The following is a 70,529-nucleotide window of genomic DNA, read 5'->3' on the forward strand; positions in this document are numbered from 1 at the left end:
CGCGCTCCTTTCGCCCTCGCGCTCCTCTCGCGCTCCTCTCGCCCGCTCGCGCTCCTCTCGCGTTCCTCTCGCCCTCTCGCGCACCTCTCGCCCGCTCGCGCTCCTCTCGCCCGCTCGCGCTCCTCTCGCCCGCTCGCGCTCCTTTCGCCCTCTCGTCCGTTCGCGCACCTCTCGCCCGCTCGCGCTCCTCGCGCTCCTTTCGCCCTCTCGGCCCCTCGCGCTCCTTTCGCCCTCTCGGCCCCTCGCGCTCCTTTCGCCCTCTCGGCCCCTCGCGCTCCTTTCGCCCTCTCGGCCCCTCGCGCTCCTTTCGCCCTCTCGGCCCCTCGCGCTCCTTTCGCCCTCTCGGCCCCTCGCGCTCCTTTCGCCCTCTCGGCCCCTCGCGCTCCTTTCGCCCTCTCGGCCCCTCGCGCTCCTTTCGCCCTCTCGGCCCCTCGCGCTCCTTTCGCCCTCTCGGCCCCTCGCGCTCCTTTCGCCCTCTCGGCCCCTCGCGCTCCTTTCGCCCTCTCGGCCCCTCGCGCTCCTTTCGCCCTCTCGGCCCCTCGCGCTCCTTTCGCCCTCTCGGCCCCTCGCGCTCCTCTCGCCCTCTCGCCCGCTCGCGCTCCTCTCGCCCGCTCGCGCTCCTTTCGCCCTCGGGCTCCTCTCGCCCGCTCGCGATCCTCTCGCCCGCTCGCGCTCCTTTCGCCCTCTCGCCCTCCTTTCGCGCTCCTTTCGCCCTCTCGCCCGCTCGCGCTCCTTTCGCCCTCTCGCCCGCTCGCGCTCCTTTCGCCCTCTCGCCCGCTCGCGCTCCTTTCGCCCTCTCGCCCGCTCGCGCTCCTTTCGCCCTCTCGCCCGCTCGCGCTCCTTTCGCCCTCTCGCCCGCTCGCGCTCCTTTCGCCCTCTCGCCCGCTCGCGCTCCTTTCGCCCGCTCGCGCTCCTCTCGCCCGCTCGCGCTCCTTTCGCCCTCTCGCCCGCTCGCGCTCCTTTCGCCCGCTCGCGCTCCTCTCGCCCGCTCGCGCTCCTTTCGCCCTCTCGCCCGCTCGCGCTCCTTTCGCCCTCTCGCGCTCCTTTCGCCCTCTCGCGCTCCTTTCGCCCTCTCGCGCTCCTTTCGCCCTCTCGCGCTCCTTTCGCCCTCTCGCGCTCCTTTCGCCCTGTCGCCCGCTCGCGCTCCTTTCGCCCGCTCGCGCTCCTTTCGCCCGCTCGCGCTCCTTTCGCCCTCTCGCGCTCCTTTCGCCCTCTCGCCCGCTCGCGCTCCTTTCGCCCTCTCGCGCTCCTTTCGCCCTCTCGCGCTCCTTTCGCCCTCTCGCGCTCCTTTCGCCCTCTCGCGCTCCTTTCGCCCTCTCGCGCTCTTCTCGCCCTCTCGTCCGCTCGCGCACCTTTCGCCCTCTCGTCCGCTCGCGCACCTCTCGCCCGCTCGCGCTCCTTTCGCCCTCTCGCCCGCTCGCGCTCCTCTCGCCCGCTCGCGCTCCTCTCGCCCGCTCGCGCTCCTTTTCGCCCGCTCGCGCTCCTTTTCGCCCTCTCGCCCGCTCGCGCTCCTTTCGCCCTCTCGCCCGCTCGCGCTCCTTTCGCCCTCTCGCCCGCTCGCGCTCCTTTCGCGCCCTCGCCCGCTCGCGCTCCTTTCGCCCCCTCTCGCCCGCTCGCGCTCCTTTCGCCCTCTCGCCCGCTCGCGCTCCTTTCGCCCTCTCGCCCGCTCGCGCTCCTTTCGCCCTCTCGCCCGCTCGCGCTCCTTTCGCCCTCGCGCTCCTCTCGCGCTCCTCTCGCCCGCTCGCGCTCCTCTCGCGTTCCTCTCGCCCTCTCGCGCACCTCTCGCCCTCTCGCGCTCCTCTCGCCCGCTCGCGCTCCTTTCGCCCTCTCGCCCGCTCGCGCTCCTTTCGCCCTCTCGCCCGCTCGCGCTCCTTTCGCCCTCTCGTCCGTTCGCGCACCTCTCGCCCGCTCGCGCTCCTTTCGCCCTCTCGGCCCCTCGCGCTCCTTTCGCCCTCTCGGCCCCTCGCGCTCCTTTCGCCCTCTCGGCCCCTCGCGCTCCTTTCGCCCTCTCGGCCCCTCGCGCTCCTTTCGCCCTCTCGGCCCCTCGCGCTCCTTTCGCCCTCTCGGCCCCTCGCGCTCCTTTCGCCCTCTCGGCCCCTCGCGCTCCTTTCGCCCTCTCGCCCCCTCGCGCTCCTTTCGCCCTCTCGCCCCCTCGCGCTCCTTTCGCCCTCTCGCCCGCTCGGGCTCCTCTCGCCCGCTCGCGCTCCTTTCGCCCTCGGGCTCCTCTCGCCCGCTCGCGATCCTCTCGCCCGCTCGCGCTCCTCTCGCCCTCTCGCCCTCCTTTCGCGCTCCTTTCGCCCTCTCGCCCGCTCGCGCTCCTTTCGCCCTCTCGCCCGCTCGCGCTCCTTTCGCCCTCTCGCCCGCTCGCGCTCCTTTCGCCCGCTCGCGCTCCTTTCGCCCTCTCGCCCGCTCGCGCTCCTTTCGCCCTCTCGCCCGCTCGCGCTCCTTTCGCCCTCTCGCCCGCTCGCGCTCCTTTCGCCCTCTCGCCCGCTCGCGCTCCTTTCGCCCGCTCGCGCTCCTTTCGCCCGCTCGCGCTCCTCTCGCCCGTTCGCGCTCGCGCTCCTCTCGCCCGTTCGCGCTCGCGCTCCTCTCGCCCGCTCGCGCTCGCGCTCCTCTCGCCCGCTCGCGCTCCTCTCGCTCCTTTCGCCCGCTCTCGCTCCTTTCGCCCGCTCGCGCTCCTTTCGCCCGCTCGCGCTCCTTTCGCCCTCTCGCCCGCTCGCGCTCCTTTCGCCCTCTCGCCCGCTCGCGCTCCTTTCGCCCTCTCGCCCGCTCGCGCTCCTTTCGCCCTCTCGTCCGCTCGCGCACCTCTCGCCCGCTCGCCCGATCGCGCTCCTCTCGCCCGCTCGCGCTTCTTTCGCCCTCTCGCCTGCTCGCGCTCCTTTCGCCCTCTCGCGCTCCTTTCGCCCTCTCGCCCGCTCGCGCTCCTTTCGCCCGCTCGCGCTCTTTTCGCCCTCTCGCCCGCTCGCGCTCCTTTCGCCCTCTCGCGCTCCTTTCGCCCTCTCGCCCGCTCGCGCTCCTTTCGCCCTCTCGCGCTCCTTTCGCCCTCTCGCCCGCCTTTCGCCCTCTCGCGCTCCTTTCGCCCTCTCGCGCTCCTTTCGCCCTCTCGCGCTCCTTTCGCCCTCCTCTCGCCCTCTCGCGCTCTTCTCGCCCTCTCGTCCGCTCGCGCACCTTTCGCCCTCTCGTCCGCTCGCGCACCTCTCGCCCGCTCGCGCTCCTTTCGCCCTCTCGCCCGCCTTTCGCCCTCTCGCGCTCCTTTCGCCCTCTCGCGCTCCTCTCGCCCGCTCGCGCTCCTTTTCGCCCGCTCGCGCTCCTTTTCGCCCTCTCGCCCGCTCGCGCTCCTTTTCGCCCGCTCGCGCTCCTTTTCGCCCGCTCGCGCTCCTTTTCGCCCTCTCGCCCGCTCGCGCTCCTTTTCGCCCTCTCGCCCGCTCGCGCTCCTTTTCGCCCTCTCGCCCGCTCGCGCTCCTTTCGCCCGCTCGCGCTCCTTTCGCCCGCTCGCGCTCCTTTCGCCCGCTCGCGCTCCTTTCGCCCGCTCGCGCTCCTTTTCGCCCTCTCGCCCGCTCGCGCTCCTTTTCGCCCTCTCGCCCGCTCGCGCTCCTTTCGTCCGCTCGCACTCCTTTCGCCCGCTCGCGCTCCTTTCGCCCTCTCGCCCGCTCGCGCTCCTTTCGCCCTCTCGCCCGCTCGCGCTCCTTTCGCCCTCTCGCCCGCTCGCGCTCCTTTCGCCCTCTCGCCCGCCTCTCGCCCTCTCGCGCTCCTCTCGCCCTCTCGCGCTCCTTTCGCCCGCTCGCGCTCCTCTCGCCCGCTCGCGCTCCTTTCGCCCTCTCGCCCGCGCTCCTTTCGCCCTCTCGCCCGCTCGCGCTCCTTTCGCCCCCTCTCGCCCGCTCGCGCTCCTTTCGCCCTCTCGCCCGCTCGCGCTCCTCTCGCCCGCTCGCGCTCCTTTCGCCCTCTCGCCCGCTCGCGCTCCTTTCGCCCTCTCGCCCGCTCGCGCTCCTTTCGCCCGCTCGCGCTCCTTTCGCACTCTCGCCCGCTCGCTCTCCTTTCGCCCTCTCGCCCGCTCGCGCTCCTTTCGCCCTCTCGCCCGCTCGCGCTCCTTTCGCCCTCGCGCTCCTCTCGCGCTCCTCTCGCCCGCTCGCGCTCCTCTCGCCCGCTCGCGCTCCTCTCGCGTTCCTCTCGCCCTCTCGCGCACCTCTCGCCCTCTCGCGCTCCTCTCGCCCGCTCGCGCTCCTTTCGCCCTCTCGACCGTCCGCGCACCTCTCGCCCGCTCGCGCTCCTCGCGCTCCTTTCGCCCTCTCGGCCCCTCGCGCTCCTTTCGCCCTCTCGGCCCCTCGCGCTCCTTTCGCCCTCTCGGCCCCTCGCGCTCCTTTCGCCCTCTCGGCCCCTCGCGCTCCTTTCGCCCTCTCGGCCCCTCGCGCTCCTTTCGCCCTCTCGGCCCCTCGCGCTCCTTTCGCCCTCTCGGCCCCTCGCGCTCCTTTCGCCCTCTCGGCCCCTCGCGCTCCTTTCGCCCTCTCGGGCCCTCTCGGCCCCTCGCGCTCCTTTCGCCCTCTCGGGCCCCTCGCGCTCCTTTCGCCCTCTCGGCCCCTCGCGCTCCTTTCGCCCTCTCGGCCCCTCGCGCTCCTTTCGCCCTCTCGCCCGCTCGCGCTCCTTTCGCCCCCTCTCGCCCGCTCGCGCTCCTTTCGCCCTCTCGCCCGCTCGCGCTCCTTTCGCCCTCTCGCCCGCTCGCGCTCCTTTCGCCCTCGCGCTCCTCTCGCGCTCCTCTCGCCCGCTCGCGCTCCTCTCGCGTTCCTCTCGCCCTCTCGCGCACCTCTCGCCCTCTCGCGCTCCTCTCGCCCGCTCGCCCTCCTTTCGCCCTCTCGCCCGCTCGCGCTGCTTTCGCCCTCTCGCCCGCTCGCGCTCCTTTCGCCCTCTCGTCCGTTCGCGCACCTCTCGCCCGCTCGCGCTCCTCGCGCTCCTTTCGCCCTCTCGGCCCCTCGCGCTCCTTTCGCCCTCTCGGCCCCTCGCGCTCCTTTCGCCCTCTCGGCCCCTCGCGCTCCTTTCGCCCTCTCGGCCCCTCGCGCTCCTTTCGCCCTCTCGGCCCCTCGCGCTCCTTTCGCCCTCTCGGCCCCTCGCGCTCCTTTCGCCCTCTCGGCCCCTCGCGCTCCTTTCGCCCTCTCGGCCCCTCGCGCTCCTTTCGCCCTCTCGCCCTCTCGCGCTCCTCTCGCCCGCTCGCGCTCCTCTCGCCCGCTCGCGCTCCTTTCGCCCTCGGGCTCCTCTCGCCCGCTCGCGCTCCTTTCGCCCTCGGGCTCCTCTCGCCCGCTCGCTATCCTCTCGCCCGCTCGCGCTCCTTTCGCCCTCTCGCCCTCCTTTCGCGCTCCTTTCGCCCTCTCGCCCGCTCGCGCTCCTTTCGCCCTCTCGCCCGCTCGCGCTCCTTTCGCCCTCTCGCCCGCTCGCGCTCCTTTCGCCCGCTCGCGCTCCTTTCGCCCTCTCGCCCGCTCGCGCTCCTTTCGCCCTCTCGCCCGCTCGCGCTCCTTTCGCCCTCTCGCCCGCTCGCGCTCCTTTCGCCCTCTCGCCCGCTCGCGCTCCTTTCGCCCGCTCGCGCTCCTTTCGCCCGCTCGCGCTCCTCTCGCCCGCTCGCGCTCGCGCTCCTCTCGCCCGCTCGCGCTCGCGCTCCTCTCGCCCGCTCGCGCTCCTCTCGCTCCTTTCGCCCGCTCTCGCTCCTTTCGCCCGCTCGCGCTCCTTTCGCCCTCTCGCCCGCTCGCGCTCCTTTCGCCCTCTCGCCCGCTCGCGCTCCTTTCGCCCTCTCGTCCGCTCGCGCACCTCTCGCCCGCTCGCCCGATCGCGCTCCTCTCGCCCGCTCGCGCTTCTTTCGCCCTCTCGCCCGCTCGCGCTCCTTTCGCCCTCTCGCGCTCCTTTCGCCCTCTCGCGCTCCTTTCGCCCTCTCGCCCGCTCGCGCTCCTTTCGCCCGCTCGCGCTCTTTTCGCCTTCTCGCCCGCTCGCGCTCCTTTCGCCCTCTCGCGCTACTTTCGCCCTCTCGCCCGCTCGCGCTCCTTTCGCCCTCTCGCGCTCCTTTCGCCCTCTCGCCCGCCTTTCGCCCTCTCGCGCTCCTTTCGCCCTCTCGCGCTCCTTTCGCCCTCTCGCGCTCCTTTCGCCCTCTCGCGCTCCTTTCGCCCTCTCGCGCTCCTTTCGCCCTCCTCTCGCCCTCTCGCGCTCTTCTCGCCCTCTCGTCCGATCGCGCACCTTTCGCCCTCTCGTCCGCTCGCGCACCTCTCGCCCGCTCGCGCTCCTTTCGCCCTCTCGCCCGCTCGCGCTCCTCTCGCCCGCTCGCGCTCCTTTTCGCCCGCTCGCGCTCCTTTTCGCCCTCTCGCCCGCTCGCGCTCCTTTTCGCCCGCTCGCGCTCCTTTTCGCCCGCTCGCGCTCCTTTTCGCCCTCTCGCCCGCTCGCGCTCCTTTTCGCCCTCTCGCCCGCTCGCGCTCCTTTTCGCCCTCTCGCCCGCTCGCGCTCCTTTTCGCCCTCTCGCCCGCTCGCGCTCCTTTCGCCCGCTCGCGCTCCTTTCGCCCGCTCGCGCTCCTTTTCGCCCTCTCGCCCGCTCGCGCTCCTTTTCGCCCTCTCGCCCGCTCGCGCTCCTTTCGCCCGCTCGCGCTCCTTTCGCCCTCTCGCCCGCTCGCGCTCCTTTCGCCCTCTCGCCCGCTCGCGCTCCTTTCGCCCTCTCGCCCGCTCGCGCTCCTTTCGCCCTCTCGCCCGCTCGCGCTCCTTTCGCCCTCGCCCGCTCGCGCTCCTTTCGCCCTCGCCCGCTCGCGCTCCTTTCGCCCTCTCGCCCGCTCGCGCTCCTTTCGCCCTCTCGCCCGCCTCTCGCCCTCTCGCGCTCCTTTCGCCCTCTCGCGCTCCTTTCGCCCGCTCGCGCTCCTTTCGCCCTCTCGCCCGCGCTCCTTTCGCCCTCTCGCCCGCTCGCGCTCCTTTCGCCCCCTCTCGCCCGCTCGCGCTCCTTTCGCCCTCTCGCCCGCTCGCGCTCCTCTCGCCCGCTCGCGCTCCTTTCGCCCTCTCGCCCGCTCGCGCTCCTTTCGCCCTCTCGCCCGCTCGCGCTCCTTTCGCCCGCTCGCGCTCCTTTCGCCCTCTCGCCCGCTCGCTCTCCTTTCGCCCTCTCGCCCGCTCGCGCTCCTTTCGCCCTCTCGCCCGCTCGCGCTCCTTTCGCCCTCGCGCTCCTCTCGTGCTCCTCTCGCCCGCTCGCGCTCCTCTCGCGTTCCTCTCGCCCTCTCGCGCACCTCTCGCCCTCTCGCGCTCCTCTCGCCCGCTCGCGCTCCTTTCGCCCTCTCGCCCGTTCGCGCTCCTTTCGCCCTCTCGTCCGTTCGCGCACCTCTCGCCCGCTCGCGCTCCTCGCGCTCCTTTCGCCCTCTCGGCCCCTCGCGCTCCTTTCGCCCTCTCGGCCCCTCGCGCTCCTTTCGCCCTCTCGGCCCCTCGCGCTCCTTTCGCCCTCTCGGCCCCTCGCGCTCCTTTCGCCCTCTCGGCCCCTCGCGCTCCTTTCGGCCCCTCGCGCTCCTTTCGCCCTCTCGGCCCCTCGCGCTCCTTTCGCCCTCTCGGGCCCTCTCGGCCCCTCGCGCTCCTTTCGCCCTCTCGGGCCCCTCGCGCTCCTTTCGCCCTCTCGGCCCCTCGCGCTCCTTTCGCCCTCTCGGCCCCTCGCGCTCCTTTCGCCCTCTCGGCCCCTCGCGCTCCTTTCGCCCTCTCGACCACTCGCGCTCCTTTCGCCCTCTCGGCCCCTCGCGCTCCTTTCGCCCTCTCGGCCCCTCGCGCTCCTTTCGCCCTCTCGGCCCCTCGCGCTCCTTTCGCCCTCTCGGCCCCTCGCGCTCCTTTCGCCCTCTCGGCCCCTCGCGCTCCTTTCGCCCTCTCGGCCCCTCGCGCTCCTTTCGCCCTCTCGGCCCCTCGCGCTCCTTTCGCCCTCACGGCCCCTCGCGCTCCTTTCGCCCTCTCGGCCCCTCGCACTCCTTTCGCCCTCTCGGCCCCTCTCGCCCCCTCGCGCTCCTCTCGCCCTCTCGCCCGCTCGCGCTCCTTTCGCCCTCGGGCTCCTCTCGCCCGCTCGCGCTCCTTTCGCCCTCGGGCTCCTCTCGCCCGCTCGCGATCCTCTCGCCCGCTCGCGCTCCTTTCGCCCTCTCGCCCTCCTTTCGCGCTCCTTTCGCCCTCTCGCCCTCCTTTCGCGCTCCTTTCGCCCTCTCGCCCGCTCGCGCTCCTTTCGCCCTCTCGCCCGCTCGCGCTCCTTTCGCCCTCTCGCCCGCTCGCGCTCCTTTCGCCCTCTCGCCCGCTCGCGCTCCTTTCGCCCTCTCGCCCGCTCGCGCTCCTTTCGCCCTCTCGCCCGCTCGCGCTCCTTTCGCCCTCTCGCCCGCTCGCGCTCCTTTCGCCCGCTCGCGCTCCTTTCGCCCTCTCGCCCGCTCGCGCTCCTTTTGCCCTCTCGCCCGCTCGCGCTCCTTTCGCCCTCTCGCCCGCTCGCGCTCCTTTCGCCCTCTCGCCCGCTCGCGCTCCTCTTGCCCGCTCGCGCTCCTTTCGCCCGCTCGCGCTCCTCTCGCCCGCTCGCGCTCGCGCTCCTCTCGCCCGCTCGCGCTCGCGCTCCTCTCGCCCGCTCGCGCTCGCGCTCCTCTCGCCCGCTCGCGCTCGCGCTCCTCTCGCCCGCTCTCGCTCCTCTCGCCCGCTCGCGCTCCTTTCGCCCTCTCGCCCGCTCGCGCTCCTTTCGCCCTCTCGCCCGCTCGCGCACCTCTCGCCCGCTCGCGCTTCTTTCGCCCTCTCGCCCGCTCGCGCTCCTTTCGCCCTCTCGCGCTCCTTTCGCCCTCTCGCCCGCTCGCGCTCCTTTCGCCCTCTCGCGCTCCTTTCGCCCTCTCGCGCTCCTTTCGCCCTCTCGCGCTCCTTTCGCCCTCTCGCCCGCTCGCGCTCCTTTCGCCCTCTCGCGCTCCTTTCGCCCTCTCGCCCGCCTTTCGCCCTCTCGCGCTCCTTTCGCCCTCTCGCGCTCCTTTCGCCCTCTCGCGCTCCTTTCGCCCTCTCGCGCTCCTTTCGCCCTCTCGCGCTCCTTTCGCCCTCTCGCGCTCCTTTCGCCCTCTCGCGCTCCTTTCGCCCTCCTCTCGCCCCCTCGCCCTCTCGCGCTCTTCTCGCCCCCTCGTCCGCTCGCGCACCTTTCGCCCTCTCGTCCGCTCGCGCACCTCTCGCCCGCTCGCGCTCCTCTCGCCCGCTCGCGCTCCTTTCGCCCTCTCGCCCGCTCGCGCTCCTCTCGCCCGCTCGCGCTCCTTTTCGCCCGCTCGCGCTCCTTTTCGCCCTCTCGCCCGCTCGCGCTCCTTTTCGCCCGCTCGCGCTCCTTTTCGCCCTCTCGCCCGCTCGCGCTCCTTTTCGCCCTCTCGCCCGCTCGCGCTCCTTTTCGCCCTCTCGCCCGCTCGCGCTCCTTTTGCCCTCTCGCCCGCTCGCGCTCCTTTCGCCCTCTCGCCCGCTCGCGCTCCTTTCGCCCTCTCGCCCGCTCGCGCTCCTCTTGCCCGCTCGCGCTCCTTTCGCCCGCTCGCGCTCCTCTCGCCCGCTCGCGCTCGCGCTCCTCTCGCCCGCTCGCGCTCGCGCTCCTCTCGCCCGCTCGCGCTCGCGCTCCTCTCGCCCGCTCGCGCTCCTCTCGCCCGCTCGCGCTCCTTTCGCCCTCTCGCCCGCTCGCGCTCCTTTCGCCCTCTCGCCCGCTCGCGCACCTCTCGCCCGCTCGCGCTTCTTTCGCCCTCTCGCCCGCTCGCGCTCCTTTCGCCCTCTCGCGCTCCTTTCGCCCTCTCGCCCGCTCGCGCTCCTTTCGCCCTCTCGCGCTCCTTTCGCCCTCTCGCGCTCCTTTCGCCCTCTCGCGCTCCTTTCGCCCTCTCGCCCGCTCGCGCTCCTTTCGCCCTCTCGCGCTCCTTTCGCCCTCTCGCCCGCCTTTCGCCCTCTCGCGCTCCTTTCGCCCTCTCGCGCTCCTTTCGCCCTCTCGCGCTCCTTTCGCCCTCTCGCGCTCCTTTCGCCCTCTCGCGCTCCTTTCGCCCTCTCGCGCTCCTTTCGCCCTCTCGCGCTCCTTTCGCCCTCCTCTCGCCCCCTCGCCCTCTCGCGCTCTTCTCGCCCCCTCGTCCGCTCGCGCACCTTTCGCCCTCTCGTCCGCTCGCGCACCTCTCGCCCGCTCGCGCTCCTCTCGCCCGCTCGCGCTCCTTTCGCCCTCTCGCCCGCTCGCGCTCCTCTCGCCCGCTCGCGCTCCTTTTCGCCCGCTCGCGCTCCTTTTCGCCCTCTCGCCCGCTCGCGCTCCTTTTCGCCCGCTCGCGCTCCTTTTCGCCCTCTCGCCCGCTCGCGCTCCTTTTCGCCCTCTCGCCCGCTCGCGCTCCTTTTCGCCCTCTCGCCCGCTCGCGCTCCTTTTCGCCCTCTCGCCCGCTCGCGCTCCTTTCGCCCGCTCGCGCTCCTTTCGCCCGCTCGCGCTCCTTTCGCCCTCTCGCCCGCTCGCGCTCCTTTCGCCCTCTCGCCCGCTCGCGCTCCTTTCGCCCTCTCGCCCGCTCGCGCTCCTTTCGCCCTCTCGCGCTCCACTCGCCCTCTCGCGCTCCACTCGCCCTCTCGCGCTCCACTCGCCCGCTCGCGCTCCACTCGGCCCCTCGCGCTCCTTTCGCCCTCTCGGCCCCTCGCGCTCCTTTCGCCCTCTCGGCCCCTCGCGCTCCTTTCGCCCTCTCGGCCCCCTCGCGCTCCTTTCGCCCCCTCGCGCTCCTTTCGCCCCCTCGCGCTCCTTTCGCCCCCTCGCGCTCCTTTCGCCCACTCGCGCTCCTTTCGCCCACTCGCGCTCCTCTCGCCCTCTCGCGCTCCTCTCGCCCTCTCGCCCTCTCGCGCTCCTCTCGCCCTCTCGCGCTCCTCTCGCCCTCTCGCGCTCCTTTCGCCCTCTCGCGCTCCTTTCGCCCTCTCGCGCTCCTTTCGCCCTCTCGCGCTCCTTTCGCCCTCTCGCGCTCCTTTCGCCCTCTCGCGCTCCTTTCGCCCTCTCGCGCTCCTTTCGCCCTCTCGCGCTCCTTTCGCCCTCTCGCGCTCCTTTCGCCCTCTCGCGCTCCTTTCGCCCTCTCGCGCTCCTTTCGCCCTCTCGCGCTCCTTTCGCCCGCTCGCGCTCCTTTCGCCCGCTCGCGCTCCTTTCGCCCTCTCGCCCGCTCGCGCTCCTTTCGCCCTCTCGCCCGCTCGCGCTCCTTTCGCCCTCTCGCCCGCTCGCGCTCCTTTCGCCCTCTCGCCCGCTCGCGCTCCTTTCGCCCTCTCGCCCGCTCGCGCTCCTTTCGCCCGCTCGCGCTCCTTTCGCCCGCTCGCGCTCCTCTCGCCCGCTCGCGCTCCTTTCGCCCTCTCGCCCGCTCGCGCTCCTCTCGCCCGCTCGCGCTCCTCTCGCCCGCTCGCGCTCCTTTCGCCCTCTCGCCCGCTCGCGCTCCTTTCGCCCTCTCGCCCGCTCGCGCTCCTTTCGCCCTCTCGCCCGCTCGCGCTCCTTTCGCCCTCTCGCCCGCTCGCGCTCCTTTCGCCCTCTCGCCCGCTCGCGCTCCTTTCGCCCGCTCGCGCTCCTTTCGCCCTCTCGCCCGCTCGCGCTCCTCTCGCCCGCTCGCGCTCCTCTCTCCCAGCGCTCGCGCTCCTCTCTCCCAGCGCTCGCGCTCCTCTCTCCCAGCGCTCGCGCTCCTCTCTCCCAGCGCTCGCGCTCCTCTCTCTCACCGCTCGCGCTCCTCTCTCTCACCGCTCGCGCTCCTTTCGCCCTCTCGCGCTCCTTTCGCCCTCTCGCGCTCCTTTCGCCCTCTCGCGCTCCTTTCGCCCGCTCGCGCTCCTTTCGCCCTCTCGCGCTCCTTTCGCCCGCTCGCGCTCCTTTCGCCCGCTCGCGCTCCTCTCGCCCGCTCGCGCTCCTCTCGCCCGCTCGCGCTCCTTTCGCCCGCTCGCGCTCCTTTCGCCCTCTCGCCCGCTCGCGCTCCTTTCGCCCTCTCGCCCGCTCGCGCTCCTTTCGCCCTCTCGCCCGCTCGCGCTCCTTTCGCCCTCTCGCCCGCTCGCGCTCCTTTCGCCCGCTCGCGCTCCTTTCGCCCGCTCGCGCTCCTTTCGCCCTCTCGCCCGCTCGCGCTCCTTTCGCCCTCTCGCCCGCTCGCGCTCCTTTCGCCCGCTCGCGCTCCTTTCGCCCTCTCGCCCGCTCGCGCTCCTTTCGCCCTCTCGCCCGCTCGCGCTCCTCGCCCGCTCGCGCTCCTCTCTCCCGCTCGCGCTCCTCTCTCCCGCTCGCGCTCCTCTCTCCCAGCGCTCGCGCTCCTCTCTCCCAGCGCTCGCGCTCCTCTCTCCCAGCGCTCGCGCTCCTCTCTCCCAGCGCTCGCGCTCCTCTCTCCCAGCGCTCGCGCTCCTCTCTCCCAGCGCTCGCGCTCCTCTCTCCCAGCGCTCGCGCTCCTCTCTCCCAGCGCTCGCGCTCCTCTCTCCCAGCGCTCGCGCTCCTCTCTCGCAGCGCTCGCGCTCCTCTCTCCCAGCGCTCGCGCTCCCCTCTCTCCCGCTCGCGCTCCTCTCTCTCCCGCTCGCGCTCCTCTCTCTCAGCGCTCGCGCTCCTCTCTCTCCCGCTCGCGCTCCTCTCTCCCAGCGCTCGCGCTCCTCTCTCCCAGCGCTCGCGCTCCTCTCTCCCAGCGCTCGCGCTCCTCTCTCCCACCGCTCGCGCTCCTCTCTCTCACCGCTCGCGCTCCTCTCTCTCCCGCTCGCGCTCCTCTCTCTCCCGCTCGCGCTCCTCTCTCTCCCGCTCGCGCTCCTCTCTCTCCCGCTCGCGCTCCTCTCTCTCCCGCTCGCGCTCCTCTCTCTCCCGCTCGCGCTCCTCTCTCTCAGCGCTCGCGCTCCTCTCTCTCAGCGCTCGCGCTCCTCTCTCTCAGCGCTCGCGCTCCTCTCTCTCAGCGCTCGCGCTCCTCTCTCTCAGCGCTCGCGCTCCTCTCTCTCAGCGCTCGCGCTCCTCTCTCCCGCTCGCGCTCCTCTCTCTCTCCCGCTCGCGCTCCTCTCTCTCTCCCGCTCGCGCTCCTCTCTCTCTCCCGCTCGCGCTCCTCTCTCTCTCCCGCTCGCGCTCCTCTCTCTCTCCCGCTCGCGCTCCTCTCTCTCTCCCGCTCGCGCTCCTCTCTCTCTCCCGCTCGCGCTCCTCTCTCTCTCCCGCTCGCGCTCCTCTCTCTCTCTCCCGCTCGCGCTCCTCTCTCACTCCCGCCTCTCTCGCTCCCTCTCTCCCTCCCGCCTCTCTCGCTCCCTCTCGCCCTTCAGCCTCTCTCGCTCCCTCTTGCGCTCCCTTTCCTGTTCAAAGAAACTTGCTTGGTTCTCTTTAATTCTGTGGTAGGCCTACATGTATGCTTATCACAAGATATTATCAAGTCTGGGTGTTTTATATAAAAAAATAATAATTGCTTCTTCCAGCAGCAAAAAGAACACATTGATCCCATTATTCAATATGTTAAATAGACATCCAGGTTGCTGAATAGTTACAAAAGTGATGTATGTAATCAGTGAGGAGTGAAGTATTGTTTGCATCGGGGTGGATGGCTTCCAGAGAGCTGCACATAGGCATGGCTGGCTTTGAGAGCTACACATATACAGAAACATCTGCAAAGAAACATTCAATCATTGATTCATAACCAGCCAGATTGTTGGAAGAATGGTGTACACATCCAACTTGATAAAAAAGCTAGATGGACTACCTAAAGTAATAGGTGGCATTCTGTGCTCGACTTTGGATTTGCGAAAGAACATAGCATTGAAAAAGAATAGGCTGTTTGGCCCATAAAGGCTGATCCTTCCATAGACCATCTGCAATCTATTTCATAATGGAATCTACCCCGTCTATTTAATTTCCCAAGAGTAATGACGTGCATAAATGCTCATGATCCCCAAAAGAATCAAGCAAACTCCAGAATATCTGCAAAGTCCAGGAGTTATCTTTGATCTCCTGAACACTCATCATTTCCAGGACTCTGCCTTGGCTGAATGGCAGTTTTGAGCATCTGCCGCGCAGGAATCATTAAAATCTGTGGAGTACAACTACTCCTGATAATTTGAAGTTATTTTTTTCTGCTAAAGGTTTTTGCATTATCCAATAATTGGAATTAAGCAACGTAAATAACACAGTAGGAATTTAGTGCTTAAAAAATTTAATTAAGAGAATTTGAACTACAATGAGTCGATTATTTTTGTTGTATTTTCTACCTGTCTTTAAATCCTTCTCTGCCCACTACTCTACAGCATGGTGGGAGGGATGAGAGAGATTAATTATTTGGAAGAGACTGGTTCAAAATTCTGTGCTTGCTGCGAGTAAAATAACTTGTTCTTGATTTCCTTATGTATGCTTCTCAACATCTTGGATATCCAAACCATGACTTCTCCTGCTCGGCTTTGTGAATTTCTCCTCATAGTTTATTTAAAACCAAAGTCCTGGAGTTAACTTTGGTCTCCTGAACCCCCTCATCATTTGAAGCATCACGATTCATCAATGTCAGCAACAACTTGCGCTTTTAATGTACAATAGGTCCCAAAGCGCTTCACAAATGGATGCTTTTGAAATTGGAACACAGGAACACAATTGGGTCATTCAGCCCCCTGAGCCTATGGAAATAGGTTCTCTGTATCTATTCTACTGATTTATACAATGTATCACTACAGTTCTGAGGATACTCAAGTGAATATCTTTGCATTAAGTGATGAAGATGAGCAAGTGGTCTGGTCAATTTGTTTATTCCAGACTATGAAGAAGGCCAAATACAGTAATACTCCAACAGTCTGACCGTTGTTTGAAAATGTGAACTGAGGCACTGTTTAGAAAAGGCGCTACTATGTGATATTTTTCTTTTTTTGAAAAAAAAAGTGGAAAATAATTATTTTAATTCCATTAATGTCTGAATAGTTGTGCATCAGTTTTGCATTGAGAGTGACAAAGCCAGTTTATGTAAATAATTATTTTTTTCAACTTTATTGGATTTACCTATCGGGTTGCTTTAAATTATTAAATTAAATAGTGCAGTGAAATGACACAAATTTGATATGTGGTCCACAAAGCTACTTATATGGCTATTGATATTCCTTACTTTGTATCGAGCCCGTGTTTTATAAATGATCTGTAAACAGTCTGTGTTCCATTTAATAGTTGTGACTATTTTTCATGTTATTTGACAATACATCCCTTTTTACTCAGGAAATTTGTTTTATTCACAGGTACATGACTAGACCAGTAATGAGCGTCCCAGGTCTCTATGATCCAACCACTATTATGAATGCTGATATACTAGCATACTGTCAGAAGGAAGGGTGGTGCAAGCTAGCATTTTACCTGTTGTCTTTTTTTTACTACCTATATGGGTAAGTTGATACAAAGTTGCATTATATTTTTACGAATATTTTCTCAATTTTACCACTGAGATTTGTATACCACTAAGTTTAGAATTAATTGGATGAATTTTAAAATACTAAACTTAAGGTGTCTGGTTTCTTTATTTTTCCATTAAGAAACTTAGGTGAAGAACTAAAACGGTCACTGCAGTTTAAATGATGAGGTAAAATGAGAAATAGTGATTAGGTAATGTAAGCTTGGGTTTTAAAACTCTGTGGAAAGAGGAAGCGAAAGCAGAGGAAGTTGAAAGTTCCTTAGTTTTGAGGTCCAGGAAACTATGAGCTGAAGTAGAAAACTATGCAATTAATCCGTTTTAAAAGTGTAAATCTGCAGAGGAGACGGAAAGTGTACAGGACGATGTATTTGGAATTAAGCAACAAGAGGAGAAAGTTAGAGGGGTAATGACCATAGTAATATTGATAAAATAGAGACAAAAAAAATTGCATTGGAGAGAATGGTGATCTTTCTCCTGCTGTTTCTAACCAATCAGATTTCTTGTATTGCATGCAGAAACATTGAAAAGACAGTAGAGATTTTAAAAAAATCTTCAGATGTGCAAGGCTTTTCTTATAAATACAGGCAAATTTGCAAGAACAGGGAAGGATGCACTGGGAATAAATGACTGGAGAGACTGCATGTTCCCGACGTTGGGGATGTCCAGAACCAGGGGACATAGTCTAAGGATAAGGGATAAGCCATTTAAGACTGAGATGAGAAGAAACTTCTTCACTCAGAGTTGTTAACCTGTGGAATTCCCAACCGCAGAGAGTTGTTGATGCCAGTTCATTGGATATATTCAAGAGGGAGTTAGATATGGCCCTTATGGCTAAAGGGATCAAGGAGTATGGAGGGAAAGCAGGAAAGGGAGACTGAGGTGAATGATCAGCAACGATCTTATTGAATGGTGGTGCAGGCTCGAAGGGCCGAATGGCCTACTCCTGCACCTATTTTCTATGTTTCTATAAGTCAAGAGTAAGTTCAGAGCCACACAGCTTTTGAGGACAATAGGACAATCAGTACTGGAGTCCAAAGAACAGAGGTTATTGAATCTACCCACAGCCAATAATTTGGTTACTGTTAATGTTGTACTCTTATAAATGGATTCAATATTAGTTTTTATTTCATTTTGACAAATTTAACATTTGAAATTTTTAACAATTTTGTTTTGCAGAATGATCTATGTGCTGGTGAGTTCTTAAAACAGTTGTAAGATCCAGTGAAGTCATTTACTCCATGCAAGAAACACAAGGATGATTATGGTTTTTCAAGAACTTGTGTTCATCTACAGAACTTGTAGCTCACCAGATATGACCTGCTTATATGTATACAAATTAAATGCTTTCCCTCACTTTTTTTCATGGACATTTTGCCTCGAGACTTTATAGTTTTCTGCCTGTTTAAGAAATGATTTCTGTAATTTGCCTTGACCGAAAACTCAGAAGAATTACGTTTGTACTTTATGTATGAAAATCAATAACTACAGATTACGTTTTAAACATAAAATTGAAGTTGCACTCTTATTTGATGCTATTACAATAACTTACAGATATATTATGTAAAATAAATTATGTAACTAGGCCCAAATGTGTTAAAACATGTCCAGTTCAGACAAATGACCAGAGGATGAATCCAGATATTCTGTTTGTGCACCTATCATTGGGTACCAGTTTACGTTTTTAGTAAATTAAACTTTTATAGTTTTTGACATTGTGGAAAGAGAATTTATTTTAAAACAGCTTGATATTGTACTCACAGGAGAAACGATGGATATAACCAGTGACAGTCATATTTTGCATGCGAGAGGGATCCATTTGTTTTAAAGAACTTTAATTTGCATATTCTGCAAAGTGACATTTATTTTAAGTAAACCTTTTGTTTTTGTTTGGAAACATTTGTTTGTGAAGACTGTTTTAGCTCTGGTGATGATGCCAAAGTACTTCATGTTGATTTGACCTATATATTTATACAGTAAAAGCTGAAGTATAGTAGAACCTTAAAACAAGTTTGGTTATTTTGAGCCTCAATTTAATATTTTTTCTCTGATTTATGTTTGAGGTTCAAACAACATAAATCCCCTTTTCAGAATAGTTTTGTTAATCAGGTTTGTAATAATGAGGTTCAAAAGTATCACCAGATGTGGTGCACTATGGCTGTATGTTATTTTTCTGTACAAAATCCTGCAAATAAAATGCTTGAATATAAATTAACAAATGTTAAAATGTGTGCTGAAGAATGCAAAATTATATATTTAGGTGAACCACAGGCAATAATACTGACACGTAAATGACTTGGGCAATATACAAGGGGCTTGGTGTTGTGTTTTGTACTATATTGCAAATATTCCTGTTAGCAAATTGAGACTTACACTTTGTTTAAGGATGGACTACATAACCTTTTTGATGCAAAGGTACAACTGTAAATGGAAAAAACTGATTAAAGACTGTTTGCCAACCAGTTTCTGTATGCCACAGTACTGTATATTTTGTAAGAATAGGGTTAATTATTAATGGGTTCTAATTTTATACTTTTAAGAGTTCTATTCAAAATGTTTAAAATTCACAACTCAATTGCACTTTGTGCTTGATGTTCCTCAGGTTGCCCTGTTTTCTCTCTTCTCTCATGAACTTTATGGCAAAGTTGTGAAGTTTTGTGCAATGAAAATGAACTTGCAAGAAATGTGATGACTGAGTCTTGTGAATATACTGGCATATCACTGGGTAATATCAAGTACTACTCCTCACTTCTGAAGTTGACACCCAATTAAAAAATCAAACAAAAATACCAAGGAAAAACCTCGTGCATTGAAATCATGTCCATTTCTCAGCACTTTAGCTGACTAAATAGATCCTGACAAGGATATAATGTCTCAGTAACTGTTTATTTCTTGGGATAAGATTCTCTTACAAGTGTACCATACCAATCAAAATACACGTTTTTTTTCATTGCTTTGATCCAATGCTGCATCAAATGATCTTTAGTCCATAGGCTATGTTTAGCCTATGAGCTACAAATGTTGCCCATATGTAGACATAATTGATTGCTCTCAACAATATGTTCCCATCAATCACCAACCATCGCCTAAAACAGATGATTTGGTCATTTATTTTGTTCCTGTTTGTGGAATCCTGCTGTGCAAATTGGCTGCTGCGTTTCCTACATTAAAAGTAACTACATTTCAACATACTTTATTGGTTGTAAAGAGCTTTGGGATGTACTGAAAGGCACTATATAAATGCAAGTTCTTTAGTGTTGCAATACAAAGCCACACCAGTAAACAAGAGACCTAAACTAACAAATATAAATGGTCTCTGCGCTCAAGCTTTGTCAATAATCACTTATCTCAGTTGAGTTTTCAAAACGATGAAAGAAGGTTGGCTTCCATAAGTCACTGGGCTGCATTACTTTGATCTGTTAACATTTTCTCGTTTGGAATTCATAACCTAGATGCATGAAGAATTATATCCAGATGAAACTAAATTACTGTATCTGATTCAATACTTCACACTCCTTTATAAAATTCATTTTTTTAGTTCATTCTCAGGAAGTGGTTGTTGCTGGCAAGGCTGGCATTTATTACCAACTGCTAGTTGTCCTTGAGAAGATTGTGATGGTGGTGGTGGGGCCGCCTTGAACTGCTGCAGTCTGTGTGGTGAAGGTGCTTCCTCAATGCTGGTAGGTAGGGAGTGCCAGGATTTTGACTCCGTGACAATGATGGAATAGTGGTGTATGTCCAAGTCACGGTGGTGTGTAACTTGGAGTTGATGGTGTTCCCATGCATATGCTGCCTCTTGCAGATTTGGGAGGTGCTGCTGAAGAAGTCGTGGCAAGTTGCTGCAGTGCATCCTACAGAAGTTATACTAAATCTTTATAAATCATTGGTTAGACCCGAGTTGGAGTATTGTCCAATTCTGGGTGTCACACTTTAGGAAGGATGTCAAAACCTTCGAGAGGGTGAAGAAATTTTTTTTAGAATGGTATCAGGTATGAGTGACTTAAGACATCTGGAGAGAGCATGAAAAAAGTTTGGCAAGTAAAACCAAGGAAAACCCAAAGATGTTTTTTAAATACATTAAGAGCAAGAGTTGGCTGAGCCCATTTTTCAGAGTACTTACCAGAGTTGCGCCGCTTATGTAAGTTCGGAGAAGCGCCGGGAAAAAAATGTTGCAACTTTGGCCGCTATCTGGCCTCTTCACTGCAGTTGCGCAGCGTGGCCAGTCGACAGAGGGGGGGTGGGGGTTGAGCCTGTGTTCTGCGCTGGAAAATGTGCCGGGATGTCTGCACATGCGCAGCGGAGAATGGTGATGTCCGTGCGTGTGCAGTAGCGCTGCGAGTTGGCAATCGGCCATTTTTAAAGAAGTCGCTAGCTGCTTGTGTTTTTGTGCCAGAAGGAGTGCTATGGTAGGAAAATCACTGCTGAATGCAAGAAGCAGTGCTCTGTTGGTAAAATCAGTACTGCATGCCAGCAGAAGTGCCAGAAGGGATGCTGTGTTTGGAAAAATCACTGCAGCATGCAAAATAAGTACTGTGTGTTTGGAAAAATCACTGTGTCTAAGAGCATTGGAAAAGTGCAGGAAAGCAGGCAGAACAAGTTCGCAGTTCTCTCTCTCTTTCCCCCCCAGGTCTGCATGGATGGACCACACCCAAAAGTCTTTTGTCCTCTTCTCTTTCCCTCCACTGCCTCCCCGAGTCTTGTGACCCCTCTCTCCCTCCTCCTCCCCACCCCCCCTCTTCAGTGTTGTGACCTCTCCCCCCACCCCCTCTCGAATTGCAACTTCCTCTCTCTGGCCCCTGATGCTTGCCAGGTCGCTCCATCCCTCTCCCCCCCCCCCCCCCCCTTCCCCTCTCTGTGGCCCCCTGATGCTTGCCAGCTCCCTCCCTTCTCCCCAGTCTCTCCTTCTCCGTTAATTTGCTTGCAGCCTCTCCGTTGAATCCGGATGCCGGCCAGTTCACTCGCTCCCGCCCCTAGCCCAGGCCGAATGGCCTCCTATGTCCTTACCTGCGCCGATTTTTTTATCTCTTCGCAAGGGTGTTCTGAAGTGGCCACATGCGCTGGCCTAAGTAGAAATGGAGTAACTATTAGCTGGCCAAAGTTGCCTAAATGGGCAGAACTGGTGTAGGTGGCTGGTAACGCCCCCTTTTGAGAAAAAAACTAACTTAGTTATTTTTTAAGTGAGTTACGCTGGTGCAAATTGATTGGGGAAACTGGGGATTTTTAAGTTACTCCAGAAAAAGCAGCCTACTCCAAAAAAAACAAAGCAACTTCTGGCCAAAATTGAGCCCCATAAAGGTAATCTGTGTGTGGAGGCAGAAGACTTGGGAATGGTTCTGAATGAATGCTTTGCGTCTGTTTTCACAAGAGAGGGGCGATGCAGACAATGCAATCGGGAAGGAGGGGTGTGATATAAAGTATGAAGGGAGAAAGGAAATATTAAAGGAGTTTACGACAAGGTCTAACACTGCTTTCAGTGCACCAGCGCAGCCTTCAGTCGGCTGAGGAAGATAATGTTTGAAGACCGGTCTACAGGGCAGTAGTGAGTGATACCTTTCCTCCTATATGGCTCAAATACATGGACTATATACAGCAGACACCTCAAAACGATGGAGTAATACCACCACCGCTGCCTCTGCAAGATCCTGCAAATCTATTGGCAGGATAGACGCACCAATGTCAGTGTTCTCACTCAGGCAACATCCCCAGCATTACAGCATTGACCACGCTCAGTCAACTCCCTTGGGCGGGCCACATTGTCCGCATGCCCGACACGCGACTCCCAAAGGAAGCGCTCTATGTGGAGCTACGACACGGCAAGCGAGCCCCAGGTGGGCAAAGGAAACACTTCAAGGACACCCTCAAAGCCTCCTTGATAAAGTGCAACATCCCCACCGACTCCTGGGAATCCTTGGCCCATGACTGCCCAAAATGGAGGAAGAGCATCGGGGAGGGTGCTGAGCACCTCGAGTCCCATCGCCGAGACCAAGCGGAAGGAGCTTCCCCCCAACCCTTTCCTTCAACCATTGTCTATCCTACCTGTGTCAGAGACTGTAGGGTGGAAGCAAGTCATCCTCGACTCTGAGGGACTGCCTATGATGATGATTAAGAGGTTTAGCATCTTTGAAAGTGGATAAATCCTCAGGCCTGGATGAAATGTCCCCCAGGCTGTTAAGGGATAAATAACGTACCGTTGTTTAAAAAGGCAGAAAGTGATAGACCGAGTAATTACAGGCCAGTCAGCCTAACTTCGGTGGTGGGAAAATTATTGGAAAAAATTCTGAGGGTAGGGATAAATCTTCATTTAGAGAGGCACAGATTAATCAAGGACAGTCAGCATAGATTTGTTAAGGGAAGGTCGTGTCTGACTAACTTGATTGAATTTTTTGAGGGGGGGTTGATGAGAGTAGTGCATTTGACGTGTATATGGATTTTAGCAAGGCTTTTGATAAGGTCCCACAATGCAGACTGGTCACGAAAGTAAAAGCCCATGGGATCCAAGGCAAAGTGGCAAGTTGAATCCAAAATTGGCTCAGAAGCAGGAAGCATAGGGTAATGGTCAATGGGTGTTTTTGTGACTGGAAGGTAGTTTCCAGTGGGGTTCCACAGGGCTCAGTACAAGGTCCCTTGCTTTTTGTGGCATATATCAATGATTTAGACTTGAATGTAGGGGATATGATTAAAAAGTTTGCAGATACAAAAATTGGCCGTGTAGTTGATAAAAAGAAGAAAGCTGTAGACTGCAGGAAGATGTCAGTTGGGCAGAACAGTGGCAAATGGAATTCAATCCTGAAGCGTGAGGTAATTTCAGGAGGGCTAACAAAGTAAGGGAATACACAATAAATGGTAGGACACCGAGAAGTGCAGAGGAACAAATGGACCTTAGAGTGCATGTTCACAGATCCCTGAAGGTAGCAGGACAGGTAGATAAGGTGGTTAAGAAGGCATACGGAATACTTGCCTGTATTAGCCAAGGCATAGAATACAAGAGCAGGGAGGTTATGCTTGAACTGTATAAAACACTAGTTAGGCCACAGCTAGAGTACTGTGTGCAGTTCTGGTCACCACATCACAGGAAAGATGTGATTGCATTAGATAGGGTACAGAGGATATTTACAAGGATGTTGCCTGGACTGGAGAATTTTAGCTATGAGGAAAGATTGGATAGGCTGGGGTTATTTTCTTTGGAACAGAGGAGGCTGAGGGGAGACCCTATTGAGGTGTATAAAATTATGAGGGGCCTAGATAGGGTGGATAGGAAGGACCTATATTTCCCTTAGCAGAGAGGTCAACAACCAGGGGGCATAGGTTTAAAGTAATTGTTAGGAGGTTTAGAGGGGATTTGAGGGGAAATGTTTTCACCCAGAGGGTGGTGGGGGTCTGGAACTCACCGCCTGAAAGGAGGGTAGAGGCAGAAAACCTCACCATGTTTAAAAAGTACCTGGATATGCACTTGAAGTGCTGTAACCTACAAGGCTCCGGACCAAGAGCTGGAATATGGGATTAGGTTAGATAACTTAGTCGGCCAGCATGGACACAATGGGCCAAAATGGCCGCCTTCCGTGCTGTAAATTTCTGATTCTATATAAGGATTGTTCTCCTTAGAGCATGAAAGTTGTGGGGAGATTTAAGAGATGTTCAAAATTATGAGGGGTTTTGATAAGAGTAGATAGGGAAAAACTGCTTCTACTGGCAAGATGGTCAGTAACCAGAGGACACAGATTTAAAGTAATTGGCAAAAGAACAAGAGGGGTGAAGAGTAGTGTCTTTTTACGCAGCGAGTAATGATCTGGAATGCACTGCTTGAAAGGGTGATGGAAGCAGATTCAACAGTAACTTTCAAAAGGGAATTGAATAAATACTTGAAGGGGAAAAAAAATTGCACGGCTGTAGGGAAAGAGCAGGGGAGTGGGACTAATTAGATAACTCTTTGAAAGAGCCAGCACAGGCACGATAGGTCAAATGGCCTCCTTCTGTGCTCTAAGAACATACTTCAGCTATGGTATGGTATGCTGATGGTGGAGGGAGTGTATGCTTAAGCAGGTGCCAATTAAGTGAACTGCACTGGCCTCGGCATTGTTGGAGAATATTCCATCACACTCCTGACTTGCACCTTGTAGTTAGAGGTGTTTTGGGCAGATTGGTGAGCAACTCTCCAGAGAATACCCAGCCTCCTACCTGCTCTCGTCCCTCCTCATGAAAGAAAGAACTTCCACTTCCTCAGAATGCATCAAGAAATTTATAGCCAGTGCAATACATTTTCTTTTCAAGTGTAGCAACTATTGTAACGTAGACCAATTTATAGACAGCAATCAGATAAATAACCAGATAATTTGTCTTAGTGACATCAGCTGAGGGATAAATGTTGGCTTGGACACCAGAACTCCCTTGCTGATTTTCAAATCTTGCCATGGAATTGTATAAGATAGATGGGGCTTTGGTTTAACATTAATCCAAAAATGGCACCTCCACTCCCTCAGCACTGCACTCAAGTGTCACATGTGGAGTCTCAGAAATTGTCATATTCAATGCCCCATAGTTTTCCTCCCATTAATGTAATGGATGGCAGGTCCCAGGCAAAGCACAGACAGCATGCTGAGAAGTTACCTGCTGCATGTGAGGAGGCCCTGTTGCTGGCGCGGGGAAATTCCGATCTCGCTCTCAGCAGCAAATAAGTCCAGGCCAGATGTAGAGTAAAACTCCTGTACTTTGCGAATTTCAACCTCCGAAGAACTTTACTGTACCAGCAAGGCATTCCCCCTGCCCCTTTATTAGCCATCAGTAATATCATCACCTAGGTAGACTAATTTACTGGTAATTACAAGCAGCTTCTTGTTGCGAGTATACAGCAATTCGGAATTGACCAAGTCCACATCATGGAGCACTCAAAACTGGCAAAGAATGACAACTAAAACCCAAATGGGCCGAATTCGGGTATGATCTGATAGCCATTACAAAGATGTGGTTGCAAGGTGACCAGGACTGGGAACGAAATATTCAGGAGTATTTGACAATTCGGAAGGACAGACAAAAAGGAAAAGGAGGTAGAGGGCAGTTAATAAAGGATGGGATCAGTGAGTTAGTGAGAAACGGTATTGGCTGAGAAGATCAAGATGTGGAATCAGTTTGGGTGGAGATAAGGAATAATAAGGGAAAAAGTAACTGGTGGGCGTAGTCTATAGGCCCCCTAACAGTAGCTACACTGTTGGACGGAGTATAAATCAAGAAATAATGGAGGCTTGTAATAAAGGAACGGCAATAATCATGGGTGATTTTAACCTTGATAGTGATTGGACAAAGCAAATTGACCAGGGTAGTTCATAGTGTATCCGGGATAGTTTCCTTGAACAGTACATTGCGGAACCAACCAGGGAGCGGGCTATCTTAGATCTGGTACTGTGTAATGAGGCAGGATTAATAAATGATCTCGTAGTAAAAGATCCTCGAGGAATGAGTGACTATAATATGGTTGAATTTCAAATTCAGTTGGAGGGTGAGAAAACTGGTTCTCAAACCAGGGTCCTAAGCTTAAATCAGGGGGCGACTACAAAGGTATGAGGGCAGAGTTGGCTAAAGTGGACTGGGAAAATAAACTAAAGAATGGGACGATTGATGAGCAGTGGCAAACATTTAAGAAGATATTTCATAACTCGTAACAAAAATATATCCCAATGAGAAGGAAAGGCTGTAAGAGAAGGGATAACCATCTGTGGCTAACTAAGGAAATAAGAGAGGGTATCAAACTGAAAACAAGGGCATACAATGTGGCCAAGACTGGTGGGAGGCCAGAGGATTGGGAAATTTTTAAAAGCCAGCAGAGAACGACTAAAAAAAATGATTAAGAGAGGGAAGATAGATTATGAAAGCAAACTAGCACGAAATATAAAAACAGATAGTAAGAGTTTCTACAGGTACATAAAAAGGAAAAGAGTGACTAAAGTAAATGTTGGTCCCCTGGAGGATGAGACTGGGGAATTGATAATGGGGAACAGGGAAATGGCAGAGACGTTGAAGAAATATTTTGTATTGGTCTTCACAGTGGAAGACACTAAAAACATCCCAATAGTGGATAATCAAGGGGTTATAGGGAGGGAGGAACTTAATACAATCACTATCACAAATGAAGTAGTACTAGGTAAAATAATGGCACTAAAGGCGGACAAGTCCCTTGGACCTGATACCTTACATCCTAGGATCTTAAGAGACGTGGCTGCAGAGATTGTGGATATATTGGTTGTAATCTACCAAAATTCCCTAGATTCTGGGGTGGTCCCAACAGATTGAAAAACTGCAAATGTAACACCCCTGTTTAAAAAAGGAGGCAGACAAAAAGCAGGAAATCATAGACCAGTCAGCCTAACATCTGTCGTTGGGAAAATGCTGGAGTCCATTATTAAGGAAGCAGTAGCAGGACATTTGGAAAAGCATGATTCAATCAAGCAGAGTCAGCAAGGTTTTATGAAAGGGAAATCATATTTGACAAATTTGCTGGAGTTCTTTGAGGATGTAACGAGCAGGTGGATAAGGGGGAACCAGTAGATGTGGTGTATTTGGATTTCCAGAAGGCATTCGATAAGGTACCACATAAGAGGTTACTGCACAAGATGAAAACTCACGGGGTTGGGGGTAATATATTAGTTAACCAATCCTCTATCCATGCTAACAGAGAGTTGGGATAAATTGGTCATTTTCCGGTTGGCAAACAGCGACTAGTCAGGTGCCGCAGAGATCGATGCTGGGTCCTCAACTATTTACAATCTATATTAATGATTTGGATGAAGGGACTGAGTGTAATGTTGCCAAGTTTGCTGATGATACAAAGATGGGTGGGAAAGCAAATTGTGAGGAGGACACAAAAAATCTGCAAAGGGATATAGACAGGCAAAGTGAGTGAGCAAACATTCGGCAGATGGAGTATAATGTGGGAAAATGTGAGGTTATCCACTTTGGCAGAAAAATAGAAAAAAGGAAATTATAATTTAAATGGAGAAAAATTGCAAAGTGATGCAGTTCAGAGAGACCTGGGGGTCCTTGTGCATGAAACACAAAATGTTAGTATGCAGGTACAGCAAGTAATCAGGAAGGCAAATGGAATGTTAGCCTTTATTGCAAGGGGGATAGAGGATAAAAGCAGAGAAGTCCTGCTACAACTATACAGGGTATTGGTGAGGCCACATCTGGAGTACTGCATACTTGCATTGGGGGCTGTTCAGAGAACGTTCACTAGGTTGATTCTGGAGATGAGGGGTTTGACTTATGAAGATAGGTTGAGTAGGTTGGGCCTATACACATTGGAGTTCAGAAGAATGAGAGGTGATCTTATTGAAACTTATAAAGATAATGAGGGGGCTCGACAAGGTGGATGCAGAGAGGATATTTCTACTCATAGGGGAAACTAAAACTAGGGGACATAGTCTTAGAATAAGGGGCCGCCCATTTAAAACCGAGATGAGGAGAAATTTCTTCTCTCAAGAGGGTTGAAAATCTATTGAATTATCTGCCTCAAAGAGCTGTGGAGGCTGGGTCATTGAATATATTTAAGGCGGAGATAGACAGATTTTTGAGCGATAAGGGGATAAGGAGTTATGGGGAGCGGTCAGGGAAGTGGAGCTGAGTCCATGATCAGATCAGCCATGATCTTATTGAATGGCGAAGCAGGCTCAAGGGACCAAATGGCCTACTCCTGTTCCTATTTCTTATATTCTTACTCAGAGTGTGCTAACCAACTGTTTCAATTAGTCTCTACACCAATTTTAATAATGGGGAGGGGCACACAAACATTTTGATATTCTTCAGTTTCAGTGCACAACATCCTTTTAAGATAATCTTTTGTTGACAATGACATCTCTTAAAAAAAATTTACCAATATATTTGCATATTGCCGGTGTGTTATTTTTTTTTAAACAGAGGTTGGACAATTGTAATATTTATATATACACAATTAATTTACAAACGATTACAATCTACATCCTGAAATTTCTGCAATATTTTTTATCTAGACACTGATCGAGCGGCAAAGACTTCTTTTGTTGCCAGGTACGTTGCCACATTATCCCGAAAATCGTGTAAGTAGTTGTATTGCTGTCAAACAAACAAAATCATTACAAAAACTGTCATTCATTTTCCAGATTTCCTTAGTAAAAGTACAGTATTACCCGAGTACATGAAATCTTTGATCGCCTCGTGCTTATCTCTCTCTCTCTCTCTCTCTCTCGAGCAAGCCCTGATGCAAGTCCGTATATGCTCTTACCAGGATCAGGCTATGCTGTGATGCCAGCACAGATGAAGAGTGTACAAACACTAACTAACTAAGCCAACACAACGAATGGTCACTTTGCCAAGGTAGTGAAGGGTAACCTGCACAAGTGGAACTATCTCCCAACAGGAGTGAATTTCCTTGCCGTTTCTGGCCATTTTGCCTCAGTGGAATGGTGTAGGAAATTTTCTCGGCGAGGCTTTAGGCCCCTCATGAGCATATGCAAGGGGCCTAATACCTGTTTAAGGCGACTGCCCGGGATGCCCAAAAATCATCAAAGATTAATTTGGTGTTGAACGAATTTCAGGTGACTTAGAAGTGCAGGGCTTCTTGGGCCCTGAAATTGGTAGAAGCCAAGTACTGCCCAAAGGATCGCTGAGATCATGACGGCACTTTGGGCAGAAGTTTCATGGAAAAATCTTGGAAAGACCGCCCGGCGGCAAAAATGGTACTTACGCCATGAATTTGGGCGACAGCGGGCGATAGCTCCCATTCTCGGCAGCAAATGCAATCCTCGGCAATGTACCGCCGAGGACTGAGTCGGGCCCAGGGAGGACTCTTCTGGACGGCGCACACCGACACACACCAGCGGACAGTACCCAGTGGTCTTCTCTCCCCGCCGGCGAGAGGCCTCCACCAAACTCGCTCGGTGAGGAGACCGCCCAGGAAACTCAGCGGCAGTGGACGGTAAGCCCACCAATTTTGGCCCCATGGTCATTTTAGCTCGGTTTTCTGCCTGGAAAATGAGCGTGAAGACCAATTTCTACCCCCATGACTTTAGGAAAGGAGGGGAGAAAAATGATTAAAAAGGTAGAAAATATAAAGCACAAATGAACAGTTTCTGATACGTAGTTCAACTTTACCTTCACTGTTTGTATCGCTCCAGCTCCTCTTAGTTCACGAAGAAGGTCAATTGCTTCTTCTGCCAGCATGGTATCAGACAGTTGAAGTAGAAGACATGCTGCAACTAGGAGACACAATTTAGGAAGGAAGCACTTTCAAATTGTGTTACTACTCTGATTAAATGACATACCCCAGAGTTGAACACGCACTTTTCAATTTTGCTTATTTTGGGGAAAAAGAAAAGTTTACAAAAATGGAAAAAGAGAGAAGCAAATTTCTGCACTTACTTAGACACGAGCACCCAAGGCCTCCATAACATCTGCAAAGATAATTACAGAGACTGTTGCAAGAAAATGATTCAGATTCTAATTGATAATATTGATGCAGTGAATGAAGAACTTTTTAAAGATTACTCTTGGCATAAAGCATGCTAATCAGTTTATTGTCGGGGTGCTTTAAGCAACTGTCAAGAACATATCTACAACTGCAATTATTTGGTGCATAGAGAACATGGATAATCCCAACTCTAATATTGTGAATTCTGTTATCGAGACTAAAGATTCAAGCCCAATGTTTCCCCTTAATATTGCCCAACTTTGGGGTGGGATTCTGACCAGAGCGGCTGGAAAATACAGCAGTAAATTCTGGCTGGTGTTGGAAGTTCCTGTCCTAAAATGGCATATTTAAATGAGATGTTGATTCATGTGTCACATTTTACATAATTACTACTGAGTTTACATCATGCCCATATAAAACATGCATCCAGTTTTGCTGGGCAGCAAGATAAAGGTGGAAATAGATTCAATCGACCCAGCTGGTGCTATAACACAAGAATAAGCAGCAGGAGTAGGCCATATGGCCCTTTGAGCCTGCTCCGCCATTTTCAATAAGATCATGGCTAACCTTCAATTTCAACTCCAGTTTCCCACCCTATCTTCATATTCCTTGATATCCCTTGTGTCTAAAAATCTATCTATCTCAGCCTTGAATATACTCAACAACTCATCATCCACAAATCTTTTGGGTAGAAAATTCCAAAGATTCACAATCCTCTGGAGTGAAGAAATTCCTCCTCATCTCAGTCTTGAATGGCCGACCCTTTATCCTGAGACTATGCCCCCTAGACCTAGACTCTCCAGCCAGAGGAAACAACCTCTCAGCATCTACCCTGTCAATCCCCCTCAGAATCTTGTATGTCTCAATGAGATCATCTCTCCTTCTAAATCCAGAGCGTATAGGCCCAATCTACTCCATATGGATGAATTCATTCATAAAAGCTTATTTTGCAGATGATTTGTAGTTTCTTGCAACTAAACAACTGCTTCACCATCTTTCTTGTGCCTTCATCTGTAGGACTCCAATACCTTGACCCACATCCTTCTCAAGAGACCTCAGCCAGCTTGGGCTCGATGGGCCAAAGGGCCTCCTTCTATGCTGTAATCATTTTATGATTCTATGAAATTACTGGTTTCAGTTTAGGATCAGACTGTGTATTTTGATCAAAAGGGGTAATTTTCTTTGCTTTGTTGAGCAGCGATTTTCTTTACTGTGAAAGAAACAGCTTATTTTGTTGTCGGGGGCCTTTTACATGAGGTGGCCGTATGTATTTGTTATGTGCGTTGAGATTTCGAACAGGTGAACGATGGTGGAGCGTGTCTGGAAAGTTATGTTTCAAAGGAATTTTGCAGGCTGGAAACAAAGAACTTCACGTGAGGGCAGGTGAAATGGTGCATGTAGCTCCATCTGGGTCTGTTGGAACTAAAAAATAGACTTTTGCAGTCGCAACACAGGTTATCAAAAAGCAAACCACGCACTAGGGTTTATTTCTAGAGGGATAGAATGGAAAAGTAGTGAAGTTATGCTAAACTTGTATTGAACCTTGGTTAGACCACACTTGGAGTACTGCGTACAATTCTGTTTACCTTATAAAAAGGATATAGGCCCCAAATTTCCACATGATTTGCTCCTGATTTTTAGGAGCAACTGGTGTAGAACGGAGTATCTTAGAAATCGGAATTCTCGTCATTTAGTTTGCTCCAGTTCTAGTCAGTTAGAACAGTTTCACTTTTGAACAGAATTTTTTTTTCAAAAGGGGGCGTGTCCGGCCACTTACGCCTGTTTTCAAAGTTTCGGCAGTGAAAACTTACACCATTCTAAGTTAGTTTGGAGTAAGTGAAGATTTTTGTACGCTTGAAAAAACCTTGTCTACACTTTAGAAAATCAGGTGTAGGTTACAAATCAGGCGTAGGGAATGGTTGGGGGGTGGGGGGGGGGGTTTAAAGGGAAGTTTACAAACATTAAACACTTCAGTTTTACAAATAAAGAGCCATCATCAATAATAAATGATAAATACATCAATAAATCAACCAATAAATCAATCAAAAAAAATTAATAAGAAATTATTATTTTTTTAAATCAATAAATAAAACATTTTCTACTTACCGACTGCAGCACCAGGAGCCCTCCAACAGCGTGCTGGGATATCCCCCCCCTCCCAGTGTGTCTCTATCTCTCTGTCTGTGTGTGTGTCTCTCATTCTCTGTCTGTCAGTGTCTGTGTTTCTGACAGCGAGGGGAGGGGGGGTAGAGGGAGAGAGGAGGGGAGAAGGGAGAAGGGAGATGGGGGATGGAGGGAGATAAAGAGGAGAAGGGAGATGGGGGATGGGGGGGGGGAAGGGGAAGGAGATGGGGGGGGGAAGGGGAAGGAGATGGGGGGGGGAAGGGGAAGGAGATGGGGGGGGGAAGGGGAAGGAGATGGGGGGGGAAGGGGAAGGAGATGGGGGGGGGAAGGGGAAGGAGATGGGGGGGGGAAGGGGAAGGAGATGGGGGGGGGGAAGGGGAAGGAGATGGGGGGGGAAGGGGAAGGAGATGGGGGGGGAAGGGGAAGGAGATGGGGGGGGAAGGGGAAGGAGATGGGGGGGAAGGGGAAGGAGATGGGGGGGGAAGGGGAAGGAGATGGGGGGGGAAGGGGAAGGAGATGGGGGGGGAAGGGGAAGGAGATGGGGGGGGAAGGGGAAGGAGATGGGGGGGGAAGGGGAAGGAGATGGGGGGGGAAGGGGAAGGAGATGGGGGGGAAGGGGAAGGAGATGGGGGGGGAAGGGGAAGGAGATGGGGGGGGAAGGGGAAGGAGATGGGGGGGGAAGGGGAAGGAGGAGATGGGGGGGGAAGGGGAAGGAGATGGGGGGGGAAGGGGAAGGAGATGGGGGGGGAAGGGGAAGGAGATGGGGGGGGAAGGGGAAGGAGATGGGGGGGGAAGGGGAAGGAGATGGGGGGGGAAGGGGAAGGAGATGGGGGGGGAAGGGGAAGGAGATGGGGGGGGAAGGGGAAGGAGATGGGGGGGGAAGGGGAAGGAGATGGGGGGGAAGGGGAAGGAGATGGGGGGGAAGGGGAAGGAGATGGGGGGGAAGGGGAAGGAGATGGGGGGGGGGAAGGGGAAGGAGATGGGGGGGGGAAGGGGAAGGAGATGGGGGGGGGAAGGGGAAGGAGATGGGGGGGGAAGGGGAAGGAGATGGGGGGGGAAGGGGAAGGAGATGGGGGGGAAGGGGAAGGAGATGGGGGGGAAGGGGAAGGAGATGGGGGGGAAGGGGAAGGAGATGGGGGGGAAGGGGAAGGAGATGGGGGGGGAAGGGGAAGGAGATGGGGGGGGAAGGGGAAGGAGATGGGGGGGGAAGGGGAAGGAGATGGGGGGGGGAAGGGGAAGGAGATGGGGGGGGAAGGGGAAGGAGATGGGGGGGGAAGGGGAAGGAGATGGGGGGGGAAGGGGAAGGAGATGGGGGGGGAAGGGGAAGGAGATGGGGGGGGAAGGGGAAGGAGATGGGGGGGGGGAAGGGGAAGGAGATGGGGGGGGAAGGGGAAGGAGATGGGGGGGGAAGGGGAAGGAGATGGGGGGGAAGGGGAAGGAGATGGGGGGGGGAAGGGGAAGGAGATGGTGGGGGGGAAGGGGAAGGAGATGGTGGGGTGGGGGGCAAGGGGAAGGAGATGGTGGGGGGGGGAAGGGGAAGGAGATGGGGTGGGGGGGAAGGGGAAGGAGATGGGGGGGGAAAGGGGAAGGAGATTGGGGGGGGGGGGGGAGAGGAAGGAGATGGGGGAGGGAGGCTGAACGGGCCGGGCCCGAGACTTCGGGCACCAGATTTACAGGTAGGTGGCGTTAGGTCGGGTCGGGGGGGGGGTGGTGAGAGGGAGGGAGGATCGGTTCGGGTCGGGGGGAGGGAGGTAGAGGGAGGTCAGGTCGGGGGGAGGGAGGTCAGGTCGGGGGGAGGGAGGTCGGGTCGGATCCGGTCCGGGGGGGGGGGGGGGGAAAAGAGAGCGGGAGTCAGGTCGGGTCGGGGGCGGGTGGGAGTCGGGTCGGTCTGGAGGCGGGGGGGGGGGCAGGAAGCGGGAGTCGAGTCGGGTCAGGAGGAAGCAGGAGCTGGCCGTGGGAGGAGCCTTATCCACACAGCCCCAGTGAGGCCATTCGGCCAGGGCTAGGAGCTGCGTGCTTCGGGCCCCTCCTACACAGTTTCGGGCGCCTGGAGCTACTGCACTTGCGTGCCCACTGTAGCGTGTAAGTGCAGAGGTCCCGGCACTGTTTTTAGCGCAGGGACCTGCTCCGCCCCCTACAGCTCCTGCTGCGCTGCGCCGAGGGCCAGAAGACCTGCAGGGAGGTGGAGCATCTGGAGGTTTTTTTTAGGTACACTTTGTGGCGCGAAAAACGGGCGTCCAAGTCGGGACTGCGCCGTTCGAGGCGTGGCTCGAAACTTGGGCCCATAAAGGCACCGGAGAGGGTGCAGAGAAAATTTACAAGGATGATATCAGAAATATGAGGGTATACATATCAGGAAAGGATGGACAGGCTGGGTCTCTTTTCTCTTGAAAAGAGAAGGTGGAGGCGTGACCTAATAGAGGTCTTTAAAATATGAAAGGTTTTGATAAGAGTAGATAGAGAAAGTGTGTTTCCACTTGTGGGGAAGAGCATAAATAGAGGCCATCAATATAAGATAGTTGCCAAGAAACCAAATAGGGAATTGAGAAGAAACGTTTTTACCCAGAGAGTGGTGAGAATGTGGAACTCGCTACCACAGATAGCGGTTGAGGTGAATAGTTTAGATGCATTTAAGGGATGATTAGATATGCACGAGGGAGAAGTGAATAGAGGGAGATAGATTTAGATGAGGAAAGACAGGAGGAGGCTTGAGAGGTGCATAAACGCTGGCATGGACTGGTTGGGCCGAATGGCCTGTTTCTGTGCTGAATATCCTATGTAATGGGTTTTCCATTGGGAATATCCTTGCTTTTTAGAAGATGATGAAGAGGAGCAACAAAATGAGGACAGACTGGTCAAGAAGCACCTCACTGACACTCCCATCCCAAACTATATAGACCAGAGTGCCTCTACTTCCAGCTGACCCAGAAGTAGTATATTGCATAGAAATATCAAAAGGTGGCAAATATGTTCACTGTAACTATTTTTTACCAAATCTCCATTTGCACCAGCTAACTTGCTTGCTCATAATCTACTATTTCTACAAAAGGTACTCCTCCCCAATACTGAAGACCAGTGAGTGGCATGGACACTTCCCTCAAATGAGCGCGTGCATCCAATGATGCGTGGTCAAGGTACATTGTTCTTTTCAATGTGGTGTCCTTGAAGACTAGCATTCGACCTTGTGGCAGGAAATGTGAGTTGACAGTGGTTTTGAGTAAAGATGTTACGTGACTGTTTGCATACCTTTTCCTTTGTATAAGTGACACTCAGATGCTGAGAGTATGATTGTGCCTTCACGCATCTCCTTACCCATCAATGGTAAAGGATGCGGACTGGCAACACAGCCTTGACTTACCTTGTACAACTTGAGATTATTGAACCTGTTGCTGCATTGTGACACAGCTCGTGGGGTAATGAAGTTTGCAGTGACTAACATATCTAAGAGAGACTTGTTTGCACTTCAGCCCCAAATCACTTCGAGGCTGGAAGAAACGTAGGTTTTGAGGGCCTTCTCTGCTTGGACCGATAGGACCGTCCTCTTCTGCCTTCTTTGACCTGTATCACTTCCAGTGCTGCCTCTGAAAATGTGGCGGCTCAGTGCCCTGCAGCGGACCTGACACTGCAACAATTTTAATTCCTCCTTCCAAAGCATTGTTTGATGAAACTGGCATGGTCATTCGAATCCTACAGCAGCATGCCATTTCCCACCCACAAACAGTCAAGCTCCCACTCAGAGGCACGAGCAACACAGGAGCTCCCCTAGAATATTCAAATTAGGCTGACGCTGGAAACTTTGGTGGGGTTAGTGATTGTGCAGTTGTGGGTGAAAATCCTGCCTCGCTACAATTCTGATGTCCAAGAGGAAAATTTGGCTTAGGCGATCACTGTACTTACTCCTTACTGAGACACAGAGCAACTTGCATTTGCAATTGATTTGCCATAAAAGACTACATTTCATACAAGTTCACAAAGAGCAGCTGAAATGCTACCTACTGGATAAGGGTCCTTTTGTCATTTTCCAAGCACATTCTCAACTCTTCCAGAATTTTCCAACAGCTAGCAATATCTGGAACACTTCCATCAGGGAAAGGATAATGATACACCGCGAATCCCTGTTGCTGGTACGATTCCAGCAAGTCTGGAACCCTGTATTTCACCATCTCTCCTTTGGTACAGAACACAAATACATCTTGTATGTTGTGGCTCTTGAGCTCCTCTGTCAATAGTTGAAGAAGATGGATACTATGAATGATATGCTCTACTAACTCTACATGTTATAAATGTTACAGCCACTGTAATCCAACAATGGAATAGACAGTGCAGATTGCAGGAGCCATTACCTTATCTGAAATAGTAATTTATAAAAAAGTAAAAGAACGCGACAGTCTGGTGGAGCTCTAGTGTGCTAATGCACACAACAGTCACACACTTGTATCTGCTATTCCCCACAAAGGCAAGTTACATATTTCAGCTCCCATTGTTGGCTGAAAGAAACCAAGTCAAGTATGAGCTGATCTCCATCACAGTGTCGCAAGCAGAATTAGTAGCAGTCGATGAGCAAATCACCTGAACCAGGACAGTAAAAAAGGTTCACAAATAAATGTAAAGGAAATGATAAAGAAGTACAGGAAAACTTTTAATTTTTGGTCATCTCCAAACCCCCAAAATTTAGCACTGTAGTGTTATTATCCTTAAACCCCAAAACAGGCACACGCCATATGTATATATAAATATGCATTACCTAAATCCTTCTGAAGGTTTCTTCTTACATCTTTAAATTTACAACCTGTTTAAATAAAGTAGTATTTAATAATTTGAGTGAATCTAGGGCTATTAAAATGGAAGCAATATTATAATGTAGAACATTCCAATGGCTGTACATCATTATTTTCTTTCAGGAGAGTCAGACCCCCAAAAAGGCCATGATTAGTTAAAGCCTGTCCCAAAGAAAAGAAAATAATAACTACAATGTAATTGTTGCAACAGTCTTACTTTATTACCAGTAATCCCATCTACTAAAATATAGCATTATATTTTTCCATTAAAACCTTGTTAGGCTGTTTTTCTGAACAGCCGAAGTATCTAGCTTCTTGCCCTTTCTGTTGCATGCCGCACTGCTGTAACTATGGGGTTCCAAATGTTTCTTGACCACTGTAAAAACAGTGAGCTTCCTGTTCAATTCTTGTATTGTGTAGCTGGGCAGAGGCTTTGGAAGCTGAGGCCAACACTGGGAGGGAGAAGCAAGGCTGGGGCTGGGGAGGCTGAAGAATAGGGAGTTTAAAAAATATATAACCTACTTTGGCCTCTTTTTGCCACTCCGCGACTCCTGCCTTGGTTTCGCTACCGGGGTGGCCCCGTGCAGGCCTCCCGAATCAGGTGTTAGGTGTAAACTAACTCCCACCTGCCGGGAGTGGGCAGCCCTCCTATGCCTGAATTAGGGCAAGTAAAGATGGCGGCGGGCAGGAACCTGGTGCAACCCCTTCCCCCCACCCTCCGTCCGTCCACACCATTTCCAGGCAGGGGGATTAAAATCTACCCACTTCCAAGTTTTAATAGCCACACACCCTTTGTGTGCACTAACTGTCCTTGAATGCCAGCATTCGCAGGTTCCTTTCACATCACATTCATGGTATGCGTTAGTGATGAAAAATAGGATTTAGTCAAGGGTTGTCCATGGATTAACACCCATGTTTGAATTGAGCCAAAAGTGATGGGATGAAAGTCAGCTTTCTCCATCAGTTGTAAAGGCCATATGGGCAATCTGCATGGTGCAAGTCCACAGTGTAAAACGTCCCACAATCTTGCAAGCTCACTCAAATACTCCAAAAGGTAACTTGTGTGTAAAATTGGAAAATGCACACAAGTAAAGTGAAGGTGTTTGGATGTATTGTACATCATTGGATCAGAGTAGCACATCTAGCCTATCCCTCTGCTTCTTCCCAGTCATACTCCACCTCAATGTCCCAGATTTTCCAGGGGACTTACACCATTAAATTAGCTCCATATTTTCTTGGAACTTATCCGTGCCATTTAGAAAGTAATTATAACAGCACACTCATTAAAATCAATGGCGATCATTATTTTCCTGCATTTAGGCCAGTTTTCACACCACTTCCACTTGCATCATTATTTTTAAGTCTATGTGGACTGGCAGTGGCCTGATTTATTGCTCCAAGATTGGTATGGAAAATGGACAGCCAAAATCAATTTATATTCCATATTGTTATTTATCCTTTAATCAGAGGTGTGATGCTCTAATTTTGCAATTGTGACTATCCTGGGAACATTTCACCTGCTTCAAATCACAAAGAAAGCAAAGCAGTTAGTACTCATTTGATTATTTAGCTGTTTATTAAGTGGAATCATTGTTCTTAATCTTGTTGTCATATGCATATGATTATTTTAGCAGGACCTCGAGTGTTTAAAACAAAGCATGATTGTAGATTAAGTGTAACTTCCAAATAAACTTGACAGAAAGAAAGAACTTATATTTATATAGCACCTTTCATGACCTTGGAAGTCCCAAAATGCTTTACAGTCAATGAAGTACTAGTAAAGTGTAATAACTATAGAAATGTAGGGAAATATGGCAGCTAATTTACGTACACCAAGGTCCAACAAACAGCAATGAGAAAATGACAACAACTTGTATTTGTAACGTTGCCTTTAACACAGGAATGTTATAAAACAAAATTTGACACCAAGCCACATAAGAAGATATTAGGACAAACTTGGTCAAAGAGGTAAGTTTTAGTATCCTCGATCAGGCCAACATCCTCAGCATCGAAGCACTGACCACATTCGACCAGCTCCTTTGGGCGGGCCACATTTGTGTCAGGCATGCAAATAGACTCCCAAAGCAAGCGCTCTACTCGGAACTCCTACATGGCAAACAAGCCCCAGGTGGGCAGAGTAAACATTTCAAGGACACCCTCAAAGCCTCCTTGATGAAATGCAACATCCCCACCGACACCTGGGAGTCCCTGGCCAAAGACCGCCCTAAGTGGAGGAAGAGCATCCGGGAGGGCGCTGAGTACCTCAAGTCTCATCACAGAGAGAATGCAGAAAACAAGCGCAGACAGTGGAAGGAGCGTGTGGCAAACCAGACTCCCCACTCACCCTTTCCTTTAACGACTGTCACAAGTGGGACAGACAGAGACTGTAATTCCCGTATTGGACTGTTCAGTCACCTAGAAACTCACTTTGAGTGGAAGCAAGTCTTCCTCGATTTCGAGGGACTGTCTATGATGAAGAAGTTTTAAGGAGCATCTTAAAAGGTGGAAAAAGAGCTGGAGAGGTTTAGGGAGGGAATTCCAGAGCCTAGGGCAAATATTGGCTAGGGCACTGGGGAGAACTTCTTCAAATATTGCCATGGGATCTTTTATGTCCACCTGAGAGGGCAGCTGGGGCCTCGGTTTAATGTCTCAATTGAAAGACAGCACCTCGGACAGTGGATTACGCCCTGGAATGTCAGCCTAGATGATGTGCTCAAGTCTCTGGAGTGGTATTTGAACCCACAACCTTCTGACTCAGAAGAAGGTGCTACCACTGAGCAAAGGCTGACACTTCCATTCACTTAAAACCTCCTGCTCCGGGTGGTCATTTCAGCTCTTAGAATGATGCGGAATGCCTGATCTGCTGCTATGCTCATTGCGGCATATTCTAATTAGAAAACAGCAAAATTTGGAGAAAGTTAACAATGGTGAGATTGGCATGCTGGACGGTGAGATTTACAGTGTATGTCACTGATCTCACCATTGCAGGAAAATCTGGGCCAATATCTCAAAATTCAATTTAAAAAAGCCAGACTAGCTTGCTGAACAGCTTTATTTAAAATATGCCTGTTTCACAGACTGATGTAGCCTCGCCTTCTGAATCACTACAGGCCCTCTATTCCTGCCACAACATTTCTCACTTTCTTCCCTTCCCCAACCCACCAGAAAAAGAAAGCCATAAATAGACTCTTATCCAACTCTCCACACAGCCCGACATGGAAGTGCTTGCTAAACCATCTAAATACCCAGAGCTGCTTACAGCCACTGACAATGAAACCTGGTTAAAAGGGTTGTTGACCAATTTGTTCAATCAACATGGTAGCAAAGGAGCTGCTCTTACTCTTAAGAACTTTTATCTTAGAAGAGGAATTCTGGGAGATTATGGATGTTCCATCACAAGCTGAAATACAGAAACATTACTGCAAATTCATTAAAACTTGGAAGTTAAATTTCCATAATTTAATGGGAAAAACAAAATTGGCTTACCTGGCAATGCACAGATTCCAAGGAACTGGTTGTAGTTCACCACAGATAAAGCCAACCTATTAAATATAAAGCAAAATATTGATATCTATATTTTAGAAAATTAACTGTGCCCAAACAAAACTGGCACTTCCAAAATTTAACATTCAGAATAAGACAATGGATCATTGTCACAAAAGGAAACAGCCACTATGAATGCCTTCATCCAGTGTTATGAATTTTGGATCGGCCTTCGATATTCTTAACCTTGGATTATTGTCGCCAGTCTCTCCCATAAGTGGCCCTCATTGTCAGAAATTACTTGCGTTACCCAATATATAGACGTACAATAGCATAACCTGGGGCTCTCAGGATAGTAATAATTAGACTTCCTTGTTCTACAAACTGGACATTGTCATCCTCACAGGTGCCCCTACACGTACTTCTCCAGTTTTCTGACAGGCCAACTGATTAACACTTTAGTGCAATGAAGCCAGATATGAATCATTTATTTTACAATCTGTAAATGAACAGAATAATAGTTGCAGTAAATACAACATAACTTCAGTCCCTCATAAACGGATCACTTTCCGGTTGGCAAACAGTAATTAGTGGGTTGTAAATCTGTGGAATTCTCTATCCCAGAGAGCTATGGAGGCTGGGTCATTGAATATATTAAAGGCGGAGATAGACTGATTTTTGAGCGATAAGGGAATAAATGGTTATGGGGAACGGGCAGGGAAGTGGAGCTGAGTCCATGATCAGATCAGCCATAATCTTATTAAATGGCAGGCTTGAGTGGTCAAATGGCCTACTCCTGCTCCTATTTCGTATGTCATGTTCTTAAATAATAAAAAATATGCCACATTGATTCTTTTAGTGGACTAAAAAATATTCACTTTTCTTGGACAGTTTAAAAAAAAAGCTATTTAAATATAGCTTCTATAGAAGGCTTTGCTGTTAAAGGAGACTTGCTTCCTCTGTGCCTCACTTTTATGAAAATGGTTATTGTAGCATAGTGATTATATTACTGGACTAGTAATCCAGAGGCTTGGACTAATAATTCGGGGACGCCAGTTCCTCTCCCACCACGGCAGCTGGGCAAATTAAATTCAGTTAATTAATAAATCTGGAATAAAAAGCTAATATCAGTAATGGTGACCATACAACTACCGGATTGTCATAAAAACCCACCTGGTTCATTAATGTCCCTTACAGAAGGAAATCCGCTGTCCTTACCTGTTCTGGCCTATATGTGACTCCAGACCCACAGCAATGTAGCTAACTCTTAACAGCCCTCTGAAATGGCCTAGCAAGTCACTCAGTTAAGGGCAATTAGGGATGGGCAATAAATGCTGGCTTTGACAACAACACCCATATCACATGAAGAATAAAAGACATGATCTGTGTTTTACTCTTCTTTTGTTCCCTCAGGAAGTCAGTGTGTGACTCATCCTCCGGCCCCTCCCTTGTCCAGGAACTGGTCAGCAGAGCTGCCAATTAAACTGGCTACCACCCTGCAGGTGCGGAGGCCTGGCCAGACCACCTCATGCTGTACAAGAATAACTTCAGTTCTTTCCAACCTCATGTGAACACCTACTGGGAAGCATCTGAAATGAGATAATGAATCCCCTACGGACCCAGGTTGTTATGGTTAATATTATCAATGGGTGTTCGATGCATCTCGGGTGAGTTCATTAACATAACAATCCCCTCTTTGTCCCAGTTTGTATTTATAAGCTGGATTTCAAGTCTTTGTGAGTTCACTTTAACAAAAGCAACTATCCAATATAAATATCTAAATCCTTTTTATGGAAAATGGTTGAAAACACACAATAAAAATCTAACAGTAAAGAGGGGCTGAGAGAGGTGATGGAGGGGTGGAGCTGGATGACGTCAGCGAACAAAGGCTTTAAGTTAATAGTGCGTAATGCAGAAGTCAATTAAGAGACTAGGCAAGTTCATATAGAGGTAATTAAGGATTGTGTTTCTGGAGAGTTCCTCCGTTTCCTTATACTTTTCTTGAAAATGTACAAAGGAAGATAGAAAAGGGTGACAGATTTTAAAAAACGCATGGTGGCTGCATCATTTTTATAACATTCTAAACTCTTATTCAGCTTAAGACTTGATAACTCCAGTGCTCTCTTGCTGGCCTTCCATTGCCCATCCTCCACAGATTCCAACTTGTCCAAATGTAGCTGTCTGCATCCTGTCCACATTGTCCTGCTCACTCATCAATCCTTACTCCTTGTCCCCGATTGCATTCAATTTAAAATTCTTGTCTTCAAATCACACAACCTTGCTTCTCCCTACCTCTACCACTTTCTCCAGCCATGCAAGAAACCTTTGATGAGCAAACAGCAAGTAAGTTAATTTGACAAGAACAAAATTAAGATCTCAATTAGGAGTCAGTCAGTGGGGGCTTAATTAGGCACAATTTCTAAATCGTTGTCCACCTTGATCCAGGTGCTAAATTGGTCATGCAATGACCAGGGAAGGATGCCAAATTGGTAACAGTTTCCTTGAATCCTCATCCCCAATGGGCATCTGTAGATATCTCAGCGGAAGGAAACCACACTGAAAATGGTGCAGGCAGGCTCCATGGAAGTAAAGGTAGGTTACATATCCTGCACAGCACGTAGCTGCGAGTATGAAACCAAGCTTATTTTGAGATTATTTCTTGGGAGAGCAGGTCATGTTTGAAAATGTTAATTGAATTATGAGAACAATTACAGCAAGATAAAGGAAATGCATGGATTTCAGATCAGAAGGTGTCAAATAAGGTGTAAAGAGACCTATTATGGTGTGTGGTATTAAAGGGAATGTGGCCACTTAGCTAGAGGGATGACTAACAGACAGAAAGTAAAAGGTAGGGATAAATGGTTGTTTTTCAGATTGGTGGGATGTGGGTAGTAGTGTTACCCACAGAACTGTGCTTTAACCTCCCTTTATTTTCCATTTACATAAATGATTTTGATATAGGCACAAGAGGGATGATATTTCCTTTGATGATACAAAATTGTGAAGAAGAATGCAGAAGATTGCAGAAAGATGTGGACAGATTAACACCATAGGCAGAGAGATGGAAGATGCAGTACATTTTTGGAAAATGAAGGGAAGTATAGTAAAAAAGAAAAATAGTAAAAGAATGGAGGAACAGAGATAGCAGAGGGTGCAGAAAAATAGATCTTTAAAGGTGAGGGGGCAAATAGAAAGAGTAATTAAAAAGATAAATGAATTCTGGATTTTATATAGGATAGAAAAGGAAAGAAATCATGTTGATTATGTACAAGATTTTGTTTAGACCAAAGTTGACATTTTGCATTCAGTCTTTGCATCCCATTATAGGAAGGATTTTAGAGCCATGGAAAAGGTACAGCGAAGATTAATTAGAATGATAAGTTATAGTTATGAAGAAAGGCTCAAAATGGGACTTTTTCCACTTCAAAAAAGATGGTTCAAGGAGATCCAAGAGGTTTTCAAATTATGAAAATTATTGATAGTGAAAGATTACTGCCACAGCTTGGCAAATCAATAATGAGGGCACAGAATGAGGATTATCTTTAGAAAAATGAAGGCGGAAAGTTGAAGAAATGCTTTTTACACGGGATTATTAGAACATGGTATGCTCCGTGATAAGTGGCCATTGAGGTAGAGACTATAACACTATAACATCATTTGTAAAAGGAATATAAAAAGGATATTGGAAAGTGGCACTCAAATGGGATTTGAAACTCCAGCTGAAGAGCCAACATTGGCACAGGCCAAGTTATCAATGCTGGAATCACCTATCATCAGTGAGTCTTCAACGTCCACTAAAGTTATTGGGTCTGCAGCACAATGAAGAAAGTTTGTTTCTATGTTCCAAGCTCCGCCCCTTCTGCTTATAGTGAAGATAATAGTGGTAAGAGTTAAGCAAGTCAATGAAATTATTAAAAGGTACATTTGTTAAAAATTCTATTTGAAAGAAACTTACTGATTTTTAGCGTGTGCATTTGTTATCTTAAAAACTCATGCAACACATGAGATTACGAGGGCTATGATAGTAGAACAGTTACGCCTTCCCACGAAAACAGAATTCTATTGCAATTTTTGCAAATGTTAATAATAATCCAGCTGACTGAGGCAAGTGGTGTCAACATTAATTTGTCTGTATAGAAAGTGACTATATCGGCAAAATAGGAGCAATGAATCTACAGCAGATACTTACCAAGATACCTGTAATGGCAATTGGTGTTCTTCTTCAGATTCCTCATCTGAAGAGTCAAATTCACTTGTTCTCATTGTGCCAGACTAAAACAAACATAAAAATATCATATTCTGGAAGTCAACTTCAGTGTAATTTAAGGAGGGATTATCTTGAGAGAAAAATAATTGTCAATGATATGAAAATATTTCTACTTCACACACACCAACACTACCACATGTCTCAAGCAGAACAGTATAATCAGGATTGTTTTAAATGCTGAATATTGTAACAAAACCATTTGTTTCCCTACATTCATTTATTTTCCAATACAGAACACGGTATCAATAAAAGTTAAGTGTTTTGATAAGGAGGCTGTTGCTGAAAATTGAGCAAGATGCTTGGAAAAAGAAGAAAAAGTGCAGGCACAAAGCCTTTGCAGGAGAAATGCATAAACATTAGAAGTCACCACACGGAAACAGGCCTTTGACCCAACCAGTCCATGTCAGCATTTACTCTCTACGAAAGCAAATCATTCTAATCACATTTGCTCACCCTGTCCCCATATCCCTCAAACTCTTTTCTTCCAATCTTATTATGTATGTCAACATTCCAAAGCATCAGAACTCGGAAGAAGTATCTCCTGCCCTCTTTTCTAAATCTCTTGCATTTAATCCGATATCTGTGCCCCTCTCTCTTGACCTCTTAACTACTGGAAAAAATGTGCTTCTATCTATCATGTTCCATCCTGGTGGGATTTGATGATGAAAGCCATGCTGCCACTGCCACTGCCACTGCCGTTTGGATAGGCTTCTTGGTGAAACATGTAGTTTGATTTGGGGGGGGGGGGGGGGGTGGCTTGTTTGAGGGGTAAGGAGTCATTGTCTAGAAGTCAAGTTTCTATTTTTTTTTTTAAACATAGAAATTTACAGCACAAAAGACAGATATTCATACCACCGTGCCTGTGCCGGCTTTATGCTAGTACCGTCCAAAAATAATCCCACTACTGCATTCTCTCTTTGCTTCAAATATTTATAGAATCATAGAATTTTACAGCACAGAAGGAGACCACGTGTCTGTGCCGGATGAAGAGCTATCCAGCCTAATCCCACTTTCCAGCTCTTGGTCCGTAGCCTTGAAGTTTACGGCACTTCGGGCGCAGATCCAAGTACTTTTTAAAATGTGGTGAGGGTTTCTGCCTCTACCACCCTGTCAGGCAGCGAGTTACAGACCCCCACCACCCTCTAGGTGAAAAAAGTTCTCCTCAAATCCCCTCTCTAATTCTTCTACCAATTATTTTAAATTTATGCCCCCTGGTTATTGACCTCTCTGCTAAGGGAAATATGTCCTTCCTATCCACTCTATCTAGGTCCCTCATAATTTTATACACCTCAATTAAATTTCCCCTAAGCCTCCTATGTTCCAGAGAAAACAGCCACAGCTTATTCAATCTTTCCTCATAGCTAAAATTCTCTTGTCCTGGCAATTTATCCAGATTTCCCTTGAAAGATGCAATGGTTTCTGCCTCAATCACTCCCTGTGGTAAATTATTCCATGTTCCAATAATCCACCGTGTATGAAAATTTCTCCTAAACACTCCATGATAACTTTACATTAATGGCTCATCAACCCCAAACCAGAGAAAATATGCATTTTTTAAAAACCCTTCATAATTAAAAACTTATTAAATGTTCTCTGAACCTTCTCTGCTGTGGTGGAAATAGTTCCAGTGTCTCAAGTTTCTATAATGAAGCATCCAAAAGTGCACATAATACTCTAACTGTGGCCTAATGTTTTTTTACTCTTGCTTCTTTACTACAACAACAACAACAACTTGTATTTATATAACGCCTTTAACATAGCAAAACATCCCAAGGTACTTCACAGCAGCGTTAGAAAACAAAACCTGACAGCGAACCACACAAGGAGAAATTAGGTGAGATGACCAAAAGCTTGATCAAAGAGGTATATTTTAAGGAGTGTCTTCAGGAGGAAAGATTTGCAGAGCGATTTAGACAGGGAATTCCAGAGCTTAGGGCCTAAGCAGCTGAAGGCATGGCCACCAACGGTGGAGCAATTAAAATCGGGATGCTCAAGAGGCCAGAATTTGAGTAGATATCTCGAGGGGTTGTGGGACTGGAGGAGATTAGAGATAGGAAGAGGTGAGGCCATGGGGGGTAATTGAAAACAAGGATGAGAATATTGAAATTGAGGTGTTGCTTAACTGGGAGCCGATGTAGGTCAGCGAGTACAGGGGTGATGGATAAATGGGACTTTGTGCGAGTTAGGACACGGGCAGCCGAGTTTTGGATGACCAAGTTTTCATAGGGTAGAACATGGGAGGCCAGCCAGGAGTCCGTTGGCATAGTCATGTCTAGAAGTAACAAATGCATGGATGATTGTTTCAGCAGCAGATGAGCTGAGTCAGGGGCGGAGACGGACGATGTTACGGAGCTGGAAATAGGCAGTCTTAATTATGGCGTGGATGTGGTCAGAAGCTCATTTCAGGGTCAAATATGACACCAAGATTGTGAACAGTCTGGTACTCTTTACTCTTATACTCTGTGGCCCTATTTACATTGAGTCTACTGCAGAAACAGGCCATTCGGCCCAACTAGTCTATGCTAGCATTTATGTTCCACATGAGCCGCCTCCTTATTTGCCTCAGCTACTCCTTGTGGTAGCTCGTTGCACATTGTTACCACACTTTGGGTAAAGACATTTCTCTTAAATTTCCTATTGGATTTATTAGTGACTATCTTATATTTATGGCCCCAAGTGGCAACATCTTCACTATGTCTACCCTATCAAAACCCTTTATCAGATTGAGATCAGGTCACCTCTCAGTCTTTTCTAAAGAAAAAAAGCTCCAGTCTGTTCAATCTTTCCTGATAGTTATAACCTCTCAATTCTAATATAATCCTTGCAAATATTTTTTTGCACCTTCACCAATGCCTCTATATCCTTTTTATATGGAGACCAGAACTATTCACAGTACTCCCAAGTGTGGTCTAACCAAGGTTCTACACAATCTTAACATGACTTCCTTGCTTTTCAATTCTATCCCTCTAGAAATGCACTTGGTTTGCTTTTTTTAAAAATGGTCTTATTAACCTGCATAGCTACTTTGTGATTTGTGTCATCATCATCATAGGCAGTCCCTCGGAATCAAGGAAGACTTGCTTCCACTCTTAAAATGAGTCCTTAGGTGGCTGAACAGTCCAATACGAGAGCCACAATCTCTGTCCCAGGTGGGACAGATAGTCATTGAGGGAAAGGGTGGGTGGGACTGGTTTGCCGCTCGCTCTTTCCACTGCCTGCGCTGGATTTCGGCATGCTCTTGACGATGCGACTCGAGGTGCTCAGCGCCCTCCCGGATGCACTTCCTCCACTTTGTGATTTGTGTATCTATACCCTCAGATCCCTTTGCTCCTCTACCCCATTTAGACCATTATCCAAGCAGTATGTGGGCCCCTGTTTCTTCCTACCAAAATGCATCATTTATAAAACCCAAAATGCCGCTGGCCTGTTTTAAGGCTTTATCTACTTGTACTTACAAGGTATTATGTATTTAAACTTCTGGGTGTCTGTTCATCGACAACCGTCAGCATCTTCCCATTGAGTGCATACTCCAAGTCCCTGATTTTCCTCCCAAAATGTGTCACTTCACACTGGTGCACATTAAATTGTATCTGCCATCCGTTTGCTCATTTAACCATCCTGTCTCTGTTCCTGAGGTCTTTTACAGTCCTCCTCAGGTTTACCAAACCTCCTCTTTTGGAGTTGTCAGTAAATTTCAAGATTGGGTTCCCTATAACCAAGTCGAAATCAACTATATACCCGCCGAGAACAGCGCTGACCCTTGGGGTATACCATTTCCAACCCTTCACCAATTTAAGCAACTAAAGACAGAGAAACTCTTTTTGTTTCCTTTCCATCAACCAACTTTCTATCATGCTGCTACATTTCCTATTCTATCATACAACTGAATATTTCTAACAAGCCTCTTGTGATCATCATAGGCAGTCCCTTGGAATCGAGGAAGACTTGCTTAGACTCCTGAAGTGAGTTCTTTGGTGGCTGAACAATCCAATACGAGAGCCACAGACTCTGTCACAGGTGGGGCAGCTAGTCGTTGAGGGAAGGGGTGGGTGGGACTGGTTTGCCGCACGCTCTTTCCGCTGTCTGCGCTTGATTTCTGCATGCTCTCGGCGTTGAGACACCCTATCGAATGCCTTCTGAAAATCCACAGAAACGACATTCTTGAACAAAAGGGTTATTCGGTACTCTACACTCCAGACACAATTTGCATATTTAAGGCGGCTTCAAAAATTATAGCCAGAGCCGCTACCATCTCCTCTCTCTGACTTCTTTTAACAGCCACTGATACACACAGTCAACACACAGTCAGGGCCCAGCGGTTTATCCATCTTGAGTTCTGATAGGTGTTTTACAATCAATTTATTGTCTAAAGGGTTCTCTGACAATTGTTTAATTTCCTCTTATGCACCCATGTTCTCCATTCCAGCCTCAGGCGGCATGTATAATTTAATGTGGATAAGCGTGAGGTGACACATTGTGGGAAGAAAACAACAATTGAGGTATACACTAAAAGATGCTAATGGTTTGTGGATGAACAAAGACCCAGAAGTTCAAATTCTAGCATCATTTGTAAAAACAAGTGCAAAATATTTATTTAATATTTCTGCCATACCATCATCCTTAACAATTAGACTTTCGTTCATTCCTGAGTGGTCATACTTTCTCTTTGAATATTATTTTACTTTTGATATGCTTAGAAAACCCATTACTAGACATGATCTGCTAGCCTGTTTTCTTCTTATGTGTTTTTAATTTCCATTGACTCAGCATCGATAGCTATTTCTGGTAAAGCACCATATAAGTTTTTAAAATTTATTCTTGGGATGTGGTTAACAGTGGCAAGGTGGTATTTATTGGCCATCCCTAGTTGCCCCAAGGACATTCAGTGTCATCCACATAGCGTCGACTAAAGCCATCTGTAGGCCAGATCTGGGAAGGATGGTAAATCTTACTCTGGAGGACATAAATGTTGGGTTTTTAATGACAATCTGGAAGCCTTCATAGTTTTTCTGGCATTAGCCCATGAATGACAAGATTTACTGAATTTAATTTCATAACTTGCCATGGATTTTGAACTCTGGGTTGCTAGACCAGTACCATAACCATTTTTCTAATGGACAATTGTTAAGTTGGCAGCAGAGTAAATATTTGACTTCAGATAATCCTGAAGAAATATATATACTTAACAGATCGGTTGGTAGCATTTTCATCTCAGAGGCAGAAGATAGTTTGTTCAAGCTCCATGTATGGAATTAAGCACATGATCTAGTCTGACATTTTAGTGCAGTACTCCATTGTTGCAGGTGCCATCTTCAGACGAGGTGTCAAACAGAGGCCCTGTCTACTTGTACAGGTGAATATAAAATATCTCGTAGCATTATTCAGTGACGACAGGGGATTTCTCTTGCTGTCCTGGCCAATGTTTATTTCTCAACTAGCACCACCACCACCAAACAGATTAGCTGGTCATGAATCTAATTTCCTGCTTTTGGGACTTTGTGTGCGCAAATTGGCTGTCATAACAACAACGGCGACACTTCAAAAGTAACCATTGGTTATATGGTACTTTGGGATGTCCTGAGGATGTGAAAGACACTATACAAGTGGTCATTCACTCATTTCTTTTTAAATACAATCAAATTTCAAAGCACTTTACAGCCAATGAAGTATTTTTGGAGTAGTCACTGTTGTAATGTATACAGAGTTAATATAACACAACACAAGAATTCTGAAAATAAATTCCCAAACGTATCCAATAGAAATGTTTGAGTCACGCACACACACCCCTACCGCTTTCTCTGGGGTTTGACTTCTGTTACAATCTCAGGAAATTTCACCTGGGGCTTGGGTGCTGAAGAATTCCAGGTCCTATTGGCAAATTCTGTGTATGAGAGGAGCGCATCATGGAAGCTATAGGTTTCACCCTGCCTCTCTGGAATGATTGTGTCTGGTTAAGTTACAAAAAAAGAGATAGGAACCCTATTATTTCAGACCTTGAGATAACCTGCAGCATTTGTTGAGAAAGCAGTGAGAAGAGCCCCACAACCGCCAATCTAGAGAAACTTCCAACAACGATTATCTTTATTGACCATGGGACTAGTTGAGCCTACTTTCCTGCAGGGGTTAGCTGAACGGGCCTTAAAGGGTCAGACTAAGTTAACAGCTAAATATTACAATCCTGTTCCAGACCCCAGATTAGATTTGAGCAATATCACAGGACATTAGCCAATCTATAAATTAAAAATGTAAACCCAAGTCCTTGGAAGGAATGATGCATGAAAAAATACTTTAAGAAAAATAGCTTAACAGGACAACCCACTAGGTCTAAAAGAGAAGTTGACATGGAGATTAGTAGAACAGATGGTACTGTTGTATGACATTAGAATGCAGTAACAGCAGAATTTCATTGAAGGAATGAATGCAAAGCAAAAACACTGCTTTCCTTCCTGGTTGCTATTATTTCTCCACCACTTGAAAACTGCCTAACCCTTCTCACCAAAATGTAAAAGTCAGTAATTGAAATCTCCAACCACATATAACATGAGCCAGGGCATTTGCCACACTCACCAGGTTCACCATGCCACAGCAGCTCCTGGCGCGTTCCACTGTTTGTCGTTCTACTCTGAAACACACCCCAGGCGTGGAGACACGTACTGTGTGTGCCTGCTTCTCTCTCCCCACTCCTGCTCTATCCCCTTCTTTCTGTCTAATATTTCACTCACTGTTTTTGATTAATCTTTCTCTCTGCTCCTCCTTTCTCACTTTTGTTATCTCTCACTATCCTACTGTCTCCCTCATCCTGTTATCTCTACCTCTTGGTGCCACTCTCGTGCTGTCTCCCGACACACTCCTATTATCTCCCGACTCTCTTATCTCTCCTGCTGTCTGCCTGTTCTCTTCTTTCCTGCTGTGTACCTCTCCTCTTATCGTCCCGTGCTCTATCTCAGTCTTTCCTGCTGTGCCCCTTCTATATATCTCCTGTTATTGTACTGTGCCCTCTTTATCTCTGACTCCTGTCACCTCTCCTACTGTGCCCTCTCTATCTCTGCCTCCTGTCACCTCTCCTGTTCTGCCCTCTCTATCTCTGACTCCTGTCACCTCTCGACTCTCCTGTTGTGTCCTCTCTGACTCCTGTCACCTCTCTACTCTCCTGTTGTGCCCTCTCTATTCTGACTCCTGTCTGCTCTCCTGCTGTGTCCTCTCTGCTCTCCTGTGTCCTCTCCTGCTGTGCCCTCTCTATCTCTGACACCTGTCACCTCTCCTGCTGTGTCCTCTCTATCTCTGACTCCTGTCACCTCTCCTGCTGTGTCCTCTCTATCTCTGACACCTGTCTGCTCTCCTGCTGTGCCCTCTCTATCTCTGACACCTGTCTGCTCTCCTGCTGTGCCCTCTCTATCTCTAACTCCTGTTTATCTATGTCCTCCTCCTATACTCTCACTTGCCCCGCTCACAAATACGTTTGTTTTCGATTTTAAAAAAAATCTATTTTCGCGTGTCAGCCAATCACCTCGCTGGAGGCGGTACTTTAATGCCAGCTCTGATTGGTTAATTCTGCACTTGGCTGGGCGGAGACTGACAGCGCGGTTTCCCATTGGTTGCCAAGTAGATTTTGCAACTCTGTAACGCGCTCGTTCCGATTGGTTAATTTTTCTACATTTTACGGTGGTGATTGGTTTATTCGGCGTTTCCGGGATGCGGACCCATGATCCTATACAGCAGTGCAGGTGTTGAAAGCCAAATTGCTTGAGCTGGTGTCAGGCTGGATTAAGTTTATGTACAAATGATACATACATGTGTAATTATATGTAAAAATAACATTTGCCAACGTAAAAAAATATAAACACATCTCAAATATATATAAATATAACTATTGTAACAATTATGAGTGGGGAAGCTAGTCTGGAAGCTAATGTAATTTAAAAAGGAAATGGATGGGTTTTTGAAAAGAAATGTTGGGGAAAAGATAAAGAAATAAGATTAGGGGTGAATTACTCCATTTGAAGGGCCACCAGCACTGCCACTGACGCAGTGAGCTGAATAGCCTACACCTGGGCTATAATTTCTGTATTTCACTTGGCATTATGATCTGGAATACACTGCCTGAAAGGGTGGTGGAAGCAGATTCAAAAGCAACTTTCAAAATGGAATTGGATATATGCTTGAAAAGGAAAGATGTGCAGACTGGGAAAGAGTAGGGGAGTGGGACTACTTGGACAGCTCTTTCAAAAGCCAGCACAGGCATGGCGGGCTGAATGGCTGCCTTCTGTGTTGTAAGATTCTATGGGCTAGACTTTCCCCTGATGATCGCTGGGCTAGTGCCCATCTATCTCCCAAATAGGCAGGCTATCGCCCATTTCACTTTTAAAAGTGTGCCCAAAGATCGCCGGCCCAACTTTCGGCACACAAGATTTTGACATTGTCCACTGCAACTTTCGCCACATCGCCCACACATCGTTGGGCTGATCGCTCGCCGGGAAGATTGCTGGAGCAAAGCTGCTCCCGACTGGCTCTGTTCAGCAGGACTCGGCACTACGGACGCCATTTTGAACGTTGGAAGAACTGAGAGGCTGCTTTAAGAAGGGGCTTATGAGGAGAATTAATTTGTGAGTTATTTTAAGGGCCTTATTGACTCTGACAATCATCTAATCACATTTCTATTAGTTGAGGACAAATTTAGGGCATTTATAATGATAGTGATGGGGTCTGTAACTTCTCTACCAGTATTGGTCACCGATCACATGCTGCAGATTGAAGATGGGAGAAGGTATATTGAAGAAGGCAGACAGCTGAGGAGGAGGAGACCTCACACCCGACGCAGTTACAGGGAAAAGCGATCATACCTGAACTTGTCCGATAACACGTGCCTTAGGAGCTGCGCTTCCGAAAAGAGGTTATCACTGAGATATGCCAGCTCATCAAGGGAGATCTGCAGCTACCAGCACCATCAGGACCGCACTGCCCGTTGAGGTTAAGGATATTGTGGCAATTTCCTTCAACGCATTGGGCTCCTTTCAGGCCTCAGCTGGCGACATTTGCGGTATCTCTCAGCACGCCACACATTGCTCCATTCGTCAGGTGACTAAAGCCCTTTGCACATGCAGGATGGACTTTATAAGCTTCCCTATGACCAGAGAGGCACAGACTGAGAGGGCTCTGAATTTCTCAAGAATAGCAAACTTCCCCAAGATGCGGGAGCAATAGACTGCACGCACATCGCCCTGAGAGCACCTTTAAATGATGCGGAGGTGTTTCGGAACCGAAAGGGATTCCACTCCCTGAATGTTCAGCTCGTTGTTGACCACAACCAAATAATCATGGCAGTAAATGTTAATTTTCCAGGCAGCATCCACGACGCGCACATCTTGCGTGAGAGCACTGTCTCTGACCTGTAAGAGTCAGCCACAAGGTCATGGCTGGATGCTGGGGGATAAAGGATATATGACCTTGCCATTTGGCTGGCTCATGACCCCCCTGCACAATCCCCAGACGGAAACTGAGAAGTGCTACAATGAAAGCCATATAGCTACACGCAATATCATCTCACAGACAATTGGAGTGCTGAAGTAGCGCTTCAGATGCCTGGACCACTCTGGAAGCAGCCAACAATACCACCCTGACCAGGTCGCTGAGTTTATTGTGGTGTGCTGCATGTTGCATAACCTAGCTATAAGGAGAGGACAACAATTGCCAGATGGGACTGCCGGTCCACCTCAGGAGAGAGTGGAGGCGGAAGAGGATGATGAGGAGGAGGATGATGAGGACCTCGGGGAAGACAATCAACCTGGCGATGAACCCATGCCCCCACGCCCCCCCCCTCCCCCCGCAAGACTGGAAAGCCCCATGGAAGTTACGCAGCTGCAGAACTCTTGCGTCAGCAGCTCATAAATGAACGCTTTGCATGAACTTACATTGGTGACAATGACAGTTGCAGTTGCGTTTCATTTCATTTTTCCCTGGCCTGGTCATTGTTTTCCAAGAATTGTATTTATGTTGTTATACCTTACGTTATTAGAAGACAGTGCACGACAATTGTAAAATTTCAAATAACATTTTTTAATAATTTACAAAATTGAAAATTTTATTTTTTAAATAACATCTCCGCTGCCCCCCCCCCCCCCCCAATAGTCACCCAACAATAAAATTCAACAAACAGCCTCACACCCTCCCAACATTCAACACATTTTTAATAATAACAACAATAACAATCTCCCCTCCCAACCTCCAGGTCCTGCACCCCCTCCCCCCACATATCCTAGGTCCCTGTTTTGATCCCCGAGTAACCGCGCCCGGACGACTTGCAGTAGGCGACCTCTAGGCCGGCTGCTGTGCAGGGTGGGGAGGTGGAGGGTTGGGGGTGACTGTGGCAGGATCCTCTCGGGAGGGGGTGGTGGAGGAGAAGACGATTCTGACGAAACGACTTCCGAGCCAAAAGGAAGTTCTTCCTCCTGACTCACATCTGTGCTGACGGTTGGTGGGACGGCACCTTGGAGCGCAGTGCCGTCTCCCGTCACTACCACATGCCGGATGGCATTGATGGCGGCGGTCTGCTGGCCCATTGCCACAACCATGCGCTCAGTACCCTCTGATATGCGAACGGACATTGTGGCAATGTTCCCATTCATCACCGTGAATGCCTGGAGGAGCTCTTGACGCAGGTCGATGCTCTCCCTGCACAGGGCAGCCATGTCCTCCTTAGGATCTGCCCGTCAGTACAGAAAAACACAGATTGTGGACAGATCATGTCCCATGCGTTCGAAATTGTTTTCTGATATTTTTAGCTATTCCTGCTGGGCTTCGTGCTCTGGTAATGTCTTGGATATGTAGATCCTGTGCACCTGTGGTCTTCTACAAGGTCAGTGTCCTGAAATTGATCATGGATATTATCTCCCAGCATAACTGTTGAGTGGCGCTCTGTAAGCATCTGAGTAATGTGTCCAAAGTGTACTAAGCTATGGGTGGCCAAAAGTTGAGAACAAAGACAAATTAGACTTTTATAGCAGCTTTAACATGTAAATACCTCGGTGTTTTAGAAGGGGTGGGAACAAACACCGAGCAGCATTTGGACGAGGTTTAGGGAAACTGACCAAATAGGTAAGTTTTAGGAAGGTTTTTGAAGGTGATGAGAAATGGGGCAAGAAGATAATTTAGGAAGTAAATGCCAGAGTGCAGGAATTAATGTCTAAAGAGTCTGCCGTTGATTGAATGGAAGGAAGACCAAGAAACGAGCATGTGAGCTAGCGGAGGTTACAGTGGAAGGTGGAGAAATTTGTAAGCCAGGATGAAAATTTTGAAATCAATAACTTCAGTGATAGTGAGCCAGTGATGGTCATTGAGGACAGGGGTGATAGCTAAGAAGACTTAATCTGGGATAGGAAGTAGTCAGTGCGTCGTGTGAATTGGATGTAAGGTGGAGTTTGAGAGGCTGAGCGTTTGAGAAGTTAAACTTCATGGAATAGCATTTTATTCTGGTGTGGGTGAGGTAGAGGCAAGAGAAGACCTATCATGCACTCTGCAGCAGCTTTATAGAAACATAGAAACATAGAAAATAGGTGCAGGAGCAGGCCATTCAGCCCTTCTAGCCTGCACCGCCATTAAATGAGTTCATGGCTGAACAGGAAACTTCAGTACCCCCTTCCTCCTTTCTCGCCATACCCCTTGATCCCCCGAGTAGTAAGGACTTCATCTAACTCCCTTTTGAATATATTTAGTGAATTGGCCTCAACTACTTTCTGTGGTAGAGAATTCCACAGGTTCACCACTCTCTGGGTGAAGAAGTTTCTCCTCACCTCGGTCCTAAAATGGCTTACCCCTTATCCTTAGACTGTGACCCCTAGTTCTGGACTTCCCCAACATTGGGAACATTCTTCCTGCATCTAACCTGTCTAAACCCGTCAGAATTTTAAACGTTTCTATGAGGTCCCCTCTCATTCTTCTGAACTCCAGTGAATACAAGCCCAGTTGATCCAGTCTTTCTTGATAGGTCAGTCCCACCATCCCGGGAATCAGTCTGGTGAATCTTCGCTGCACTCCCTCAATAGCAAGAATGTCCTTCCTCAAGTTAGGAGACCAAAACTGTACACAATACTCCAGGTGTGGCCTCACCAAGGCCCTGTACAACTGTAGCAACACCTCCCTGCTCCTGTGCTCAAATCCCCTCGCTATGAAGGCCAACATGCCATTTGCTTTCTTAACCGCCTGCTGTACCTGCATGCCAACCTTCAATGACTGATGTACCATGACACCCAGGTCTCGTTGCACCTTCTCTTTTCCTAATCTGTCACCATTCAGATAATAGTCTGTCTCTCTGTTTTTACCACCAAAGTGGATAACCTCACATTTATCCACATTATACTTCATCTGCCATTCATTTGCCCACTCACCTAACCTATCCAAGTCACTCTGCAGCCTCATAGCATCCTCCTTGCAGCTCACACTGCCACCCAACTTAGTGTCATCCGCAAATTTGGAGATACTACATTTAATCCCCTCGTCTAAATCATTAATGTACAATGTAAACAGCTGGGGCCCCAGCACAGAACCTTGCGGTACCCCACTAGTCACTGCCTGCCATTCTGAAAAGTACTCCTACTCTTTGCTTCCTGTCTGACAACCAGTTCTCAATCCACGTCAGCACACTACCCCCAATCCCATGTGCTTTAACTTTGCACATTAATCTCTTGTGTGGGACCTTGTCGAAAGCCTTCTGAAAGTCCAAATATACCACATCAACTGGTTCTCCTTTGTCCACTTTACTGGAAACATCCTCAAAAAATTCCAGAAGATTTGTCAAGCATGATTTCCCTTTCACAAATCCATGCTGACTTGGACCTATCATGTCACCATTTTCCAAATGCGCTGCTATGACATCCTTAATAATTGATTCCATCATTTTACCCACTACTGAGGTCAGGCTGACCGGTCTATAATTCCCTGCTTTCTCTCCCTCCTTTTTTAAAAAGTGGGGTTACATTGGCTACCCTCCACTCCATAGGAACTGATCGAGAGTCAATGGAATGTTGGAAAATGACTGTCAATGCATCCGCTATTTCCAAGGCCATCTCCTTAAGTACTCTGGGATGCAGTCCATCAGGCCCTGGGGATTTATCGGCCTTCAATCCCATCAATTTCCCCAACACAATTTCCCGACTAATAAAGACTTAGAGTCTAATTTTACCCAAAACTTTTACAGCGAATAACTTGGAAAAAGTAAAGATCCTGTGATTGAGCAGTAGTAAACTGTTACCATAACCAGATTTCCCAAAACTCTTTGCAGTTGATGTAATCATTTCTTATTTACAGATAAAGCCAGAAATTTGCAGCCATTTGTGAAGCTGATGAACTATTTGAAAAGATTAGAAAAGATCAAGCACTACAACCTGGAAACAAGGCAACTAAAGGGGAACTTCATTGAGATATAGATATATCTATTTAGTACAGTAAATATTTTCATCTCTGCACACATCCTATCAACATTTTATGTTATAAATTCCTATGTCCACATTTATAATGGAAACTGCCTATGTAAATTTGTCCTGCTGTAACTTTACCCTTCCCCAGTGTATGTGATCACATTATGACAAGTTGACATAGGCAGCTTCCATTGTAAATATGGACAGAATTATGGAAAAAAAGAATAAGGACAGAAAAATGACTTTAAAAGGTGACTGAATTGCATCTATATGCCACACTATAAATACCACTGACACCACCGCCTCCCCTCCGCCCAACCGCGCCTATAACTCTGCTTCATTTGAAGACTATACATGGAACTAGATTTTTACTTTCACCACAAGTGGAAAACTGGTGGCACCCATTGACTGCTTGTTAAACATCTGCTACCACCATCAAAGTTAAAATCTATCCCTTTGTCTTGTCTCCTGGTGTGCAACGTCATGGGAGATTAAATAATATATTTTAATTCTTGCATTTCCTCTTCACCAACCTGATTTCTGTTGCCATATCTTTGTTTATTTTTTATTTATTCATGGGGTGTGGCAAGGCCAGTATTTATTGTCCATCCCTAATTGCCCTTGACAAGGTAGTGGTGAACTGCCTTCTTGAACTGCTGCAGTCCGTGTAGTGAAGGTACTTCCACAGTGCTGTTAGGTAGGGAGTTGCAGGATTTAAAAAATTCATTCATGGAATGTGGGCATCGTTGGCAAGGCCAGCATTTATTTCCCATCCCTAATTGCTCTTGAGAAGGTGGTGGTGAGCTGCCGCCTTGAACCATTGCATTCTGTGTGGTGAAGGTACTCCCACAGTGCTGTTAGGGAGGGAGTTCCAAGATTTTGACCCAGCAACGATGAAGGAACAGCGGTACACTTACAAGTCAGGATGGTGTGTAACTTGGAGAGGAACTTGCAGGTGACGGCATTCCCATGTGCCTGCTGTCCTTGTCCTTCTAGGTGGTAGAGATCATGGGTTTGGGAGGTGCTGCTGCTTGGTGAGTTGCTGCAGTGCATCTTGTAGATGGTACAAACTGTAGCCACGGTGTGCTGGTGGTGGAGGGAGTGAATGTTTAGTTAGCTGTTTTATAGCTGGATAGCTATTTTTTGGCTGGCATGGACCCGATGGGCCAAACGGTCTCTTTCTGTGCCTTAAATTTCTGTGATTAAGGTGGTGGATGGGGAACCAATCAAACGGGCTGCTTTGTCCTGGATGGTGTTGAGCTTCTTGAGTGTTGTTGGAGCTTCACTCACCCAGGCAAGTGGAAAGTATTCCATTACACTCCTGACTTGTGCCTTGTAGATGAAAAGGCTTTGGGGAGTCAAGAGGTGAGACACTTGCTGCAGAATACCCAGCCTTTGACCTGTTCTTATTGCCACAGTATTTATGTGGCTGGTCCAGTTAAGTTTCTGGCCAATGATGACCCCCAGACTGTTGATTGTGAGGAATTCAGTGAATGTAATGCTGTTGAATGTCGCGGGCCCGTGGTTAGACTCTCGGTCGTTGGAGATAGTCATTGCCTGGTTCTTGTGTGGCGTGAATGTTACTTGCCACTTATCAGCCCAAGCCTGAATGTCGTCCAAGTCTTGCTGTATGCGGGCATGGACTGCTCCATTATCTGAGGAGTTCCGAATGGAACTGAACACTGTGCAAACATCAGCGAACATCCCCACTCCTGACCTTTATAATGGAAGGAAGATCGTTGATGAAGCAACTGAAGATGGTTGGGCCTAGGACACAGCCCCGAGGAACTGCTGCAGTTATGTCCTGATGCTGGGATGATTGACTTTCAACAACCACAAGCATCTTCCTTTATGCTAGGTATGGCTCCAGCCTGTAGAAGAGTTTCCCCCTGATTCCCATTGATTTAACTTTTACTAGGGTTCCTTGATGCCACATTCGGTCAAATGCTGCCTTGATGTCAAGGGCAGTCACTCTCACAATGTTGATTTCTGGATTCTTTTACCTCAATCTGGTTCAGCAAAATTACTGAAACGAATACCGTTTGTGCTTTAAACAAAGCAAGCTTTTATTTAAAAAGCAAATCCCGATCGGGGACTTTATCAGACAGAAGGAATGCAAGTCTATTCGAATGCACCCACTTCCTATGGACAAAGTGACGTTACATTGTAAAGGGACGACGGTTATACATTTTCGGCAAAAGATAACAAGATAGGGCTAGAGTGACATCCTAGTTCAGCCTATCTCTTTTGATCCCTCTTTCCCTTTGTCCACTCATAAGCCGACCTAAGTATGGTCTGATTTTAAACAAAGACCTTCTGTTAATGTTTCAGGTTAATAACATGATTTAATAAGACCTTGAGGTTTTTCTGCAAGCTGTGGGTTTTGTTTCAATATGTGTTAGTGTTGTAACATTTCGCAGTCTCGAGTCTGAGATGTCATGGCTATTCCTCCATGAATTCTTTGTTAGCTTATACTGTCCCTATACAATTCCCACGTTCTCAACTTCAATGTCTCTATACATTTTTAAACATTCACAATCCCCCCTTTTATCATTCCATGATAACACTTAGGATCATTCTAGGAGTATCGCATTCATCCGTTCACACTCTATTTCCTGAATCATATTGTTGTTAGTGTCGAGTAGTTCTTTAGTTCGTTGGATCATAACTCGGGAGCCCTTGACCACAAGAGGGTTTGCTAACCTTGCCATCATTACTTTACAACAAAGGTTAAGGCAACCAACAATTAGATAGGATCTCCAAGATCCATCTGATAGCCAATCAAACCAGCTAGATCCTTCTGCTGGTGTGGATAACTTCTTCACCTCTCTTCTTATGTGATCAGCGAGATTGGTTATGTTTTCTGAACTATCAGGAATGTAAGGATCTGAATGTTGCACTATCAGGGCACATGTTCCCCCTTTCTCAGCTAACAGGTAATTGAGGGCCATTCGGTTTTGTAATGCTACGGTCCTTATTGCTACCATTTCAGCTGTGATGCCCTCCAGAGTTTCAGCAGTATTGTATTGGCCCCCCTCCTCTCGTGATAGTTTGGTTCTGAATCCATCTGACAGTCTCAGTTAGGGTTAGTGGAACGGGGCGCAAAGGAATTCCCCCTTTGGAATGTATAGGGAATGTATAGGGAATGTGAACACACCTAACAGCTAGAAAAGTTCCCATTTTGCGCATAAACATAAGACATGTACAAAAAGGTGTTTACATGGAGCTCTCGTCTCTGTCTCCCCTCCCATGCGCCGAAACTGTCATATATCAATACTATTATACAGACTGTGGCATACAGACAGTTTCATCTTATGGCTCAGGATTCAGATAAATAGTCCAATTATTTTGCTGATTAAAAGAGTTCGGTTCTCCCGTCTCTCTTCTTAGGTCACCGTCGGTGTAGCTGGCTGTCTATCACTACAGGTAAAAGTTCAAACTGGTCCACGTTCCAATTAGGATGCCAACGGCCTTGTTCAGCTATGGAGAAGAGGAAGTCTGGAACAGAAACAGGAATTAGAATAACCAGTAAAATAAGTTCGTTAGAGGGTGGTGAGCTTGCAGTGGTGCAGGTGAACCCAGGCACCCCTCCCCTCAACCTTGGCTGCAGTGGGGGTAGTGAGTAACACCTGAAAAGGCCCCTCCCATTGTGGCTCTAATCCCTTCCGAATCCATACTTTCCCTGGTGCCACGAGGGACAATTCGGGTAAAACTGGGAGGTCGAGGTGAGCATCTTGAACCTGGTTGTGAGCTAGTCGCAGAGCCTGAGTCAGAGAAAGAACATAGGTGGTCATCAGTCGAGCTGAGATACCATATCTAGGAACAATTTCCCTCATTAACACCTTAACAACAGTTTGAGCCTTATTGTCCAGGGTAGGGTAGGCTTCAATCCATCTGCTAAACACATCTACTATTACTAACACATATTTGTAACACTGAACTTTTTGCAACTCAATGTAGTCCAACTGAAATGTCTCAAGGGACCTTCGGGTAGGGGCGTTTTACCCCAATCACAGGGGACTCCCTTCCCTGGATTATGTTGCTGGCAAACCAGGCAACGACTACTGATGTTCTGGGCGAGCGCCTGGAGTCTAGGGTGCCACCAAGTAGCCAAAAGTGTATCACTCGTGGTCCTTGCTCCACAATGAGTAGCAAAATGCATACATTCAATAACCCATAGAGCCAACTCGTCAGACATGCAAGTCTGTTCCGCGGGAGTGGTCCAGAGTTTAGAAACATTGTCATAAGTACATACATAATATTTCCACAACAGTTTATCTTTTTCAGGAGCGTCCTCCTGTGCTTTTATAACATCTTGGATGGTTGGCATTGGTTTTTCCGAGGCTAACTTAACCTTCGCAGGATTTTTAGTCTGACTCATCATTTTGGGCACTACCATCTGTTGGTCACGAGAGGCCTGTTTAGCCTCTTTGTCAGCACAGTGGTTCCCTATATCAACCGGGGATTTTCCGGTGGTGTGGGCGGTACATTCAACAACGGCAATGTGCTTGGGGAGCATGAGGGCTTGCAACAAATCAGATCATGGGCCACCCCAAAGGCATACCTAGAGTCGGTATAGATATTGACTTTGAGGTCTTTGGCCAAGATACAGGCTCGGGTGAGGGCGAATAGTTCAGCTTGTTGGGCAGAATAGGCGGTTTCAAAAGCGGCAGATTCCAAGACCTGATTCTCCTGTTTTACTATGGCGTATCCTGAGATTCGTGGACCTTCTGGATTAATAGAAGAACTTCCGTCAACATACATAATACAGTCTGGATCTTCCATTGGTAAACATAGAAACATAGAAACATAGAAAATAGGTGCAGGAGCAGACCATTCAGCCCTACTAGCCTGCACCGCCATTCAATGAGTTCATGGCTGAACATGAAACTTCAGTACCCCCTTCCTGCTTTCTCGCCATACCCCTTGATCCCCCGAGTAGTAAGGACTTCATCTAACTCCCTTTTGAATATATTTAGTGAATTGGCCTCAACTACTTTCTGTGGTAGAGAATTCCACAGATTCACCACTCTCTGGGTGAAGAAGTTTCTCCTCATCTCGGTCCTAAATGGCTTACCCCTTATCCTTAGACTGTGACCCCTGGTTCTGGACTTCCCCAACATTGGGAACATTCTTCCTGCATCCAACCTGTCCAAACCCGTCAGAATTTTAAACGTTTCTATGAGGTCCCCTCTCACTCTTCTGAACTCCAGTGAATACAAGCCCAGTTGATCCAGTCTTTCTTGATAGGTCAGTCCCACCATCCCGGGAATCAGTCTGGTGAATCTTCGCTGCACTCCCTCAATAGCAAGAACGTCCTTCCTCAAGTTAGGAGACCAAAACTGTACACAATACTCCAGGTGTGGCCTCACCAAGGCCCTGTACAACTGTAGCAACACCTCCCTGCCCCTGTACTCAAATCCCCTCGCTATGAAGGCCAACATGCCATTTGCTTTCTTAACCGCCTGCTGTACCTGCATGCCAACCTTCAATGACTGATGTACCATGACACCCAGGTCTCATTGCACCTTCCCTTTTCCTAATCTGTCACCATTCAGATAATAGTCTGTCTCTCTGTTTTTACCACCAAAGTGGATAACCTCACATTTATCCACATTATACTTCATCTGCCACACATTTGCCCACTCACCTAACCTATCCAAGTCACTCTGCAGCCTCATAGCATCCTCCTCGCAGTTCACACTGCCACCCAACTTAGTGTCATCCGCAAATTTGGAGATACTACATTTAATCCCCTCGTCTAAATCATTAATGTACAATGTAAACAGCTGGGGCCCGAGCACAGAACCTTGCGGTACCCCACTAGTCACTGCCTGCCATTCTGAAAAGTACCCATTTACTCCTACTCTTTGCTTCCTGTCTGACAACCAGTTCTCAATCCACGTCAGCACACTACCCCCAATCCCATGTGCTTTAACTTTGCACATTAATCTCCTGTGTGGGACCTTGTCGAAAGCCTTCTGAAAGTCCAAATATACCACATCAACTGGTTCTCCTTTGTCCACTTTACTGGAAACATCCTCAAAAAATTCCAGAAGATTTGTCAAGCATGATCTCCCCTTCACAAATCCATGCTGACTTGGACCTATCATGTCACCATTTTCCAAATGCGCTGCTATGACATCCTTAATAATTGATTCCATCATTTTACCCACTACTGAGGTCAGGCTGACCGGTCTATAATTCCCTGCTTTCTCTCTCCCTCCTTTTTTAAAAAGTGGGGTTACATTGGCTACCTTCCACTCGATAGGAACTGATCCAGAGTCAATGGAATGTTGGAAAATGACTGTCAATGCATCCGCTATTTCGAAGGCCACCTCCTTAAGTACTCTGGGATGCAGTCCATCAGGCCCTGGGGATTTATCGGCCTTCAATCCCATCAATTTCCCCAACACAATTTCCCGACTAATAAAGATTTCCCTCAGTTCCTCCTCCTTACTAGACCCTCTGACCCCTTTTATATCCGGAAGGTTGTTTGTGTCCTCCTTAGTGACTACTGAACCAAAGTACTTGTTCAATTGGTCTGCCATTTCTTTGTTCCCCGTTATGACTTCCCCTGATTCTGACTGCAGGGGACCTACATTTGTCTTTACTAACCTTTTTCTCTTTACATACCTATAGAAACTTTTGCAATCCGCCTTAATGTTCCCTGCAAGCTTCTTCTCGTACTCCATTTTCCCTGCCCTAATCAAACCCTTTGTCCTCCTCTGCTGAGTTCTAAATTTCTCCCAGTCCCCAGGTTCGCTGCTATTTCTGGCCAATTTGTATGCCACTTCCTTGGCTTTAATACTATCCCTGATTTCCCTAGATAGCCACGGTTGAGCCACCTTCCCTTTTTTATTTTTACGCCAGACAGGAATGTACAATTGTTGTAATTCATCCATGCGATCTCTAAATGTCTGCCATTGCCCATCCACAGTCAACCCCTTAAGTATCATTCGCCAATGTATCTTAGCCAATTCACGCCTCATACCATCAAAGTTACCCTTGTTTAAGTTCTGGACCATGGTCTCTGAATTAACTGTTTCATTCTCCATCCTAATGCAGAATTCCACCATATTATGGTCACTCTCCCCAAGGGGCCTCGCACAATGAGATTGTTAATTAATCCTCTCGCATTACACAACCCCCAGTCTAAGATGGCCTCCCCCCTAGTTGGTTCCTCGACATATTGGTCTAGAAAACCATCCCTTATGCACTCCAGGAAATCCTCCTCCACTGTATTGCTTCCAGTTTGGCTAGCCCAATCTATGTGCATATTAAAGTCACCCATTATAACTGCTGCACCTTTATTGCATGCACTCCTAATTTCCTGTTTGATGCCCTCCCCAACATCACTACTACTGTTTGGAGGTCTGTACACAACTCCCACTAACGTTTTTTGCCCTTTAGTGTTCTGCAGCTCTACCCATATAGATTCCACATCATCCAAGCTTAATATCTTTCCTAACTATTGCATTAATCTCCTCTTTAACCAGCAATGCTACCCCACCTCCTTTTCCTTTTATTCTATCCTTCCTGAATGTTGAAAACCCCTGGATGTTGAGTTCCCAGCCCTGATCATCCTGGAGCCACGTCTCCGTAATCCCAATCACATCATATTTGTTAACATCTATTTGCACACTTAATTCATCCACCTTATTGCGGATACTCCTTGCATTAAGACACAAAGCCTTCAGGCTTGCTTTTTTAACACCCTTTGTCCTTTTTAGAATTTTGCTGTACAGTGGCCCTTTTTGTTCTTTGCCTTGGGTTTCTCTGCCCTCCACTTTTCCTCATCTCCTTTCTGTCTTTTGCTTTTGCCTCATTTTTGTCTCCCTCTGTCTCCCTGTATAGATTCCCATCCCCCTGCCATATTAGTTTAACTCCTCCCCAACAGCACTAGCAAACACTGCCCCTAGGACATTGGTTCCGGTCCTGGCCAGGTGCAGACCGTCCGGTTTGTACTGGTCCCACCTCCCCCAGAACCGGTTCCAATGCCCCAGGAATTTGAATCCCTCCCTGCTGCACCACTGCTCAAGCCACGTATTCATCTGCGCTATCCTGCGATTCCTACTCAGACTAGCACGTGGCACTGGTAGCAATCCCGAGATTACTACTTTTGAGGTCCTACTTTTTAATTTAGCTCCTAGCTCCTTAAATTCTTTTCGTAGGACCTCATCCCTTTTTTTACCTATGTCGTTAGTACCAATGTGCACCACGACAACTGGCTGTTCTCCCTCCCATTTCAGAATGTCCTGCACCCGCTCCGAGACATCCTTGACCCTTGCACCAGGGAGGCAACATACCATCCTGGAGTCTCGGTTGCGGCCGCAGAAACGCGTATCTATTCCCCTCACCATCGAATCCCCTATCACTATCGCGCTCCCAATCTTTTTCCTGCCCTCCTGTGCAGCAGAGCCAGCCACAGTGCCATGAACTTGGCTGCTGCTGCCCTCTCCTGATGAGTCATCCCCCCCAACAGTACTCAAAGCAGTGTATCTGTTTTGCAGGGGGATGACCACAGGGGACCCCTGCACTATCTTTCTTGCACTACTCTTCCTGCTGGTCTTCCATTCCCTATCTGGCTGTGGACCCTTCTCCTGCGATAAGACCAACTCACTACACGTGATACTCACGTCATTCTCAGCATCGTGGATGCTCCAGAGTGAATCCACCCTCAGCTCCAATTCCGCAACGCGGACCGTCAAGAGCTCGAGGCGGATACACTTCCCACACACGTAGCGCCCAGGGACACCGGAAGTGTCCCCGAGTTCCCACATGGTACAGGAGGAGCATATCACATGGCCGAGCTCTCCTGCCATGTCTTAACCTTAGATACACTTAAATTGGTAGTAACAATGCTAAAGTTCACTTACTGATATAAAAAATAAAAAGAAAAGCTACTCACCAATCACCAGCCAATCACTTACCCCATTGGCTGTGACGTCACTTTTTGATTCCCTTCTACTTCTATTTTGCTTTCTCTCCCGCTGAAGCTGCACTGGTACGCTGGCTCTCGATCTCCCGCTGGGCTTTTGATAGGCTGCTCCCCTCTCACCAACTGCCGCTGGCTCTCGATCTCCCGCTGGGCTTTTGATAGGTCGCTCCCCTCTCACCAACTGCCGCTGGCTCTCGATCTCCCGCTGGGCTTTTGATAGGCTGCTCCCCTCTCACCAACTGCCGCTGGCTCTCGATCTCCCGCTGGGCTTTTGATAGGTCGCTGCCCTCTCACCAACTGCCGCTGGCTCTCGATCTCCCGCTGGGCTTTTGATAGGTCGCTGCCCTCTCACCAACTGCCGCTGGCTCTCGATCTCCCGCTGGGCTTTTGATAGGTCGCTCCCCTCTCACCAACTGCCGCTGGCTCTCGATCTCCCGCTGGGCTTTTGATAGGTCGCTCCCCTCTCACCAACTGCCGCTGGCTCTCGATCTCCCGCTGGGCTTTTGATAGGTCGCTCCCCTCTCACCAACTGCCGCTGGCTCTCGATCTCCCGCTGGGCTTTTGATAGGTCGCTGCCCTCTCACCAACTGCCGCTGGCTCTCGATCTCCCGCTGGGCTTTTGATAGGTCGCTCCCCTCTCACCAACTGCCGCTGGCTCTCGATCTCCCGCTGGGCTTTTGATAGGCCGCTCCCCTCTCACCAACTGCCGCTGGCTCTCGATCTCCCGCTGGGCTTTTGATAGGTCGCTGCCCTCTCACCAACTGCCGCTGGCTCTCGATCTCCCGCTGGGCTTTTGATAGGTCGCTCCCCTCTCACCAACTGCCGCTGGCTCTCGATCTCCCGCTGGGCTTTTGATAGGTCGCTGCCCTCTCACCAACTGCCGCTGGCTCTCGATCTCCCGTTGGGCTTTTGATAGGTCGCTCCCCTCTCACCAACTGCCGCTGGCTCTCGATCTCCCGCTGGGCTTTTGATAGGTCGCTGCCCTCTCACCAACTGCCGCTGGCTCTCGATCTCCCGCTGGGCTTTTGATAGGTCGCTGCCCTCTCACCAACTGCCGCTGGCTCTCGATCTCCCGCTGGGCTTTTGATAGGCTGCTCCCCTCTCACCAACTGCCGCTGGCTCTCGATCTCCCGCTGGGCTTTTGATAGGTCGCTCCCCTCTCACCAACTGCCGCTGGCTCTCGATCTCCCGCTGGGCTTTTGATAGGCTGCTCCCCTCTCACCAACTGCCGCTGGCTCTCGATCTCCCGCTGGGCTTTTGATAGGTCGCTCCCCTCTCACCAACTGCCGCTGGCTCTCGATCTCCCGCTGGGCTTTTGATAGGTCGCTCCCCTCTCACCAACTGCCGCTGGCTCTCGATCTCCCGCTGGGCTTTTGATAGGTCGCTCCCCTCTCACCAACTGCCGCTGGCTCTCGATCTCCCGCTGGGCTTTTGATAGGCTGCTCCCCTCTCACCAACTGCCGCTGGCTCTCGATCTCCCGCTGGGCTTTTGATAGGTCGCTCCCCTCTCACCAACTGCCGCTGGCTCTCGATCTCCCGCTGGGCTTTTGATAGGTCGCTCCCCTCTCACCAACTGCCGCTGGCTCTCGATCTCCCGCTGGGCTTTTGATAGGTCGCTCCCCTCTCACCAACTGCCGCTGGCTCTCGATCTCCCGCTGGGCTTTTGATAGGCTGCTCCCCTCTCACCAACTGCCGCTGGCTCTCGATCTCCCGCTGGGCTTTTGATAGGCTGCTCCCCTCTCACCAACTGCCGCTGGCTCTCGATCTCCCGCTGGGCTTTTGATAGGTCGCTGCCCTCTCACCAACTGCCGCTGGCTCTCGATCTCCCGCTGGGCTTTTGATAGGTCGCTGCCCTCTCACCAACTGCCGCTGGCTCTCGATCTCCCGCTGGGCTTTTGATAGGTCGCTGCCCTCTCACCAACTGCCGCTGGCTCTCGATCTCCCGCTGGGCTTTTGATAGGTCGCTCCCCTCTCACCAACTGCCGCTGGCTCTCGATCTCCCGCTGGGCTTTTGGTACATCAACTAAATCTTCCCTGACTGATGTGGCCTCTTAAATTAAAGATAAACAATCATGACTGGGTTCTTCCTCATCTTGGGGTGGCTCAGTAAGAAAACAGGCCAGATTAATGGCAGTACAGTGCCGAAAGGTCAGTTTAGGATTGCCTGTGATTTCAGTGGGTTCTGTCGGATAGAGGGCCAGTCCACATTGCCCTGCACTGGGATCTCAATCGGATCAATGGGAGTATAACCCACTTGGGAGGGGTCCTCTGCCCACACATGAGGATCCACATGGTCAGGTATGCCAGAGCCAGTATGATGCTGCAGAGTCGTTAAGACCTTCTCGGGGTCCCCGTGGAATTGGACTGTTCGGCCATGTTTTACAATTTGCACATCCCGGCTGGTAGGGTCAGCCTCGTCTATAGCCTGGCGCACCATAACTTCCAAATCTTTAGCGTGGTGGGGCTCTTTTTTCAACCACGCTGCCCCTCGCTGCAGCAGGAACGCCATCTTGCCTCTGTCCTCGAGGTCGACTGCCTTGATCCTTCTCTCCCGCGATTCTGCCACAACCGCTGGAAGGGTACCTATGAAATTGATCTTCTTCCCCAGGAGTCCTGCCACTGGAGCTGGGAAGGTATTTTTAGATCGTTCCAGTCGGATCATTGCCACGCAGTCGTGATGGATGGTCTGTGCCTCAGGTGCTGCACTGGTCTGTTCTCTGGTGCCTGGCCCAAGCAAAGGTGAGGTTTTGCTCTGCCTCTGAGCATGGGGGACATCGATTGCTGGAGTGAAGAGGTCTTCCCATTTCCACTGGAATCGTATGCTAGGGTCACGTGATAGGGTGCCTGCGGCAGGTCCAGAGACCACCACTGAGGGGTTCTAGTGGTATACTGCTGCTTAAGGGTTCCCTGTTTTACAATAATCCCATCATCTCCACACTCCAAATGCAACTGGAATTTGCAGAGGAGGTCTCTAGCCATCAAGTTACAGTCCAGATTGGTTGTGATAACAAATCGATGTTCCACCGATTCTTCCTGGTAACCCATTTTAACCGGTTCTGACACCGGGAATGTAGAAACTTGTCCCAGGAATCCTGACAGTCCCTGTGTTTAAGTGAAGGCGGGGAGTTTAAGCTTTGATTGTACAGAAGACATGAAGGCTCCTGTATCTATCAAGAAGGGTTGCCACTCATTCCGAATTTTTAACAATATCATCGGTTCGTCATCCGGGGAGGGTCCCTGCGTAGTCAATACGAATCGGGGGACGGTTGGCCAAAGGGGTTGTTCTGGGAGAAGTTAGTGTAAGATCCCCGTCCTCTCCCCCCTTGCCCCTCTCCTCTTCCTCCTCTTCCTTTTTCGTGCTGACGGGAGGGACAATTTCTATTCCAATGTCCTTGCCCACAAATAAAGCATCCATCTCGTCATTCCCAGCCCCGACCTCTTCCCATACCAGGCCGGGGACAGTAGGGCGGTCCGTAATTGGCAGGGCCCGGGCCATTTGGGTGTTTGATCCCTGTTTATCCACCCAACCCTGCATGCAACACTGCGGTTCCATCTGGTATCCCCTTGGGTCGGGTTTTGGTCCTTCCACCCGAGGCGACTCTTCCTTTCTAGTCACGTCTTGACCCGGGTTGGAGGCGCACCTCCCCCCTCTCCTTTCTTTTCCTGCCAATAATATTTAACCGCCCTTTCCATCTGGGCTTTACTATTATCTGCCCAATTATTTGTCCGGATAGCGTGAGCAACCGAATAGGGCAGGCACTGAAGTAGGATAGCGCAGAATTGAGGAGAATTCTCTCCTGCCCCGAAGGCATTATCTCCTGATTGACTTCCATATATGTCAATAAATCTTTCCATGAATTCATCGGCAGTTTCTTCTTGTTTGGGTTTAGTTTCTAATACTGCGGCCATACTGATGGGCTTCTGAAGGGTCGTGGTGAGAGCATTAAAGATAGCGTTTAGGCGATCCTGGACATCGTTAGGGTGAGCAACCAACAATGCATCATGAGTAGCACGTCCTAGGTGAGTTAGAAATCGGGCATGCTCAGTTGGGCTCAGGGTTTGCTTTACCAGGGCCCACAGGTCCCTTGATTCTGCATTATATCCATGCATGTCGAGGTCACTCCGTGAAATCGGAGGTCAGGGTTAAGTTGGGTTTGTGGATCCCTTTCAGCTTATTTATCTTAGCCTTTTAACACTTCAATTTGTTTTGTTTGAGTATCTATTTCTTTATTGTATCAGGCAAGTATTATTACATAAGCTAGTTCGGTTTTTATTTTTATTCTGACTATCGCACCATTCCTCTGTTAGGTGAGTCTTTTTTCTATTAAGAAATCCAAATTGATACTGTTCAGTATGAAATGGCTTTCAATGGAAAGGGTTAACTCCTTTACAGGTTTGTAAGAAGACCTGATGTCATTACGTGACTTCACGTAACCATCTGAAAAAAAAAATCTTTTCATCAGGAAAGGCAGCATTTTTTAACTTCTTATTCAAGTACTTACCAAAGATATTTTTTTTAACTGATTTAAAACGAGACCACACATTTGTTTATTGAAATTCAATTTTGTCATCAGCCTCGGTCAATGCAATTCTATCGATACCTTTCTCAGAGGTCCCAGTGGAACTCTGAGCACGTTTCTCGTGCGTGTACTCTTTCTTTAAGACGTCTACGGTTTTTAATATGTCCTCCTTCTGTCAATGAAAGCCCTAATTTAATGGAGTTTTTCTGCCAACTGGACAGGAGTGATTTTTTTTAGACTGCAGTGGAATTTTTCTCATAATTTAAAATCTCAGAA

The 70,529-nt window shown here is 49.8% G+C and overlaps 1 protein-coding gene and 1 long non-coding RNA gene across 4 annotated transcripts; one reads left to right on the forward strand and one right to left on the reverse strand.

Moving 5' to 3' along the window:
* The first annotated feature begins 15,106 nt into the window (after nt 1-15,106).
* Nucleotides 15,107-17,761, forward strand: LOC139262319 (uncharacterized). Its single transcript, XR_011592946.1, has 2 exons — nt 15,107-15,276; nt 16,479-17,761. It is a non-coding gene; the product is annotated as an uncharacterized lncRNA (long non-coding RNA).
* Nucleotides 17,762-23,522: 5,761 nt separating this feature from the next.
* On the reverse strand, nt 23,523-50,834 carry cdkn3 (cyclin dependent kinase inhibitor 3). 3 transcript variants are annotated; one of them, XM_070879194.1, is made up of 9 exons: nt 50,640-50,834; nt 49,951-50,588; nt 43,306-43,388; nt 39,120-39,175; nt 35,600-35,644; nt 34,852-35,074; nt 28,683-28,714; nt 28,416-28,519; nt 23,523-27,377 (listed from the first exon to the last, which is right to left on the reverse strand). In XM_070879194.1, the coding sequence occupies exons 2-9, from the start codon at nt 49,960-49,962 to the stop codon at nt 27,288-27,290; spliced, it is 645 nt and encodes a 214-aa protein (XP_070735295.1). In that variant the 5' UTR covers nt 49,963-50,588; nt 50,640-50,834; the 3' UTR covers nt 23,523-27,287. The 3 variants fall into 3 exon arrangements, with proteins under 3 accessions (XP_070735295.1, XP_070735296.1, XP_070735297.1); XM_070879195.1 differs by having other exon boundaries at nt 49,951-50,710; nt 50,750-50,801; XM_070879196.1 differs by lacking the exon at nt 35,600-35,644 and having other exon boundaries at nt 49,951-50,834.
* Between the last annotated feature and the right edge of the window lie 19,695 nt (nt 50,835-70,529).

This window comes from Pristiophorus japonicus, chromosome 4, assembly GCF_044704955.1.
Source record: "Pristiophorus japonicus isolate sPriJap1 chromosome 4, sPriJap1.hap1, whole genome shotgun sequence".
In the NCBI taxonomy this organism is placed as follows: Eukaryota; Metazoa; Chordata; class Chondrichthyes; family Pristiophoridae; genus Pristiophorus; species Pristiophorus japonicus.

Bases quoted from the DNA above. Each gene is read 5' to 3' on its own strand.
- cdkn3 (XM_070879194.1), bottom strand. The intron at 39,176-43,305 runs GTAAGTATCTGC...TATATTTAATAG, and splicing joins TTGCCATTACAGGTATCTTG to GTTGGCTTTATCTGTGGTGA. The intron at 35,645-39,119 runs GTAAGCCAATTT...TTATTTAAACAG, and splicing joins TGGAATCTGTGCATTGCCAG to GTTGTAAATTTAAAGATGTA.